Consider the following 72,042-nt stretch of genomic DNA (forward strand, 5'->3'; position numbering starts at 1 on the left):
GTAATACAATATGAGAACTGTGGTGTGCCCCTTAAAGGTGTGCCCTCCCCCAGATCCTCGACCTCTTGTATGTAAATCTACAGGAACCCCCTCAATAGGGGACCAAAATCTAATTATAATGACAGACACCACCATTTGGTAAGCATATTGAATTATCTGGGTATTTAAGGAGATGTGACACATTGTGCATGGTTCTCTGTAGTCAGACGAGCCTGCACAGTTTACTGTGTGTAATTTATATCAGGTGATTGCAATTTGAATTTCTTAGTTTTTGATAAAATGTCTAAATTTGACTTATCACTGTCTAATTGGAATTGATGAATTGATTATGCTACCTGGTCAATAAATTGTAAACATTTGATTTTATTCTGACTGACTCTGAAATAGTTTTTCCCAAACAGATTAAACGATTCGGGTATGTTAATGCAAGTCTGTGTCAGATTAGTGACGACTAATATTTGGCATCAATTCAAGTGTACTTGGTTTGCAAAGACAAAAGTGAATTTCCATTTAGAACAGCAAATGCTGCTTGACCGATCTAAATTCCTGTGTGTCTTACCTCTGTTTTAATTTGATGTTTCTCCAGATAAGTATACGCGGGAAACCACGCATGGCCAATCCAAAACTATTACAAGAGAAGTTATGTTGGTCATCTTACATCTGTAATAGTGGCCGTGACCTCTACTGAAGAAAACATTAAGTTAAATTCAAGTGTATGCAATTCTATGGAGGCTATACTGAAGTATATTTGATTGTGTGAACGTGAATGTGACCGATCTTAGGTATATAGCAATTACCTCTGTTTGATGATCCAATACTGGCCGCTTGTGATCGTTAGACCTGCAGTGTAGAGAAAAACACTCGAGTACCTCAAAGCGACATATTTTCCTAATCTGAACGGGTAAAATATAATTAAAGGAGTTAAAGGAATAATCAAACATTCGCTCACTTTTAATGATGCTCAGATATCATTAAAACCTTTTTCATTTATGGAGTCAGATGAAATAACAAGGTAATACATAAGAGAAAATGTATTTCATTTAATCTTGTTGTGTTGCATAACAAGAAAGACAGTAACACACAGAGACTTTCACACATATTGTTGGAGACCGCCTTGAAGGTGTATGTAGCTGCTATCGCAGCCCACCACGCTTGTAAAAAACTGCTAAATATAGATAGATTTGCCCCTTGAAGGTCTCTGTGTTGTTCTGTCTTTTCTGAGCACTGAAGTAAAGCAATTATTGTTAATAATTCATCCTGTTATTAATTTTATCTGACTCCAATTTTATATTAATCTGACTCCAATTTAGATTAAGGCGCTAATTACTTACTGATCATTCTTTTATTTTAATCTTTTAAGTTATTGATTACTCTGAATCCTCTTCTGTTCATTTACCTTTTGATCAATTTCTAATGCGATTCAAACTGATAGTCTTTCAGTGGCAAAATTTAAATCAGTGCTCATGGAACGTCTCTCGTCTATATATATATATATATATATATATATATATATATATATATATATATATATATATATATATATATATATACACTCACCTAAAGGATTATTCTGACTCTACCATCTGAATGTCTCAACAGAAATCGAGACTCATCAGACCAGGCAACATTTTTCCAGTCTTCAACTGTCTTCAACTGTCCAATTTTGGTGAGCTCTTGCAAATTGTAGCCTCTTTTTCCTATTTGTAGTGGAGATGAGTGGTACACGGTGGGGTCTTCTGCTGTTGTAGCCCATCCGCCTCAAGGTTGTGCGTGTTGTGGCTTCACAAATGCTTTGCTGCATATTTCAGGCAAAGTTGCTCTTCTATCAGCTTGAATCAGTCGGCCCATTCTCCTCTGACCTCTAGCATCAACAAGGCATTTTCGCCCAAAGGACTGCCGCATACTGGATGTTTTTCCCTTTTCACCATAGGCGGAGTTTGACATTCCAGCCAGGGGGGGCAACAAAAAAAAAATCATTGTAGCAGCTGGGACCTGCATGGCCTATCAATTGGGGAACTCAGCACTAGCACATATGGACAAAACAAACATGCTAAATAAACACATATTTATTTTTAACCCAAGAAAAAACAGTAGGCCTATAATACAATCATATTTGTAAACCGGTAGAACTTTGCATAAACAGCCACTTGACTTCGCATCGCATCTTCGTTCGGAACTTCGGACACAATTAGGATCAATGAAATGTGGACCACTTTTGCACTGTTAAAATATTAATGAAACATTTAAAACATTTTGAGACACGGGAAAAATGAACAGTCACACAATAGCCTACTCTCCACTTTTGAAACATATTGAACAGCATATTGAAAGCAGTGTGTTGAGTTTCTCCAGCTTAAGCAGTTATTTGGCAGAGAAATAAAACTTACAGACCTAGACATTGTCCAGACTAGTGCAACAGTAATTTTCGTTTTTTGCGTCCTGCATATGCGTCGATAATGGTCTCAGGTGAGAGCTTGGCCGTAATGTCGCTTTCGATGTGAAGGATCGCAAGAGAAGAAAACCTAGCTGCTCCCATCGTCAACCGCAGCCAGTTCCTTATCCTCCTCATCGCAGAGAAGCTTCTCTCAGAGGTAGATGATCCAATCGGCAGAGTGAGCGATAATTGTAAAATTTTATAGAGATTTGGGTAGGTTGTTTTTTTTACAGCTTTTTTAAGATGCTCAATTGAAATTGGTGCGTTAGCAGAGGCTTTGACAAGCTTCATCTCGGCTGCAACAAGAAGGGGGTTAACTTTTAGTGCCAGAGGAGTGTATTTTTGTAATAATGGATCAATTCCATTTTCGTCGCATGTCAAAACTGCGGCACACGCGCGTGCAAGCTCCATGGACTCTCCGGAGAACCTCCTTTCCAGCTCATTGATGAGAGTGTCCAGCACGGGGAAATATAGTTTCTGCTGATAGCCAGGAATCTCTGCTGTTTCTTCGTGGGTTGATTCCCTTTGCCCTAAAGTACTGGTAATCAAGAAACCATCAAAGGAGGTGGGCGGATTTGAAACACGTTTCATTTTGGGTGCGGTGCCTGTGGAGACATGAATCTGACGATCAGTGTTTTCTTCGGGCATGGCAATGTTGTTGTCCAGGCAGAACTGTTTGACTGACTTCCACACATCGCTCCAGGAGTCTGCCTGCCTTTTAGACACGAAGTGTACTTTCAGGCTGTCAGTAAGGGCTGCAGCTTCGGACAGTGTGCAGTTGGATGACTGTAGTGCCTTGTGCGTAACGTGGATCACACGCAGTAGCTCCTCAAACACAACTAGGCTTGTAATGAATGACATTTGCGACATGAAGTCATGGATACCACTGGCTTGCGCTGACCACTTCTCTCCCTCTTCACTAATTTCTCTCAAACACTCCGTAATCGCAGAGTAGTGACTTTTCACTGATTTCACACATCTCCACTTGCCTGCCCATCTCGTGTCACTGGGCTGAACTACTTCAGTTACTTTCACGTTCAAGGATTTTTGGATTTCAATAAATCTCTGGTGGTTTGACGGTTCCGAAAACAGTGAATACACATTGTCAATAATGCTCAGGAATGATTTCACACATCGGTTCACGGAACAGCACTCCACAAGCACTAAATTTAATTTGTGCGCTAAGCAGTGTATGTAGGCTGCGTATGGGTGAGTCGCTTTGATGCGCTGCTGCACACCAGACACATGACCTGACATGACAGATGCACCGTCATAACTCTGTGCCACAATTGGGATGTTTTTAACACCACACATATCAAGCTCTTTGTAGATGGCCTCCACAATCCCAGCCGCGTTGTGAGATGCAGAACAGTCCATGAAACACAAAAAACGCTCCTTGATTTCCAATTCCTCGGCATATCGTATGCACACTGACAGCTGCTCAGTTTTGGAGGACCTAGCCTCGTCCGCAATTATGGAGAAAAATCCAGTTTCCTGCACCTTTTCAGCAATGTTGTTGTAAAGCATGTGTGCACAGATGTCAATTATTTCGTTTTGAAAATCTGGGCTTGTGGCATTAAAATAAAATAACAATTGGATTGCATGTTTTCAAAATCAGCATCATATTTCGATAAAAAACGGCAAACCTCGAGGAAATTGCCACACGATTCTGACTCTTCTCCCTCCTTGTGTCCACGAAAGGGCAATCCAAGTTTAGACAGTAGCCTCACAACATCAACTACTTTGCATAGATAACCTCTGTTCTTTTCTACTGTAGTTTTATGGCTTTCAGAAAGTTTAGCTGCAATAGATCCATTTGAGGATGAGCTGGCTGCTTGGAAGTTATTCCACTTAATCATATAGTTCAGATGGGCCTGGCTTTTCCCATGTTTCTCTAGTTTACGGCTCAGTTTTTTCCAGTCACTCATGCCCTTTCTAAATGTGTCCTCAATGCAGCTTTCAGTCTGGAAATGGCGACAAGCAAAACAGTAGACTGGATCATTTCTAATACTCAATACTCAAGCCAAGGGTAATTCTTGTAGAAGTAAGTGGAAAACGATCGTTTTGTACTTCCAAAACATTTTGAGGGGAATTGGGGCAGAGCAGGTTGCTTGGGACAGCTGTGTTTTTCTCCAAGATCATCTTTGTTAGTGTTACCTACAGCTAGCGCATCTGTGGGCGTGGAGTGAACGTCAGGACTGCTAGCGGTTGCTGCTGCTGATCCAGAGCTGCTCGGTGTTCCCTCCAATTTCACAGCAGTGTCTGTTTGCATATCGTCATCGGTTACTGTTGTTTGTGTTGTATACTTAGATGACTGACTATTTGTGTCATTTGGAGCTCGACGTTTTAAAAATCTCCTTATGTCCATATTTTGTTGTAACGAGTCCGACCAGATAACTGCGCTATTACATGCTAGCTGAGAATCGCTGGATTTACGTTAGCCTATCACATCACCCTGAATTTTTTTTTTTTTTACTAAAGCAGTATATAAAATCAGATGTATTACCTACCACCATTTAGTTGTTTTGTGTTATTTAAAATATTTATAATAATTTTTTTGGTTGAAAAAATGCAATTACCGGTTTCAGCCACCGGGGGGGGGCAATGCTGCCATTCTGACATTCAGTTTGGAGTTCAGGAGATTGTCTTGACCAGGACCACACCCCTAAATGCATTGAAGCAACTGCCATGTGATTGGTTGATTAGATAATTGCATTCATGAGAAATTGAACAGGTGTTCCTAATAATCCTTTAGGGGAGTGTATATATATAATAATCACAGTGCTAATTCAAAATTATCCAATGTGAGTGATTTATAATCGATGATACATGTCATCGTATAATCGATGATACATATCATGTGTACATGATACATGTACAGATGTGTTTTCTGCTTAGCATTTCTTTAAGGATGCTATTCACATGTTTGATCATCTATGATCTCTGTGGTCTGTCAGGGTTGTGAGGGTTAGCATTTTGCACACACATTTTTCATTACTTGCCCAGTGAAATGGGTTCCTTGATCAGACTCGATCAAGGAATGGTCGATAATGGATGGGCGCACCCCAAAGTGGGATGATTTGGTTGGCCATCACCCGTGCCACAGTGTTTGCAGTGTTATTGCGGGTGAGAATTGCTTCCACCCACTTAGAGAATTTATCAATGATCACCAGGCAATAATGATATCCCCCTTTGGCACTGGGGAGTGTACCAATTAAATCCAACTGTAAGGATTCCCAGGATCCCTTGGATGGGTCTGACCTGCGTAGATTAGTGCTTCCGGGTTTGCCCTGATTAACTGTTTCACACACTATGCATGTACTACACCACCCGTCGACATCAGAAGTCATTACTGACCACCAAAATGGTGTTTGTATCAACTGCTGTGTTTTAACAGCTGATATATGGGCATATTTATGGTACAGTTTGATTATGGGTTTTTGAAGTGCTTCTGGAACCACATATTTCCCATTTCTGAGTATTATGTCTTCTGTGACAGTGACTAACTGATCCTGCTGTAAGTGCGGTGCAGTCTCCCCCCCAGCTGTCCACAAATCTTTCTGATATTGTTTCAGGTTGGTGGGGGTGATTTGGACCGCACTCACAGCAGGGGTATGTCTGGTTGCCACTCGTCTCCTTTCGTGGTTGCGATTTTGGCAAATTTATCAGCAATGTTGTTGTTTTTCTCACGTTCGTTGGGGTTTCTGTTTATGTGTGTGGCAATGATGTTGTCATCCACATAGTCAGCTACTCTGTCTGCACCCAGTAGGGGGCCGAGTGTATCTTCCACAGTTTTGTGGAAGATTGCAGGGCTGTTGTGAAGGCCTTTTGGCATCCTTTCCCAAGTATACAGAGTTTGATTTACAGTAAAGGCTAATTTCCACTGGTCGTCACGCTTAACCTTGATAGTCCAGAAGCCATTCTTGATGTCTAAGACAGTAAACCAAGAGGCTTTTGTTGAAATTTGCGATAATAGGGTAGAAGGATTTGCCACTATTGCAGTCGCTTTAGGCAGGACTGATAGTCTATACAAAGTTGCCATTTTCCATTTGGTTTTGGTACTTGCAGACACGGACAACAAGCTGTTGGACTATCTCATGAACAGCAGCCTCTGCCTCTGGCTTAATGCAAGTGTTGCTCGCTGCAGAGCAAGTTCCTCCTCGCTAGACGTCCAGCGAGGAGGAGCTACACGTAAGGTCCTCCTCTCTTTTGTTTTTTTTTTTTTTATTATTTTGCAAGTACAAAGAAAAACAGAGACAAACAACCTGGACCCTGGTTTTCCATCCAAGTCCATCCAAGTATTAACCAATACTAAACAATATCCTCTATGAAATGGGGGAGAGAAAAAAGAAAAAAAAAACACCACAATGCACATTCCCCTTCACTTTATACCTACAACACTCTTTTCTTCCTTTTCTTTTTTACAAACAAGACAAGAGAAAATGGACAAGACAAACAGAACAAACTATTTAGACACATTCTGGACAAGTTACAACACACAGGACACAAGTCTCACTAACAAAAAAACAAAAACAAAAAAAAGGTCCTCCTCTCTTGACCTAGTCTAGCTCCACCTCTGTGGATCAAGTGAAGCGCCACTCATTTCGCCACCTAATGGCAGTTAACGTTAATGCAAGACCTCTGTCAGATCAAACTTAACCTAATGAGGATTTTTTTTTTATTGTTGATGCGCAAAGATTAGGTCAAAGTAACCATAAGACTTGCATGGAACTGGAGATGCTGGCATAGCTGATATTTCCTGACCTTTCTTTAACATTTTTCATGATTTCATGATTTTTCGGTCTTGTTTCTGTGACAAACGGCATGACTAGACTTATCTGTCCACCCCTGCTTTTTTTTCTTCCCCATCGTATTAAGGCTATTTGTGTATTTATCTCAATTAAATTAATGTAATAAATGATGCTCCTAATATGCTATTTGCTTTTAAACGTGGGAACTGAGTTGCCCTTGCAGGTGTGATACAAAAATAAAATGATCACCTATTTGTTGTCTTATCTCGATTATTCCTTTTATATGTACACTTTAATGCATGTACAACAGTGTAGTTGTGAATTTAATTTACATGGAATATAATTTTGGATGGACTCAGTCCACATCTTAATCAAATAGAGCTGGCCCTAGGGTTTTGGGGGCCCTAAACAAAAATAGTGTATGGTTACCAGAACAGTTAGTAAGGGCCATTTACTAGCAGCTAATGAATCGGTGGAGGTGGTTTGTGGTCCTGTCCCGAAATACTTTAATAGTGCTCCTGAGGAGGAGGAAATTATACATACAAAAAATGGATGGAAGGAGCATTACAATTAACCCTCTGGGGTCTGAGGGTGTTTTGGGCCCTGGAGAAGTTTTGAGATGCCTTGACATTTGTGCTTTTTTCAGTTGCTTAAAAACACATTAATGGCTAAAGTCTGATAACACTGTATTCAGCACAAACTGGGCTACAATAATATCTAAGCAACATGTGTGTACATGTTTGTATTGTTTTGAGAAAATAATGTTTATGCATGGTTTTTGAAAAAACTAAAAATGTAAGTCATTGAAATAAGGTCATATAACACATACTCAAAATTTGTCCACAAGACTTTTGAGAACTGGATCTTGTAGCCTAGAGTTTTTGCTACAAAATGATGTGAAAACCATCCTGATCACTCATTCATACAAAACAATATAGTAATTTAACATTTATAAGACACATAGTGTTAGAAAGGCCATATGCGAGGAGGCCTGAATGATCATGAATATTAATATGATTTACAGCTGAGGAGACAAAGACCCTCTCCTGGGCCTATCGATGAGGAATGTGACAGAAAGAGAATGAATGTGAGGAGACTTAATGATCACAATAAAATGTAAGTTAAAACAAATAATCTGACTATACTTTTTCTTTACTTAAAGACTTTACTTAAAAACTTAAGACCTACACTACCGTTTAAAATGTTTAGATTAGTAAGATTTTTTTTATGTTTTTAAAATCCCTTCTGCTCACCAAGGCTGTTATTTGATCCAAAATACAGCAAAAACAGTGATATTGTGAAATATTTTTACAATTTAAAACAACTGTTTTCTATTTGAATATTGTAAAATGCAATTTGTGATCAAAGCTGTAGATCAACAGCTGTTTTCTGTTCAGAAATCATTATAATATGCTGATTTTCTAATATGGGCATATTTACAGCACATTTTACAAATTTACACCCGAACAAATATTTGCAAGCACAAGCTTTGTTGATGATAATGAGGCAGCATAAACACAAGTTAAAATATAATCTAAAAATTCACATTATTTTTATATCATATTACATATCATATTTATATCATACAGCATAAAATTTAAATGCCTGCTTTAGCCGAAACAACATTTTAAATGTAACTAAAACTTGCTTATTAGGACATATTTCAAATTTCAATACTCTGAATCTCTGCTGGCAATTCTGGAAACAATCCAACTAGTAAAATATGTACATGTTTATATAAAATAGCATGTCAACTAACATAGCTTTGTTTCATACAGATTACATTGCAGGATAATATTTTAAATTTAGATATTTTAAATTGTTTTAAATTTGAATTGTTTTATTTAAAAGTAGACATTTTAAGCTTTATTTAGACATATGTTTCATGTTTGTGTGATAAGTATTTGCAGAGTTTCAGTTCATTTTTGTGACGTGTTTCAGAAATATTCTTGCGGAGACAGAGACGGATGTATTTTCTTTATTTTAAAAAAAGCACAAGGTTTTGTTGTTATTGTGAGTTTACACAAATAAAAGTAGACCCTTTATAGACTCTCTAGAACTGTCTTACAGTTCTGTATGCCCAAAATGACGGAGTATTTAAGTTGTTTCCGCTGTAATGACGAAAAATCCAGCACACAAAAAGTAGCAAACAATATTAAAAGAGCTTCTGGCATGCACTATCGTCTGATTCGGGAAAACAGCATTTCTCTGATCCAGGTGGGTATGTTTGCTTTGTGATGGCTGGTTGTCTGTTACCTAGCTACTGCTCCTGGCAGTTGACAAACGGAAACAGCAGAGTGCTGCGCGCATCATCTTCTCGGCACCCACACAATTTAAAATTGGTTTAAGATATTTAGAAGAATATACGAAACGTACTACGTTTCATTGATATGTTTTGTTGATTAGAGTAATTGATTTTCCAAAAATTCAATAATTGGGGGTGGTGGGGGGCCCCGAACCAATCGCGGGCCCTAAACAAATGTTTAGTTTGTTTATTGGGTCGGGCCGGCCCTGACTGTCTTAATCAAATGGTAATAAGTAACCTGTTCAGTAGTCTCAAGCCAGCCACGTGTCACACTAAAGAAAAAGCAAGGCAATCATTCCAGGAACATTTATTAGACTGGAAGTCTTACATAATTTACAATTTATTAGTCACATATTTCACTGCTCTCAAGTGTTGCTATTTTATTTCTGTTAACCTTTATTAGCAAAATGCACAGCTAACATAAAAATCTATCTTCAGTCTAGGAACAAAATGTATAATAAGATATAAGATACAAAACTGAATTATAGTATATTAAGTTTAAAGAACACTTTTTGTTCTCCACAAAACTTTAATTGGTTGAAAATACAAGACATTTTACAAACCCTAAAACTACAAGACAATACAAAACAAAGTTTACAAAACAATATTTACCCAGATCTACCCCATCAGTTAGCTTGTTAAAAGTGAGGGTTGTGCAGGCAAGACACACAAATATTTCTTTTATCATATATTTCCTGCATGAAAAACTCCATGTCCTCAATTCTCTCAAAGGTGAAAAGGAAGGGAGCCTGGATTTTGTCCTCATCCATTTCACCTTCATAGAAAACAGTGTCAATAAACAGGTCCCGCATTGTTATGGCCAACAAGGCATTGTCCTCGTTCATCCTTATGACCTGTGTTAATTGAACTTTCCCAGCAAAGTGTCGCTGAGTCCTTTGTGCAAAAAGATAAGACATTTCAATAATATGTAATTATTCAAGTGCCGCTCAAACACTTTTATGAAACAGGAAAGGTTATTACATAAACAAACAGTAGTCAAACAATACATAAATATTCCTTGTACATACATGGATTCTCGTAGATGGGGTGACCTCCATGACATCTGGCACAGATGGAGTGACCTCCATGATGTTTAGATCCGGTTGGATCATTTGCTTGGTGACTGACTGTTGGCTTTGAAGAAAAAGTGACAAAACAGTAAAATTGAAAAACTGGAACATTTTCCAGTGTGCATTATTTTGTATTTATTGCAAATGACCTGCATATTGGGAATGCACACATAAAGTATAGTTATCATTATCATACCTTGCCAGAGGAAATGCCTGTAGTAACTGACGGCACCACCACCTCCTGATTACAGGCATGTCAGACTGATAAAAGATGGCAATTGAAAATCTTAAGCATAAAATGTTAATTGTGTTTTCAACCAAGGGCGAGTCTAGCCCCTTTTTAGGGGTGCTTCAGCACCCCTAAAACTTGGAGTAAGAAATGTTGTTATTCTAAAATTTTTGTTCGTCTTTAACAAGGTTAAATAATGTCCAAAACATACTCCATAGTTTGTGGTTTAAAATGTATGTTTTAAGGATGAAAATGAAAACACCCCCGCTTAGCAAATGGTGTCATCCTCTTCTCTTCTTCTACTTCTCTGTACCTGCACCACTCAGCACGACCGTCATCCAGCGCGAAACACACGCAGAGTGAGAACCCGTTATGTAGTGTTGTGAATCAACTAAGTTGCTCCAAAGCTGTGTCTCACACTTCTTTCCTTTTACCTAGAGTTGTTCCGATTCCACCATATCGGTGAGTACTGGAGTCAGTATCCTGAATCACCATGGTACACCTATAATAAGTGTTTATTTTCGGACTATTTTAGTCCAGCAGGTCGCCGCCGCTGTGGAGTAGCACAGGACCTGGGTGACTCGTCCATAGTCATAAACGGAGAGAAGTAGCTCCGGTTACAATGTTCTTCCGCAAGACGCATGCAGTTCTGTTAATTAACTGCTAGAGCGTGAAACAAAAACAGCAGTGCGACAAATAAACTGCGTACCTGTGTAGTGCATACGTGTGTCTCTGTTGGTAAAGTTTATCGTTAATTTGATACTCATTTTAACAATCGGGAGTCATGTAAACATGACATCACGTGCGTCTTTTCTGGTCAGTCGTCATGGAAACATGAAGCCCTGGCGTTTGGACCAGAGTGAAAACAATCATATCGCTGTATACCACCAGTATGTGTGAAAACACTCACTGTGGCTTTTTAAATGAATTGTTATTCATTCCTAGATTTATATCTGTTATTTTTCAGTCGTGGCTGACTATCAAACTAGACAATAAAAGAAAGTTTAATGTTTTTCTTTTGCTGTATTTATTCATTCCTCACACACAGAGGATTTAACCTGAACCAGGCTTAACTCCTGAACTCCTAGCATTACTCTCTCTCTCTCTCTCTCTGTGTGTGTGTGTGTGCATGTGTGTGTGTGGCCTGCCAGTGAGCAATGGACATAGGACAGTTCTTTAAAAGAAAAAAGACAGATTCAGGTGAGAGACTAGAGACAGAACATAATGACCTCTGTCTTGTTTTTTGTTTTTTTTGTTCTTCTGAAAAGTGTTAAGCTAAAGTAACGGATAATGCAAACCAGCTATCTGTTGTTGTATCAAATTACTTATCTAGGCAATGGAGATTGTCAGGGAGATGGAGAAGGAGAAAGGGAAAGGGAGAGCATGCAGGAAGAACCAGGTGAGGAAACAACAACAATAAATTGACATATAGTGAATAGTGGCAAGCAAAACAGTAACTACTCATACTCCTATACTAACTTATTGGCATTAAGTAGCCTATATTACATTTACTTTTTGTAACATTATTTTACACCACATTTTTTCATAATAAAGGAGGAGGAAAACAACAGGGAGAGTCCATAAGGGATGAGAGGGAATTGACTAGTGAAATAAATGAAGAGACAGAGGGAGTGCAACATAGAGACCACTGTAATAGCAATTTTCAGAGGTTAATAAAAAACAGCATCAAAAGTGTAAGAAAACTTTCAGGAGGCAAATTGTAATAAAGAGAAAAGGTTTATTCTACTGAGGATTCTTTTCACAAACCGCAGCTACCCAGTTTCGAAACAGAATGCCTGTTAGACTCAACAAAACATAGATATTTTATACAGTTCTCCGACATTGTAACCCCTCCCACCCAGTTTCTAGATATCCCATATCTTTAACTGGTTTGGGATGGTTTTCTACCCCCCCAGGGCAGGTCAAACTATTCTTTGTCCCTGAGAAGCCAAAAGGCCTTCATTTACGACCTAAATTACCTCCTGCTTCTCTCAGGAGGGGGGCATGGGACTTCATTTTATTACTAAACGACCCCCTGTATTCTGCTGAAAAGGTCACTTCTCGGGCTCTAGGTGTCTATCTTCCTGGCCCATCTGGTTTTATTACGTTTGTTCTTTCCTGTCCTCCTTCAGCTGCTGGAAGCCCTCACAGAAACACATGATTAAATGAAATTAACAGTTTGGGAACAAATAAATATAATAATACAGAATTTTTCCGTAACACCACCAAGCCAAAGCAGCAGAGACAGAAGAGAGCTGTTCAGACTTAGGGGATAAGGACACTGGTCCTAAACAGTTAAAGCTGTCTCAGTACCCTCATACTCAGTTTGGCACACTAAAAAGCGCCAATAACTCAGTACGATAGAGTTTTATACCTTTCAAGGGTGAGGGATTTACATAGAGGTGGAGACACTCTGAAACAAAGCATGTAAATGAGGTACAGGAGTCAACTCGTTACCGGAAATTCCCCAGCCCTGATCTCATCAGCATAACAGTGTGATTCGAATGCACAGAAATGAATCTAATCAGCCAGACTATTCAACGACTGGGTCAGGGGCTCCAAGAGTCATTTAAAGACAAAAGGTGATAGTCTCAGCAATCCGAATAATTTAACTTACAATAGAGAGATCAGGACAGGCAGGAATCTCTTGCTGGAAACCCTGACAGGCAGGTCTGTGACATCATTTATACCTCAAATACCAAATTCAATCTACTAAACTTTCTCAGTTTATATACTATTGTATTGGAACCTAAATTAAACATTTAATAAATTTGTAATACAACAGACTCTGAATGTATTATATGATGACATTCCACTGCTGATAATAATGGTTTACATGCAAAGAAGTTAAAAGCTGTACCTCACAGTCTCTCAGTAAGGACATAGTCCAATAGCCAGGTGAAATTTTATTTGCAAAATTTCTATGATAAAACAATAACACAACACATTTAATTATTATACAACAATATATCTTCTGGAGCAGTCACATGTAAGCAGAAAACAAAGTTGATCATATTGTATTATACCATGGTCAGTCTAAATACTGGATTCTGATTGGCTGGAAGGTGGTGTGCATTAAAACAGTTTACTGCAGTTAGTTCCAGTCAATTTGGATAGACACTTAGCAATTATTTTATGGAGACATGTCTGTCTTGCTTTGGCACATGGGCAGTGCCAGGAATTCTTTTTAGAAACATATGCTGCTATGCTGCTGCCCAGTCTGCTGTGGTGTGATATCTTTTAAGCAACTTTGCTTCCTTGCGTCCCCAAATATCATTGCAGTATCTATTTCTGACAGAACCTCCTCCTCCAAAATGATTGCATTGTCAATGCATTGGCATGACAGGTGCCGTTTAGCTGAAATTTCAGTTACCCTTTGCCTGTGTTTTCTGTTAATGTGAACCAGCAAGTTCCTTTTATTTATTTGAATGTCACAGTGTGTGCAAGTCACCCTGACTTGCTGCCGGACGCATAATCCTACTACTGACGATGGTGCTGTGGGGATGGAGGTGGTGCTGCAGATGGTGATGCTGCTGGATATGGTGCTGTTGTTGGAGATGGAGATGGTGCTGCTGCTGTGGGTAGAGGCTGTCTAGATGCTGTATTTTTGCAACTTGTCATATGTTTAATCAGAGCATCCCTTCTGATTAATGTTGAAAATGTGCTGCTTGTCCTGCAGTCAGACTGCACTTTATGATGACAAAATCTAAAATGTAGAAAGAATAACTTTGAGAAATTGTCTTGTTTACAATGTTTTATACAGTGCAGTGCCGCTGCAGAGGTTTTTACATCCCCTGGTCTAAAGAGAATTTCTATAGTTTTACTTGTTTATGAATTTAACAACTATGTCATTTATGAATGACATAAAAAATGAAATGACCATATATTTAATTTGCCAATTTTTAGATTGTCTTATACAATAGGACAAAAAAGAGAAGGGGAAAAAGAGCAATACACAAGAATAAAATAAATGTTCATCAGATAATTAACCTATAACTGTGGAGCTAGGGAATATGAATCATTTGTTGAGCAATCTACATTTTGGCAAATTACATATAGTGATTGAATTAAACTGAGTTTATGAACCCCTTTGGAAGTTTGTTTTTCATATTTTAGACGTACTTCATTATGTCTTCATCTAAGCTACATTTTCTGATAAAATATGGCACGATTAACAGGAAACACAAATAGTTTGGATATATTTGAATTATTTACTTAATACATGAAGTATGCTTGTGTGCAGAAGTATGTGAACCTTTGGGACTTCCCAATGGTTTCACAATGCAAGGAAATGGTAAATGGAATTATATATTCTTACTTTCAAACTCCAGGGAAAAATGAGAGAGGCCAAAACATGCAAAAAACAAAGGGTTCATAACTTTCAAACATGATTTACACACAAACAATAATTGAACTGTATAAGAAACTTACAATAATTCACACACAAACCTTCGTAATGAACTGCAACTCGAACATGACTTACTACATGAACCATTCAAATGGTTAAACACCAATTTACAGTAGGCACAGTGGTATTTTCTGCAGCACTGTGCATCTCTCAATAGAGAGAAGGGGATCATGTCCTTTCTTCTGTATTGTCTGATGCTTCTGTGCAGGTTAAACAGACACACACCATTAACATATATCAGCAAAAAGTAAATAACTAATTATACAGATATATAAATCTATATCTATACTTATCATAATACACACACTTGTTGCCAAAGGCCTGTGACAGTCCGCCGTCTTTACAAGCGGTGCCGTGCGCTCACTGCATGTGCTTACGAGCTTAAGTGTAGCTCCTCCTCGCTGGACGTCTAGCGAGGGGGAGCTAAACGTAAGCTCCACCCATTTGCTCTGCAGTGAGCAGCCTCTCGCTGAATGCGGTATTGCTTTTGTGGGGGAGGTGAAGCCATGCCCACAGCAATACGTTAATAAAAACCCGAATTATTTTTCACCACCTCTCTTTAAGTTAAGAAGTCACTCTGACCAGCTGTAGAAGGTATTAAAACGAGAAAGATCAAGTCCAGGTCTAGCAAACTATTTGTAAGGCGAGCGCTCTTTGAAAAAAAACATCGTGGACATGAGTGATCCAGAAGCATGCAGAGTGGACAATGAAGATCCGGAGGAAGAAAGAGGTCGGTTCTATATTCATGACTGTTATGGGACATTAAACTGCGTAAAACAGATTTGATGGTTTGCAGATCGTATATGTTTTTAAAAGTGTTTGTGACGTAGGAGCTGTGAAATGATTTAAAGCAAACGGAAAAAGAAAGCAAGCAGAACTTCCCAGATCTACTAGACCTGTTTAATACAAACATTTTAGTAGCGGGTAAACACGTTAGTACAAATTGAATTCGGAGCATTCGTAATAAATTGAACATAAATTGATCTTTTTCAATGTTTTCCCTGTTTATCGGAGACAAGACACAACATAAAGACAATCCAATTGCTGCTGTACACAATGTTCGAAAATAAGTGCAAGTAAAAGTCGCCTTTAAACAATACTCCGCTTCCTGTGCATGATACATGATAGGGCTCAATTTTCACGACTTGAAATCTCAAACATAACATCATTTCTAAGCCTACTTTGCACATGTAATTTATTGCCATAAAAGGGTGATATTTCTTCGTAATGATTTCACAGGATGACCGAATACGTCATTACTTTGATCAAGGACTAACTCAAGCTGAAATAGCTGTCTGTCTCCCAGTCATTAACAACTTCCAGATTAATGTCAGACACCTTAGAAGAAGACTATCACGTCTACAATTTTGTCGTAGACAATAGTGACTCTGAAAGTTTGGTCAATTTCATTGCCAGCCAACTTGAGGTACCGGGACGTCTGCATGACTGCGGTGAAGCCAGCCGCGAGTTAGAGCTGAGTGCGCGCATATTACAGGAATAACGGTACTTTGCGGGAAGCACAGGAAGACATGCTTCTTGACCACTGTTGAGTGCAGAAGAAAGCGAGTCTTACTATATTGATGAAAAAGTGTTTATTAAGTGTTTGTGACGTGCTGGTGTTTATTCATGTTTGATTTAGCCTATGTGAAAGGTGACCGGTTTAGAAGACTCTTGGGTAGGGCAGGTGAATAATTTATAACCAAAGTGTAATGAATTAACATACATGTACATATTACATAGGCTATAATACAATTTACTTTTCTGCCAAGGATCTCTCATTGTCCTTCATACAGTGCGTTTAGCTGTTGCCTCCAGATAGCCTTATTGAAAAACAACCTTTTGTTAGGTTGAGAAAACGAGACAAAAATATAACGCAAGGCCTCTTTGAGCTTCCGTACTTTTTTGTTTTGTTGTCATATTTCGCCTTTTTCTGGAAATGTGCTTTTAAAATGTTGCCAATATTTCTTCATGTTATATTCACTTATTTTAGTGCGTTTTTCTCTTGACTAAAATGGTATGCTATAATTTTATTCAATGAAATAACATACTTTAGTTGAAAATGTGAAGAAAAGGTTACAACAAAATTCAACTAAAATTGTGAAAACCTTAGCTCCTGAAATAGTTTTAGCTGCTTTTTCCAGTTACTGTCTTCTGAGTCATGTTGTGTTTCCAAACAGTTTTCAATAAAATTAACTTCTGAATTTTTGAGCCCCATATCTTTCAGCTCTCCGAAGCTCTCACAGTGGATGATAATGATACAAACTTCTACAGCTATCTTGGTTCTGAAAGTATTTTTCCCATTCATTGACCAAAACCAACCAGCTCCAGGGTGAATCACAACTTGACTTAAACTTTTATTTGAAGTAGTGTTGTCATGATACCAACATTTTAGTAGTCAGTACCAGAAACATTTCACAATTCTCTTTAACAATTTTGATATCAAAGAAAAAGGGGTACTCTGCTGTTGAAATAACTCCTTTAGCCTATTAAAATATTACATTTCAATGTAAATAATAAATCAAAACAATTTAAAAACATGCTTTTAAAGTTTTATTAGGACCCTATTAAATCACTTATTTTCAAATTCAATTAATTTATTTCCTAAAGCCCACGTTTAAAATAGAAATAAAAAATCTACATTTGAAAGTTTAATTTAATTTCATCAACATTTGTTCTAATTAAATGAATCCAAACTTCATTCAAATGAAAATAGAATATTTACCTTTCATCAAAACAATTATTGTTGATTATTACTGTACACAAATGAATTGCAGTTCCACACAGCTATTTTTATTACAAGGGTAATATTACTGAGTATTGCAGTAACTTCTATAAAGAAAAGACCATGAGCCAGTGTTTTCTTATATATTGTTTTTAATATTTTGCATCATAAATGATTCTGTACTCTACATGTTATTTTTAATGTGCACTATTGTGGTATGTGAATTTTTATCACAGTACCTACCTTGTTATATTATCCAGGGTTAGGCATTAATCCATGCATTAAAAGAGGAGACCGTATATAAAAAGAGGAGACCGTTTGGAATATACTTGTAGCAAAATACATGTGAAAAAATAAACAGGACATATATTTATGCAACAGTGCTCTTTACTTCTCTCACTCACCAAACACCAATTATATACTCCTCAAAATTAATCAACACCATGGAAAGAACATAATGAAACCATTATGCTAAATTAGGTAAATAAATGCTTTAACAGCGTTCAATATATTAATGAACAATGCTGTCTGTCAGACAACGCACAGGGGCTGAATTGAGTCGTGCTCAGTGCTGCCAGTACTGCACTAAACACTAATATCATTATATTTTTTTAGTATCGACTAGGTACTGAAATAATGATGCTTTTGACATCACTAATTTGAAGCAAAAAAAAGTATTTGAAAATCAAACAAAAGACAAAGGTACAAGACTGTACATAACATCTTCAGAAAGGGAATTAACTACAATCCATTGAATCGTTACAAAATAAATAATCGATTTAAAAATTCTTCAAATAATATAAAACTATTGATTTAAAATTGGTGATTTACAAGTTTGGAATCAATGTTTTTAAAGGATATTGCAAAATATTCAGATAAATTATGATTTTAGTATGAATTTAATGTTTATTTTAGACTTAATGAAAGTGACAGAGGAAAGTGAAGAACTCCGTGAGGAGGAGGAGGAGGACGACGAGGAGGACGAGCAGAATCAAGAACCTGATATTGTCAGATCTATAAAGAAATCTGCTCGCTGCTCACACACTCCAAAGAAGTCACAAAAAAGAACTCAAAAAGTGGACACCAAAAAATCTTTCAGTTGCGCTTCAGTGTGGAAAGTGTTTTACATGTAAAGGAAGCCTCAGGGATCACACAAGAATCCACACTGGAGAGAGACCTTTCACGTGCAATCATTGTGGAAAGGGGTTTAAACAAAAAGGAAGTCTTACAGAGCATGTACGAATTCACCTTGGAGAGAAGCCTCACAAATGCCATCATTGCAACAAGGGATTCAGACAAAAAGGAAGCCTTAAAGAACACATAAGAATTCACACTGGAGAGAAGCCTCACAAATGCCAGCAGTGTGGGAAGAGTTTCACACATAGATCATACTTAAATAGTCACTCAACAACTCATTCTTCTGAGAAGCATTTTTTCTGTGCTCAGTGCGGAAAAGGTTTTGCTCATATGGGACACCTGAAATCACATGAAATTGTGCATGCTGACGTGAAGCCATTTCATTGTGCTCCATGTGGCATGAGTTTTTCTCAACCGAGTGCTTTAAAAAGGCATTTAAATTCATTTAAACATAATAAATATAGATGCCTAGAAAAATTCATGGTCCAGAGTTTACAGTCAAGTCATACTGTGCCCTAACACTTAAGTAATTAGTGTGAAAATCAGATAAACCCAAAAGTTTAAATGTCTCTCAAAAGAGCATTTTCATGTAAGAGGGTGATATGCAGAAATCTATTTTCTGCAGGGACGATCAAATTATATTTTGGAAAACTTGTCTTTTGCTGTGAAATGCCAAAAATGTTTTAGTAGTAAATATTATATACATTGTGACAAATGATTTATGACCAAATAGGTGTACATTTGACCTTTGCTTCCTCTTCCTCCCTCCCTCAGGCTGTTGTACATGATATGGTATGATGTGTTTGATCTGGTGTTATGACCTTCCTCTGAACTAAAAATAGTCATTAAATAATACATTGTAATCATAGAGATGTTTTTCAAAACATGATAAAGTAATGTGTGTGGGGTCATATTATTATTGTAAGACATCAAAAGTAGTATTACATTTAAGTGTGTTTATGTATATTTAATGGTGGGCAATGCTTGGTAATGCTTGGTGACAAAACTGAGGTGATAAAATGATGCTTGGTATAAGATTGTTTTTTTTACTTGTAACAAAGTGGTGAAAATGTGTTTGTAAAACTTGATTTTGACTGTGAACCAAACTTTTTGAATTTATTGAAAGGATAGCCCCTTGAGATGTAACATCTCATTTTCAAGGGGGTCCTATTCGTCATTTTAAAATGACAAATAAACTGTTTAACGAAGACAAAGTGTTATTTTACTTCTAACAGAGGAGAAAATGTGTTTTTTTTTTTAAAACAAAATTTATCAAGTTGTCAAGCACAACAATGTCTCTTTAAAATTATGAATAAAGGGTTTAACAAAGATAATGTTTGGCATTAGTTTTACAAACCGGTTTATTTGACTAAAACACAATTTCATTTTAGCTGTAGCTTTAACAAAATGTCTTATTTTTAACAAGGCAGTGAAAATGTGTTTCTATAACTGTGGATATTGACTGTGAAGCAAACTCATTCAGATGTCACTTTTAAAGCTAATGAAAAAATGGTTTAAGAAAGACACTTTTTAACATAAGCTTAAAAAAACAACATTTGAAATAAAATAGCATGCATTCAATTTCAAATGTATCTTTAGCACAAAGAATCTTAAATTTTTCCATTCAAAGTCCTTTCACAAGCGCATCCAAACGATAATGTGATTTTAACAGACACTCTGAGACCTTGGGTGGGCGGAGTTTCAGTTAAACACATACCCCTGTTCACACATACAGGTTTTTTAATTCCCAACATTAAAGTGTCATATCTCTTAGGAAATGTTTTAAAACTGTTTATTGTGGTGTGAGTGCATTTACAACCCCCAACCTTAAGGGGTCGATCCGGGGTTCTCTGCATTCCCATGGGGGAATAATGATAAAAAGTTCTTATTATAAGATACTAGGTCATTATTACGAGATACTAAATCATTACGAGAGTTTCTTGTTATTATGAGATACTAAGTCATTATTACGACATACTAAGTCATTATTACGACATACTAAGTCATTATTATGAGATACTATGTTATTATTACGAGATACTGAATCATTATTTAGAGATAAGTAATTATTACGAGATACTTAGTTATTAAGACATACTAAGTAATTATTACGAGATACTAAATCATTATTACGAGATACTAAGTCATTATTTTCTGTAAAGCTGCTTTGAAGCGATGTGTGTTGTGAAAGGCACTATACAAATAAAATTGACTTGACTTGAGATAATAAGTCATTATTATGAGATACTAAGTCAATAAAATGGGATACAAAGTCATTAAAATGAGAAACTAAATCATCTGCACTTTATAGTGCCTTTTTTTTTTTTTTTACCTTGACAGTATTCAAAGTGCTTTACACTGTGACTCATCCACCCATTCATACATAACCCATGCATGACACTAGTCTGCCATTGGGAGAAACTTAAGGTTCAGTGTCTTGCCCAAGGACACTTCGGCATATGGAGTCATGTGGGTCAGGATTCAAACCACCAATCCTGCGATTAGTGGCTGACCCACTCTACCAACTGAGCCACAGCCGCCCCATCTACTAGGTCATTATTATGAGATACCAAGTTATTATTACGAGATACTAAATCATTATTATGAGATACAAAGTCATTTATTATAAGTCATTAAAGTGAGATAATAAGTATGTCGTGCTGGTAAGTGAGGACCCAAAAGCGATATAACAAAAGAGTCTTTAATGACAGTTCAAAGCAGCAAAATGAAGAATACAAAGTCTTCTCCTAGAGAGGTAAACGGCAAACACAAACTACCCGCAGAGGGGGCGGTAAATAACAGAAACTACTGCTGATAACTTTCAGTGTGAGTCCTTAGGCAGCAGACGAGGGTAGTAGTGAAGCGGCGACAGGCTGCGAGCTCTCTCCAAGGGTAGACAGGGGTCGAGGCGAGACTAGCGCCCAGGCCACTCACTGCGTAGGACGAACTGGACAGAATGCATATATCGAAAGGGTTAGCAGTGAACAATAGTGTGGGAAAGCGGACGCCAATAGGACAGCGCTGGGCAGTGATTTGCTTCTAGCCTATGAAACTCTAGTGAGACTGAGACAACAAGAGCAGGGACAGAAGTAGAGATCTAATTAGCGGGGAAACGGGAACAGGTGGGAAGGGAATAAACGAGGAATTAAGGGGAGATAAGGAACAGCTGGATACTATTGGGGGAAGGAAAAGTAACCTATAAGGGTCAGCAGAGGGCGACAGAGAAAAGGGAAAGAACAGAAACAAGACATAGGTACCATGACGAGACGAAACAAGACATGACAAAGTAATTAGGCCTATTACAAGATACTAAGTAATTATTACGAGACACTAAGTCATTATTATAAGATACTAAGTCATTATTGTGAGATACTAAGAACCTTTACGTGTATAAACATCAATCACTTTTGCACATTAATCATTGCTCTTCACAATCACATAAGTGAACGATTATGGTTTCAAAATGGAGAATTTCTCAGAAAGGTGAGGAGTTTGTATCCCTGAAATTATTATTTATATTTTTTTCATGCATTTATTTATTTTGTGGAATTTAATCATTTTCCACAGCACACCTGACAATCTTTCACGCAGCACAGTGGTTGGGAAACACTATAATAGGCAAAGGCATGCCTAAGGGCTTCGTCTCTCAACTGCTCTTTATTATCAGGGGTTTTTAAAAAGGTGGCTTTTCAGCATTTATTCAGGGTCATCAGCACAACTAAAACTCTGCTGTGTCTCTCTCAGTCTCTGGCATTGTCTCCCCTTTTATTGCTCTCCCCAGTGCTTACTGCAATCAGAAACAGATGTTTGTCATCATAGCACTCAGGTGTGTACCCTTACCGCTTTCTCTCTCTCTGGACGAATGTTCAACTGAATATACCAAATTGTATTTAAAATACATTTATTTCACTATAAGTATCCTACAAATACATTAACATATCTAGGTATTAATCAAAAGTACCATGTAATTGCACTTATTTCATGCTTTCTTCAAATGAACACAGACAAACTTTGATCACTACAAATGAAGTGGTAAAGTAGAATAGCTTTTACAAATGCAATTAGGGGAAGTATATATTAAGTTCAAATATATTGTACTTTAAGAAAGAACACTGGTTAGGTACTTGTTTCCACCAAACTTGTTTTATGATTCTACAACTTGTTTGAACAGTGTTAAAAGCAATTGTTATAATAATGCTCTTCGAGTTCAAAAAATATTAGTAATATGACTGTCACGGATAAACCAGGCTCTCTCTCTCTCTCTCTCTCTCTCTCCCCCATCTTTAGTGATCTCTTTTAGATTTATCTCTGTAGTGATACTAAACTTACATGTGCAGCAGTCACCGCACAAGAACAGATTTTGTAGTGGGGGCCCCCTAAAACAGGCTAGTTGTAACATCATAACAACAACATTAAGTAGTCAGTATGCAGAGTGGGTTGTACACCTAATTTATATCAGACCAGCTTCCAAAATTGTATTAAATTACTGTGATTATAGTTATTTATCTACATACATTTTTGTCAAAAACTGTACCCTTACATAGTTCAAATGTTGATGCAATCAAACTAAAAAAGATTTAAATCTGCTTCCACGGAGAGCGACTATGTGCTTGTCATTATTTTCAGTTCACACAAACCACTACTCAAACATTTTTTTCAACAAAATGAAATGCTGTCTGTTAAGCCACTGCTAATGATACTACTGTAACACTGAATTGGTTCAACTGCAGGATCTTGCGTATGAGTTCCTCTTTATGTATCTATCGTTCTTAATCAGACAGTCTTTTGTTGTTTGTGTCTGCATTCAACAGCATTACACATGTACAGTTTGTTCTGCGTTTTATACCATTTTTAAATCAGCATGTTGCATTCGACATTGTGTAACTTGAAGAGGTAAGGTTTGAAGAGATAAGCCAGGGGTCTTTGAAGATCATTGATAAGATGGTCCAATCAGACATCTGCATCTACTTTTTACAACCAAGGATACTTAACACATCTTTAGTTGCACCACAGCACTGCTTTTGGCAAACTACAAGTACAAAATTAGTTGTTCCAATTTAGCAGACTTCAAGTATACCTATTAATAGTGTCACGAATGGAGGCAGACGAGGAGAGCGGATCTAAATGCAAACTTACTTTTATTGACTTAGACAATCAACAAACACAAAGGAAAACCCACAATGGGGAAATAAACACAAGACTGATGAAAACGGGCAGAAAACACACACACCAGGCTAACAACATTCAACGATAGACAAGGACTGAACCAAAAAAACAGGGTATATATATATATATATATATATATATATATATATATATATATATATATATATATATATATATATACACATGAACATAGAACTAAGGGGCCAATGAACAAACAGAACACCAAACAAGATAACGAGGGAAGAAACAGAGGCAAGTGGCAAGTTAACGAGGGACAGGTGAAAGCAATGACGGAAAACACGAACGCTAACAAAGAGACTATGGAGTTACATACGGGACAAAAGTGAAAACTATGGAATGCAAAAAGTGACAAAAATGGCAAACAAGAGGGAACAGTGAAACAAGACGAGGTATGCCTAACAGAGCCAGGGCAGGCAGGGAGTCCTGGGGGGCACAAAGGGCAAGGACAGGTTCAGGTGGTCTGGGAGCTGGCCACAGGGCAAGGGTAGGTTCGGGAGGTCTGGGAGCTGGCCACAGGGCAAGGATAGGTTCAGGAGGCCTGGGAGCTGGCCACAGGGCAAGGACCGGTTTGGGGAACCTGGGAGCTGGCCACAGGGCAAGGACCGGTTTGGGGGACCTGGGAGGAGGCCACTGGACAGGGACTGGGTCAGGGGCCCTGGGAAGAGGCCGCAGGACAGGGACCGGGTCAGGAGGCCTGGGAGGAGGCCACAGGACGGGAACAGGGTCAGGGGGCCTGGGAGGAGGCCACAGGACAGGGACTGGGTCAGGAGGCCTGGGAGGAGGCCACAGGACAGGGACTGGGTCAGGAGGCCTGGGAGGAGGTCACAGGGCAAGGACCGGTTTGGGGAACCTGGGAGCTGGCCACAGGGCAAGGACCGGTTTGGGGGACCTGGGAGGAGGCCACTGGACAAGGACTGGATCAGGGGCCCTGGGAAGAGGCCACAGGACAGGGACCAGGTCAGGAGGCCTGGGAGGAGGCCACAGGACTGGAACAGGGTCAGGAGGCCTGGGAGGAGGCCACAGGACGGGAACAGGGTCAGGGGGCCTGGGAGGAGGCCACAGGACAGGGACTGGGTCAGGAGGCCTGGGAGGAGGTCACAGGACGGGAACAGGGTCAGGAGGCCTGGGAGGGGGCCACAGGGCTGGAACAGGTTTAGGAGGCCTGGGAGGAGGCCACAGGACAGGGACTGGGTCAGGAGGCCTGGGAGGAGGCCACAGGGCAAGGACCGGTTTGGGGAACCTGGGAGCTGGCCACAGGGCAAGGACCGGTTTGGGGGACCTGGGAGGAGGCCACTGGACAAGGACTGGGTCAGGGGCCCTGGGAAGAGGCCACAGGACAGGGACCGGGTCAGGAGGCCTGGGAGGAGGCCACAGGACTGGAACAGGGTCAGGAGGCCTGGGAGGAGGCCACAGGACGGGAACAGGGTCAGGGGGCCTGGGTCAGGAGGCCTGGGAGGAGGTCACAGGACGGGAACAGGGTCAGGAGGCCTGGGAGGGGGCCACAGGGCTGGAACAGGTTCAGGGGCCCTGGGAGGAGGCCACAGGACAGGGGCCAGGTCAGGAGGCCTGGGGGAGGCCACAGGACGGGAACAAGGTCAGGAGGCCTGGGAGGAGACCACAGGACAGGGACTGGGTCAGGAGGCCTGGGAGGAGGCCACAGGACAGGGGCGCAGGAGACCTGGAGGAGGCCACAGATCAGGAACAGGGTCAGGGGCCCTGGGAGAGGCCCTAGAGGCGAGACCTGGAAGGCTCTGGCGGCGGGGCCGATGGAGGTGGCGCCATAGGAGGCTCTAGAGGCGGAGGCCTGGAAGGCTCTGGAGGCGGAGCCGTAGGAGGCTTGGGAAGCGGAGCCCAGGAAGGCTCGAGAGACTTGAGGAGCGGAATCCTAGAGAGCCCGGGAGGCGGAGCCGTAGGAGGCTCTGGAGGTGGAGCTGTAGGAGGCTCTGGAGGTGGAGCCGTAGGACGCTTGAGAGGCGGAGCCCTAGAAAGCTCAGAAGGCTCTGGGAGCAGAGGCGTAGGAGGCTCGGGAGGTGGAGCCGTAGGAGGCTCGGGAGGAGGAGCCATAGGAGGCTCGGGGAGAAGGGCCGTAGAAGGCTCGAGAGGCTTGAGGGGCGGAGCCCTGGAAAGCTCAGAAGTCTCTGGGAGCAGAGACTTCTGACACAACGTCGAAGTGAGCGACAGACGGGGAACTGTAAATTCTCGATTGTAAATATATGTTTAAATATGTTTTAACTGGGTTTTCATTCACTTTACAAATCAATATATTTTGAGACATGTAAACCTATATGTTTTTAAAACAGTTAGATTGACATGGTTACTTTTCATATATTGGTTGATAAATAGTAGCATGTTAACACAAAACTTGAAAAATAAAATAATTTGATATAGGCTAGTACCGGCTGATATTTTATTTGTTAGACAAATTACTTTGAACAAAATCCAAATCAGCCATCTTCAGTATCTACAGGCTCAAAGAATATATAAAATGTAAATATCTGAACTCCAATAGTATTTAAAAGTCCCTCCGTCAAGGGTAGTGAGAGCGGACGAGCGAGGGAGTCGAACTCCATGACTTCGTCAGCTCATCATGCACCTCCGGGAATTAAGGAACCAGTGGCTGTGAGCACCACCCCAAATCCAGGAACCAATCGTCTAGCCACGAGGGCTGAGGGGAGGATGGAGGTTTCCAGCCCAGCTCGACACTCATGGTGGCCCGGGTAAGCATAGCAGACAGCTCGGCGTTGGGCTCAGACTGGGACGGCACATACCCTGGCATTAGCCCAGTCAAGTCCTCAGCATCGGAGTCCGCCAAAACGCTAACCGATGCATAGACTGGCCGTAAGGCAAGCCGGTCTCATCTTGGAACCGGATGGGGGCAAACGAGCATGCTGGGGAATGGGTGGTCCGCAGGGATTTACCCGGTGTAACCGGGCCCATTAAATTCCCAAAATTGCCTCCAGCACCAGCCGCGCAGGTCCTATACCCATGGGTAGAAGGCACAAAGAAGGAAAGCCACGTCCGCAACGTTGCCATGGTCATGTTCTCGCAGTGAGAACACAAGCCGTCCACAAATGCTGCCTCTGTTTGATCTCTGCCCAGACACGAGAGGCAGCGCCCATGGCCGTCAGAAGTGGAGAGATAATGACCGCATCCAGGAATGACACAAAGATGGAAGGGCATTTTAAAAAAGACGTTCAATGTCAATGTGTGGACTCTTTTAGAGAAATATATATACTATTTTAGAGGGTTGTGGAAGCGCACATGGGCGTAGTCTGTACTAGCGTGCAGAAGAAAAGAAAAGTAGCTGAAATGCGATGTATTTCGAACAGCGTATGCGCTTTAGAGGTGAGTAGAACAGCAGTGGGTTTTACTCAGCTCACTGAGTAACTGTCAAACATGGTTACTGTTTTTTAATGGGGGTAAAATACAAAATGAATACTGCTAAATGCATTCTAGAATCATGTCATTATAGTGTCTCTTTTTGTTTATGATTTGTTTTATGTACTGAATGCATACTCTAGTTTGAAATAAGATAATAGGGAACAAATAAAAAATACTTTAAAACAAACATTTAACAGCCTAGTTGTCAAAAGTGTGTACCATTCATTTTTTTATATTAAAAGAGTATTCTGCAACCTGTATAAACTATTATAAAATTATACAATTAAAGAGTGGTGGAAACCTGTTGATGATAATATTTAATTGTTATGCTATTACATTGGTACTCAGTCAAATTAAATGTAATATGAGGATGTGATCATGTCAAAGAAAATACCAGACTGACAGAATTACATCCTGTATCTGTTAACTGAAATAATCCTAACAACTGACCGTTTTAGAGACCACACTGGCTTTGATCAATGCTGCAGCTCTCCAAAGAATATTTTCTAGTTGTCACTAAAAAGTTTGTGTCAAAAGTTAGCCCATACATTTTTACAAATAAAGATTACGGAGGAAAATTTTGCTTTTTTGTTGGAATGTACTTCTTAGGTAGAAACTATTGTCTTAATGATTGTATTTTGGGCTGTGTCATTTGTCATACACTTTGGAGGACAATGTGACCAGTAGTATTATGCACCTTGTGTCAAAAAATGATTGATGACGTAATTGGTTCACCTTTGACCTTTGCATCCTGTCCCGCCCACTCCCCACCCTGGCAGATGTTCAGGATGTGATGTGAAATGTTTGGTCAGCGGTTGTGTACAGGAATTAGTATGAAGTGTCTGTTCTGATACCCCCATCTGTGTATTTAAAAAGAGTAGACAAAATATTAATCTTTAATGATGTACAATGTTTAATGGAAAACTGAGATAATAAAATAATGTATGGTATAAGAATTGTTTTCTCTCATTTATTTATTGATATGTTTTTCAAAAACAATGATAAAGTAATGGGTGTGGGTCAATTTATTTGTTATTATAATTGTAAGACATAAAAAGTGTTTATTAGGTTTAAAATGTGTTTAAATGATGTGTCTTTAATGGGTTGCAATGCTTGATGACAAACTTAAGGTTTTATTTTTACCAGAGGCTAAAATGTATTTCTAAACAGTGACTGAAGCAAACTCAAAGACAGTCGTTCACTTTAAAATGATGAAAAAAAAAAAATGTTTTACAAAGACAAAAGGATTATTTACTTTTTTTAAACCAGAGGCTAATACGTGTTTTAAACAATGTATTTCTAAACAGTGACTGAAGCAAACTCAAAGACAGACGTTCACTTTAAAATGATGAAAAATGGTTTATCAAAATTATTCTTTGGCAAACAGGGTTATTTTTACTAAACACAATATTTCATTTTAGTTGTACCGCTAACAAAATGTCTTACATTTTAAACGAAATAGTATGCGATATAAAACACATCTATTCTGTTCTGTTCAGTCCTTTCACGAACGCGTAAAACTCGTAAACGCGTAAACACTGTTAATTTCACGTCAGCATTTTCGCTTAGTAAGTGTGTGTGTGTGTGTGTGTGTGTGTGTGTGTGTGTGTGTGTGTGTGTGTGTGTGTGTGTGTGTGTGTGTGTGTGTGTGTGTGTATTTATCACATTGTGGGGACCAAATGTCCCCATAAGGATAGTAAAACCCGAAATTTTTGACCTTGTGGGGACATTTTGTCGGTCCCCATGAGGAAAACAGCTTATAAATCATACTAAATTATGTTTTTTGAAAATGTAAAAATGCAGAAAGTTTTCTGTGAGGGTTAGGTTTAGGGGTAGGGTTAGGTTTAGGGGATAGAATATAAAGTTTGTACAGTATAAAAACCATTATGTTTATGGAAAGTCCCCATAAAACATGGAAACACAACGCGTGTGTGTGTGTGTGTGTGTGTGTGTGTGTGTGTGTGTGTGTGTGTGTGTGTGAGCGTGTATTTATCACTTTGTGGGGACCAAATGTCCCCATAAGGATAGTAAAACCCGAAATTTTTGACCTTGTGGGGACATTTTGTCGGTCCCCATGAGGAAAACAGCTTATAAATCATACTAAATTATGTTTTTTGAAAATGTAAAAATGCAGAAAGTTTTCTGTGAGGGTTAGGTTTAGGGGTAGGGTTAGGTTTAGGGGATAGAATATAAAGTTTGTACAGTATAAAAACCATTATGTCTATGGAAAGTCCCCATAAAACATGGAAACACAACGTGTGTGTGTGTGTGTGTGTGTGTGTGTGTGTGTGTGTGTGTGTGTGTGTGTGTGTGTGTGTGTGTGTGTGTGTGTGTGTGTGTGTGTGTGTGTTTTAAATAATAATTTAAAACAGTAACATGTGTTAAATTGATAAAGCGTTTTGGGTTTGTGTCACGACGCGTAATGTGATGACCCTGTGGAATCGTGTTTTTTAAAGTAATTATTTAAACAAGACGGCGTCTGATCACTGTTAGATACGAGAGACAGGTTATTTAGCGCTCCATCTGGTGGTGATCTTTTCACGCCACAAATTAAACAGAAGCTGTCACCTGTTCATAGCTTAAAACCATTACAGGCATTTTTTATATATATATATAAATTCCTGTCTTTAAAAATGTCACCTCTTAGGAAATATTTTTAAAATGTTAAGGCATTCAAGCGTAGATCAAACATACCAAAGCTGTTTTATTCAGTTCTAAAATAGTTTTTAACTAAACACACATTCAAGAAATCGTTAACTCAATTAATGTTTTGTACTGCATATCGGGTTTAATAAATATCCGTTCGTCTACTAAAATAAATAAAAACAATCAATAATAGTCTAATTAAAAACAACTATTGAGTTAAATCACAAGACAAAATATAATTCGTTAAATATATGGAAGCAAAATTAGATCAATTGTTGTCTAATCTAAGGGAAGTGTAGGCCTATTCATTGTTTTTACCAGAGGCTAAAATGTGTTTCTAAACAGCGACTGAAGCAAACTCATTCACATGTTCACTTTAAAATAATGAAAAACGAGATCATCCGGCTTGACAGATAATGGGTCTGTTAATTTCACAATTCGACATTTTCGCTTAGGTCGTATGTGTGTGGTTTTAAATAACGATTTAAACAGTAACATGTGTTTTGAGTCTGTTAGCTAGATAAGGATGTGACGTTGTGAGTGAACGGTTTGACAGATAATGGGTCTGTTAATTTCACAATTCAGCATTTTCGCTTAGGTCGTATGTGAGTGGTTTTAAATTATTATTTAAAACAGTAACATGTGTTTTGAGGCTGTTAGTTAGATAAGGATGTGACGTTGTGAGTGAACGTGGTGTTTTAAATAAATAGGCCTACATATCCAAGAAATTGTTTACTCAATTAATGTTTTGTAGCCTACTGCATATCTTGGATAATAAATATCCGTTCGTCTACTAAAATATATAAAAACAATCAATAATAGACTAATTGAAAACAACTAGTGAGCTAAATTAGGCTACAAGACAGAAAGCCTTGCATTCGTAGCCTATATGGAAAGCAAAAGGAGATCAATTGTTGTCTAGTCTAAGGGAAGTATATTTTTCTGTTGAGAATTATATAAAAGAGCCATGAATAAAATGTGTTTTAAACTTATAAGGTATTTTGAGTTTGTCGCGGTGCATCAAGAACCCCAGATTTAAACAGAAGATGGCGTCAGATAGCTGTGGTGTGATTGAGAACTCATGACACGACATGTTGAGGGGGATCCCTTTTAAATTATTATATGTAGGCCTAACATTGTATGGATGTTGTCTGTCTCTGCCCCCAGTGCGGGAACTGTATTGGGAAAGGGATCAGGGAAGGGGGAGGCAGGGCCGGATTTACCACCGGGCCGATTGGGCCGGTGCCCGGGGGCCTCCGACCTCTAGGGGGCCTCCAAGACCCCACTAACTGTGTGGCCTCATCCTTTTTTGTAATTTTTTTCTTAGTATTAAATTAAATTAAAATTCATGAATGCGTGTGTAATTGTGCGTATGTGTGTTAACAATAATTTATTTACATGCAAAAAGTATCATGATCAGTTTTTCGGCTGTGTCGGATGATGACGAGTCAGGTTACCGCGGAAACTGTTGATAGCAGCAAAACAGGCGGTAGAAGATAGTGTGAAAAACAGAGAGTTGAGGACATCGAAAAAAACAAACAAAATGGATAAAAAACGGTGGAGCAGCGGAGCCACAAAACGTAAAGCTAAAAAGGAGAAGGATAGCAGAGAGGTTTTAATTAGGAGTAATATTCCAGCCATCTCTACTTTTTTCAAAAGTCGGCTCGACGAAAATAAAGAGACTGGCGGCGCCGGCGCCTGCGGTGATGCTGAGTTTAGCACAATATCCAGCTTTGCTATTATAGATGAACCTGAGCATCAGCACCAGCACCAGCACGACAGGACAGAGAACCCCAGGCCGCCTGGAGTGACAGACACCTATTCAAATGCCTCCCCACCACCACAGTCTCCGACTCCGCTTGAGACCGAAACCGAAGCTGGTGCTGAAGGCGGCAGAGACCCGGCGGTGACTTGCATTACCAGTTTGACCGCCTCAAAATGTAGGCATATCTATTACCTTTTCCCCTTATTAAAAACCCTGATTATTAGATGCCCGGATCTAGGGAATTGGTTGATGAAACATTGATTAAAATTAAGATTTAAATGAATACAAAACGAAATTCACTTTAAAGAAAGTCTTTGTGCTTTCTGTTTGAGGTCTCTGTGAAAACGTTTTAAAGCATTCTTTTACTTTTAGTGCCGCTTTCAGAGCGGTCACGTCCGTAACGGAGAACTGTCACGTCCGTAACATTTTTTTCCTCATAAATGCGAACACGAAAAATAAAATAAAATGAATATTTTATTCTGTGGAGACTGTCAATCCTTCTTCATCCGGTGCCGGTGGGTACTATTACTTTTGATTTGCGCAGTGTAATTCTCTGAATTGATTGCTCTGCTACCAGCCTCTGTCACGTTACAACCTAGTATATCGTTGATCATATGTTTCTCCGTAAAAAAAAAAAAACAGACTGTACAGACATGACTATAGTTATTCTTAGTTATGTTATTAGCCTGTATTTTCATAGATTTTAATCTGCTTTTATTCCAATAAATTCTGTTGATTTTGTTCTGTGATGGTTTCCATTTTGTCTTTTGTTTTATAGATATTTATAGATCTCTTTTGCTGTCACAGTTAACATCTCAAGAAATGGAGTTGGTGTTTTTGGTTTTAACTAAAGAAAAACGAGGAAAGGAAAAAGAAAAAGAGGAGAGGAGGAGGAGGAGGAGGGGCCTCCAAGATTTTGTGCCCAGGGGCCTCTGCTTCCTAAATCCGTGCCTGGGGGGAGGGTGTTGTCATATGGGGGTGCGGTGAATTGGGTAAAACTGTGAATGAATTGAGTGGATCTTAAGTTCGATGTTGTGTTTTTATAACGTGTGCTGTGCATCGCAGTATTTGTATTGCAGCCTGGACTTATTAATCTGATATTTAATAAAGTAAACTGTCTTTGTGAAATAGTCTGAGTGGTTGTGTGATTTATCTACTGGCATTGACAAGTAATGAAATAACATAACTGTTACACTTGCAAAAGATTTGACAAATGCAATGTACGTTTAACAACACGTCTTAAACATGAGAGACAAAAGCGGGGTTATAAAAGCAATGGAGACATGAGAACATTGAATTGAATCTGAAGCGTTATAGAGAGAGAATGCCAAACGATGTGCAAGTTCTCGATATGTGACTGATGAAAATGATAGAATTAAACTTAAAAAAGTACAATGATCAGAACTATGCAACCAACAAGCAACATCGTAGGCTATCAACGTAAAAGAACAGAACGACAGAAGTATGCCAATATCAAACAGCTACAAAGGATATAACTATTTCTTCTTTTCGTTGTAAAAAAGCAGGCTGAACGGTGTGTTGTTTACACTTTCAAAACCATATGTTTTTTTTTTTTTTACTTCTGTAAGGGGTTAAACCGTTTCATTAGGTAATACGATGTTTATACACGTGTATTATTCGGTAGTCAATCTAAAAATATTTTATTTTAAGCCATAGTAAAAAACTCATTACATTACATGGGGTCTTCAGATTTGAAAACACAACCCATTTAAAACAGACAGTGTATTTTGTGTGCAAGCGTCACAGTTGAGACATGCAGCGGGTGTTTAACACGTGCCATTACACTCGTTTAAATGGCATTTATTTTCAAAAACAGTATTTTAGCAAACAGTATGTTACTAAAACGCAAAGTTTTTTATTTTTTATAGAATTCTGACTACATTTTTATTTTAACTATGAGATAAAATGCAGCAAAACACACATCCATTTAAATATGAACAAATAGTTTAACAAAAATAAAAGTTTTGTGTTTTGAATTATATTACTAAACACGATAAAGCATTTCACATAGTTTAAATGTATCTTTAACATGTGTTGTCTTGCATTTTTCTTTTGACAAAGAGAAGTGTTTTTAAACATTAGATTGTCTAACATATCTCTAGCATTACCCCTTTAAAGATGCTGAACAAAAAAACATAAAATGTATTTAAAACTTGTATTTAAACAAAGAGCATTTTAAATGAAATACCATACATTCATTGTAAAATGTAACAAAGATTCTGAAATTTTTCCACTCAAAGCCTCATTTTTCCACCCAAGAATCGATACTGAGCTCTTACAGGAAGTCAGAGGTCTGGGGTGGGAGGTTTTCAGAATACCCACACACCCCCCTGATCAGACCTAATGGTGTCTGTCTTGTGTGATTCTGTTCAGCAAAACAATATGGTGCCATGAGTTTCCTGGTGTTTTATGGTTTGCTTTCATTGAAAAGCATGGTGACAACCAAAAGTGTGAAAGAACGGAGATAAAAGGGTTTATTTTGTTATAAAAGTTTTTCTTTTTACCCATCAAGTGTTCCATGTAATGTTGTGAAACATGGTAGAGATGTGGTTAAAGAAGTATTGCTCTTTGTAATACAGGCATCAATTAAATGTAATTACTTAAAAGAATAGAAAGTTTTTAGAAATCACTTGCTAAATCAATAGTTCAAATTCAGAGGTTTTTATAGTATGCTGTACACAGTTATCATAAAACCCATGTAAATTCAAGTGGGAACATTTCAAATAAATGGGGTGCTAGCATACTGGACAACAATCAAATGACTTGTGATATACACACACAAGATATTTGAACACTAATTCACACCCTGAAACTACATTCATGGTACTGTTACGTCAGTGGGGTGTCAAACACAAATGCCAAGGCTGAGTTTATTTTGACACTCATATTTTTGGTATTAATTTACTAATTCCTGGATCAAACCCCACACTCAGAAACGTGTACATGTAAACAAAAATGTGTACTGTTGTGATGCCAACTGATCATCGCTTTACTGATTTTTATTTCAAGAAAACCACAAAGTCTACCAATAACTGATGAAGTAACATGATTACAGGACTGCATTTACTCACAAAAGTTCCTCTATTGCCACAATTGGATTTTTGTTTGTTGTAGAGTTATCCTCATTTGTAAATAGTTATTTGTTTAAATGTTGCGATATATTCTAGTTTACAAAGATGTCAGTTTTAACACACACACACACACACACACACACACACACACACACACACACACACACACACACACACACACACACACACTTTAAAGTTAAGTATCATTATAATATCAAATTCACAATGATCAGTCCTTCTATACATTACACTAATGTACATAAGTACATTAACTTTGTAGTACGTTGACTGAACCACAATAAATGTTTCTTCAAACTGGAATAAAATAATTTGCCAGAGTGCCGTTTAAACATCTCATGTTTGACGTAATCAACTAAAGTTGTTTTCCCTGAAGACCCGTAAGAAGAGTCGTTTTTACAGGCTATTTGTTAAAAGCGTCCTGTTGTGTGTAATGGTTGTATCAGATTATCACACCATACAAACACTTACTAACTACACACATGCACAAACACTGTACTCTGTACACAGATTTTAAAATTTTAGCAAAGATTTTAGCAAATAGATTAAAGAAAATGTTTACCTAATATTATTGAAACAAATCAGGCATATGCGATTGAAGGAAGAGATATAACAGACACAGTTTGTAGCATAAGGGACGTGGTGAGCTACATGATGGCTGAGGGTAAAAGGGGATAAGTCTGGATCTAGAAAAAGCCTTTGACAGAGTGGAGCATGAGTTTTTATTTGAGATTTTAGGAAAATTTGTGTTTGGGAAGAATTTTATAAAGTGGATACAAATTTTATATAAAGGGGCTAAAAGTCAAGTAAAGTGCAAGGGGTTTTTAACAGGGGTTTTTAATATCTCCAGATCAATTAGACAAGGATGTCCGTTATCGGCACAGTTATACAGTTTAGTGGCAGAGTCTTTGGGGTTGGCAATAAGGGCTGAAAAGGAGATCAAAGGGGTTGTTTTAGGAGAGAATGAAGAGATACAAAAAATGTATCAATACGCAGATGACACAACTTTAATAGTGAACGATGTTAAAAGTGTTAGAAAAGCTATGGAATTATTACAAAGATACTGTAAAGGATCCGGGGTGAGAATAAATATACAGAAAACGGTGTACATGAAAATAGGGGAGGTGAGAATATTGAAAAATTGTTTCCTTTCAAAGAAGAAGAGGGCTTAAAGATTTTAGGTGTAAGAATTGGGAAAAATGAAAGAATGATGAGGGATCTAATGTGGGGAAGAAGTGGTTGGGAACATAGAAAGAGTTTTAAATTTCTGGAAACAGAGAGAGTTAACCCTAAAGGGAAAGGTCTTGGTCTTGAATGCTCTTAGCGAAGGTGTGGTATGTGCTGGGAGTCACACCGATATCAGTATGGGTGGGGAAAAGAATAAAAGCTGTAATTTTAAACTTTCTCTGGGATTCAAAACCCTCCAAAATAGCATACGAAACGATAATAGGGGGCGGTGGAAGAAGGAGGGCTAGGGTTACAGGACCCAGAATTAAAGAAAAAAAGTTTTAGGGTTAAGACAGTAAGAAAGTTTTTAGATTATGAAAATCAGGCAGAATGGAAGAAGATGATGAAGGTGTTTTTAAATAAATGTGGAAATATGGGAATGGGGTCTGATATTTTATGTATGAAACTGAAACGACACATGATTACTGAAATACCAGAATTTTATGCAGAAGTACTGGAATCATGGGGTAAATTTAAAAAACATGTATGCATAAAGCCGAAAGGGAGGGTGCAGTTTTTAAATCAACCATTGTTCTTAAATGAGAATATTTTATATAAGGAGAAAGTATTGTATTTTAAACAGTGGATTAACGCAGGTTTTAAAAGAATAAAAGATGTTTTATATGAAGTAAAAGATGGATTCTTACCTTTTTATGCAATTTTAGATGAGGTGAAGGGGGTTGAAGAGGTAGTTAACGTGAAGGTATTAGAAAAACAATACGAACAAATAAAGGAGGCAATGTTTTGAGAAAGGAAAGGAGGGGGATGAAGAAAACAGCTGTTTAACCATTACAGAAATAAAAGAACATATGGTTTGTAGCTGTTTTTTAATTATAATATTATTGAATGTATTAGTTTATTTTTAGTAGGCGATTGCATGTGAAGAAACGACGATTAAATTACAATATTAATATGTTTATTTAAAAACTATTTTAGAACTGAATAAAGCAACATTGGTATATTTGCTAGTTTAATCTATGCTTAAATCATTTAAAATTACTTTTTGTTTTTGTTGTGAAATATTCAGAGATCAAAGATTTAAATTGACACTTCGAAATCTTGTTATCAGCCCCCCAAATCATTTCCCCATGAGCGTACACTATTCCCTCCGATCAGCACCCCTGGGGTCTTCACCGTGTCATGACATGCTCTCAAGATCTCGCCGCCGGTGGTCATTAACTTAAAGCTGTGAAATGATGGATTATACTGACCCCTCAGAGCACGACGCCCTCGCAGGGTCATAAAAAACTGACTACAAGACACTGGACAATCGGTTTTAAATAGGTCTGATCAGTTTCTGGAGAATTACACATAATGCCTTAACATCATGTCCCCATTTAACATACCGCATGAGAGCAGGATGCCCCCACACACATGCTTCCTAAGAGAAATGATGTTTGTGAATTAACAGAGGGCTTACACTCCACCCACCGGAGGGTCTTGTCCAGGGGCGATTCTAGGGTCAGAACTTTAGGGGTGCTGAGCACCCAATGAGCCCCACTGCCACAACCCACCCTCTTTTCACACACACACAAAAAAAATATGTCTATTGAAAAATAACTTTATCATTTTAACATTGGTTCAACTAACTCCAAAATCCAGATTTTTTGTTCTTTTTTTGAGACCTTATCAGAGCACCAGCTTAATTGTGAGAGTTCACACAGACATCCCCCTGTAACAAACACAAAACCTTCTTCACTGAGCTGGTTTTCCTGACCGTTAACACCATGTGCCTCCTTTTGTATCAACAGTCATCAGATTGGTTAGATTAGATTCAACTTTATTGTCATTGAACAAAGTAACAGGTATGGACAACAAAATGTAATTCCCTCTCATCCCTTATGGACTCTCCCTGTTGTTTTCCTCCTCCTTTATTATGAAAAAATGTGGTGTAAAATAATGTTACAAAAAGTAAATGTAATATAGGCTACTTAATCCCAATAAGTTAGTATAGGAGTATGAGTAGTTACTGTTTTGCTTGCCACTATTCACTATATGTCAATTTATTGTTGTTGTTTCCTCACCTGGTTCTTCCTGCATGCTCTCCCTTTCCCTTTCTCCTTCTCCATCTCCCTCTCTTTCCCTTGGCACTGACAATCATACACAAATATATTGTAGGCAGGAGAGTTGAGGTCAGTTTGTCATGTCACAAAAATGTTATGGAGACCATTTACAGATTCTATATGATCAAAAGGCACACAGAGACGTGCCATTTTAAATGTCTTTATTATTATTATAATTGGGCTTAGAAACTTTTTTAAATCACAAATTCCTTTCACAAGAGAAGCTGTATTCTCCATTGTGGGTTTGAAATAAATAAAAGCAGGGGACCATTGCCTAGATAAGTAATTCGATACAACAACAGATAGCTGGTTTGCATTATCTGTTACTTTAGCTTAACACTTTTCAGAAGAACAAAAAAAACAAAAAATCAAGACAGAGGTCAATATGGACTGTCCCTAGTCTCTCACCTGAATCTGTCTTTTTTCTTTTAAAGAACTGTCGTATGTCCATTGCTCACTGGCAGGCCACACACACACACACACACACACACACAGAGAGAGAGAGAGAGAGAGAGAGAGAGAGAGTAATGCTAGGAGTTCAGGAGTTAAGCCTGGTTCAGGTTAAATCCTCTGTGAGTGAGGAATGAATAAATACAGCAAAAGAAAAACATTAAACTTGCTTTTATTGTCTAGTTTGATAGTCAGCCACAACTGAAAAATAACTTTATTGTCATTGTGCAGAGAACACTTACAGAGCCAATGAAAATGCAGTTGTTTTCGCATATCCCAACTAAGCCGTGGTCAGCCATGAAACAGCTTCCCATACCAGGGAAAATTCCAGTGTTTTTGGACAGAGAGTATGAAAGAATGCAAATTTAAAATGTATTAAAAAAATATTGGATAAAAACAAATACTTTAACATATTTATCTCTGTTACTTGTATAGCAAATACCTATTAAACTGATTTGAGTATACTGAAAAGGTGTACATGTTATGATTAAAAAGTGAAATATAAAATTCCTTATCATTATTATTATTATAAAAAATAAACATAATGGGGAGTATGCGCTTAAAAAACATATAAACATGTCAATTAAATAATCAGTGTAAGTACATTTGTTTTAGCATATATATTTATAAAGAAGACCTTTTGGATCCCTAAAAAAGTGCTTAATCATGGTTGGGAAGTGTAACGTTGTAGCCCCTCCCCACTCATTTCAGCGGCTGGTAGGGAACTCCTCCGCCCCTGGCAGTGGCCCTGACCGCTCCAGCCATTCGGTTAGGAGCCCCTTCTCCCCTCGCGGTCGGTGGCCGTCCTCCGCTTCCAGGTGGCCGGGCTCCTCGTCCCTTTGCAGATGGCCGTGGCTGCTCCGTTGGGGTGGACGGTAGTGGCGAGAACTCCACTACGGCGTATCCCTCCTCCTTCCCGGGTTTCAGCACCAGTGTAACGTTCAATGGAAAGGAGGAGGCGAGAACCGGCTTGTCAATCTAAATAATATTTTAATGATAAACTTAAACAAACACAAACACACACATGATGGACATGTCCGTAAATGATCTCTTTCTCCCGTACAACCCTCCGCAGTCGGCCCTTATCCCTCTCAGAGGCTTGATTAGCCTGATAAGGGACCGGGTGTGTAGAATCACAACCCGGCCCCGCCCTCCGCCCAGCCACAGGAAGTTAATTTTATTATAACCACTTGTTAAAAGCAAATATTCTATGGCATGGGCAAGCAAAGACGTTGACTACCACCCCAGGAGTCGCGAGTTCGAATCCAGGGCATGTCGAGTGACTTCAGCCATGCTTTCTAAGAAACCAATTGGCCCGGTTACTAGGGTTCCGTCCTAGGTCACTATAAAGTGGTTCCCACTCAGTGGGGTGAGTTGTGCGTGGATGCCACAGTGAATAGCGTGAGCCTCCATGGTAACATGCTCAGCAAGCCATGTGATAAGATGCACAGGCTGACTGTCTCAGAAGCGGAGGCAACTTAGATTTGTCCTACACCACCTGGATTTTGGCAAGTCAGTGCTCAACCACGAGGAATCAGATGGCATGCCAAATTACGGAAAAAACGGTAGAAAAAAATAAAAAAACAAATATTTTATTTAATCCTCTAACATTTTAAATGTCATGTAGATCTCACTCAAAACAGGCGAGTACTAACACTTAAACACTTGCATTTTTCTTTTTTAAATAGAATCACTAAAATAACTGTTTCCTTATTTTGACCACATACATAAAACCACCTTCTCCTCGTTTTATTTTAATGCACATAAGCAACAGATCATTGAAATATTCACTGCGAAAATCTCATTCAACACGATACATCAGATAATGTTTGTTCATCTTCTATTGCTCTCTCGAAGCTGTGTTGGAGAAGCGACACTAGGGGTCTATCTTGAGCACCGAAATATGCCTCTGACCTATGAAAAAAGGCCAATGAGAAGTTGGCAGACAGTATTTGCATACCCCGCCCCCAGACATACGGGTATTTAAGTGGTGTGAATACGGTGAGTTCATTCAGAAAATTTATTCGGAGCCGATGGTAGTGCATGCAGTCTGCTGCGAGTCACACACACCAGATCCTGCTTTTTCCTCTGACGATCTGCATGCTGTTGGATTGACGGCGCATAACAGCGGCTTTCTCCTTCTTGCACGGCTGTGCATTGTTGCCCCTGGGCACTTCGACAGCACAGACAACTCGAAAGAGTTATTCTAAAAAGAGTGATTTTATTTAAAAGTGTAATTTCCTCTAAAAGAGCACAAAACAGCGGCGTTGAACGTCCTTTTCAGGACGCGTCTTTATAAAGATGCCTTTCCGCCCCTGTGTTGTTCCTGGATGCGGTAGAGTGCTCTCCGCTTCAGACGGCCACAGGCGTTGTCTCATGTGTCTGGGCAGCGATCACACCGAGGCTGCGTTTGTGGATGGTTCATGCTCTCACTGCGAGAGCAAGACCATGGCAACGTTGCGGTCGCGGCTTGCTTTCAACAGAAAAGCTCGTTGACTACCGTCCGTGCTCGAGGTAACAGCGGCTCGCCTCACAGCCAGTCTGCCTATCCTCTCGAGCTCGAAGTGGATGAGCTCGCCGCTGCATCGGAGAGCGCGGCATCTGACGTAGAGTACTCCCCTGGGCTGCCGCTTTTGGGCCAGCATGCCCAGGCTGAGGCCGACGCGTAGATGACCGACATGCTTTCCCGGGCCGCCGTTAGCGTGGGGCTGGATTGGAACCCTCCATCCTTCCCACAGCCATCACGGCTGGATGACTGGTTCCTGGGGTCTAGGTGCCGCTCACAGCCTTGCACCCCCCTGGTCCCGTTTTTCCCTGAAGTGCACGATGAGCTGACGTCATCGTGGAGAGCACCCCTCTCCACTCATCACAGCGCCACTCGCTCATCCGCTCTCGCTACCCTCGATGGCGGAGCACTCCACAGGTACACGCCGATTCCCCAGGTGGGTAGGGTGGTTGCGCTCCACCTATGCCCCGAAAACCTGGCGGGGTCGCCCTGTACACCCCTCCAGGCCCTGTAGGACAGCATCCTCGCTTACCGGGACAGCATCCTCGCTTACCGCGAAGGCCTACAGCGCCGCTGGATGCGCCTCTTCCGCCCTGCACGCCATGGCCCTACTGCAAGTCCACCAGGCCAAGTCACTCAGAAACATGCACAAGGTCACAGCGCAGTCACTCGGGCAGGCGATGGCCACGCTCGTACTCCAGGAACGTCATCTGTGGTTAAACTTGGTCGAGATGCGTGAAACCGACAAGACTCGTTCCTGAACACCCCTGTCTCCCAGTTCGGCCTCTTCGGCGACACCGTCAAGCAGACAGAGGCCATCTCTCACATCATGCCCCGCCTACATCGGACCTCCTCCTCAGTCACGATCCCGCCTTCTGCCGTGCACGTGGAGCAAGTTAAGTGCTTTGAGTTTTTTGAGGCCTTGCCTCCCGACGCCACATTACCTGCTCCGCCCCGCTGCGAAGCCCCGCAGGGTACGTCCAAAATACTCTTCCCCTTGGTGCCCCTAGCACGGAGTTTGGAGGCGTGGCTTTCACTTCCCAACACGTCTCGCTGGCTGCGCCGGACCATTCCACTCGGTTACGCAATTCAGTTTGCCAGGCCCTCGCCCCCCTTCGCGGAAATCGCTACTCTTTTACTCAAAGACGCGATAGAGCCTGTCCCTCCAACTGAAATGAAGAAGTGTTTCTACAGCCCTTCATTGTACCCAAGAAAGGCGGCGGCTTACGACCGATCTTGGACTTGCGAGTTTTCAACCGGGCTCTGCACAAACTCCCATTCAAAATGCTCATGCAAAAACATATCCTGACTTGCGTCCGGCATCTAGATTGGTTTGCAGCGTGAAGGACGCGTACTTTCACGTCTCGATTCTGCCGCAACATCGACCCTTCCTACGGTTCGCGTTCGACGGCCAGGTGCATCAGTACAAAGTCCTCTCCTTCGGCTCTGTCGAAAGTCGCAGAGGCAGCCCTTGCCCCGCTCCGAGAAGCCGGTATCCACATACTCAACTATCTCGACAACTGGCTCATCCTAGCCTCCTCGCGAGAGTTACTATGAGCGCACAGAGACCAGGTGTTGACGTGTTGCGGCAGAGTGTTGCGGGCCAGGTGTAATAGCTCTTTTATTGAGAATGTGGGTACCGCAGCCCGAAGGGGGTGCGGCAAAGGAAATACATTCAACTGAGGATTCTCCTCCTGGCCCTCCACCGGGGACAGAGTGGTCTTCTTACCAGCTCCGGATCGAACGTCTTTGTCTCTGGGTTGGGCGTCTCAGGACCGCTTGGGAGCCTTTGGGGTCCTCGAAGGGGTCCGTAAGATGGGGGGGCGTGCACTTCCTGCGGGCGCTCGATGCAGGGGCTGAGAGCTGGGCCCGGGTTGATGCGGAGCTGCGTGTTTTTTGGAAGCCACAGGAGGACACCCTTGGCGAGCAGATGGAGTGTGACCCGTGGCGGCAGGTTTGCGGCGGGGCAAGATGTAAGGTATGGCCTCCATCTGCTTCTTCACCGCTGAGAACTGCTGGGTGAAGTCCTCGACGGTGTCGCCAAAAAGACCGAACTGGGAGACAGGTGCGTCAAGGAAGCGTGTCTTGTCCACTTCGCGCATCTCGACCAGGTTCAGCCATAGATGTCGTTCCTGAAAACGGCTGTGAGTGGTGCGCAGACCCGAGGAACCAATCATCCAGCCGAAGGCTCTGGGGAGGACAGAGGGTTCCAGTCCAGCCCCATGCTGACGGTGGCCCAGGCAAGCATGTCGGACATCTGGGCGTCAGCCTCAGACTGGGCGCGCTGGCCCGAAGGTGGCAGCCCAGTCGAGTCATCCACGTCAGACGCCGTACCGCTCTCCGATGCAGCGGCGAGCTCATCCAGCTCTGGGGGCTCTGGGATAGGTAGGCTGGCTGTGAGGCGAGCCACTGTTGCCTCGAGCCCAGACGGAAGTCAACGAGCGTGCCAGGGGCGGGTGGTTCGCGGGGGCGTACCCAGTGAAACCAAGCCGCTGCCATCCCCAAATCGCCTCCATCGCAAGCCGGGTCGTCCTCAATCCCGTGGGAAGAAGGAGTGACATGGGGGGAGGCTGGAGTGGCGTTCCTTCTGAGGAAGGAAAGCTGCGACCGCAACATTGCCATAGTCATGTTCTCGCAGTGAGAACATGAGCCATACACAAACGCTGCCTCGGTGTGATCGCTGCCCAGACACACGAGACAGCGCCTGTGGCCGTCAGGAGCGGAGAGCAATGTACCGCATCCAGGAACTACACAGGGGCAAAAGGGCATCTTTATAAAGACGCGTCCTGAAAAGGACTTTCAACGCCAGCTGTGTATATGCTCTTTTAGAGAAAATCACTCTTTTATACAACACTCTTTTTAGTATTGCGCTGTCGAAGCGCCCAGGGGCAAACTGCACTGCCGTGCAGAGAAGGAGAAAGCCGCTGATGTGCGCCATAGATCCAACAGCAGATTTGACCCGAGGTAGAGGAACAGGTGTGTGACTCGCAGCTCGCTGCATACATGACCATCGGCTCCGAAGAAAATTTCTGAATGAAACAGACGCATTTATAAAGGCGGGGGCCTTTATACCCGTATCTCCGGGGGCGGGACATGCAAATTCTGTCAGCCAACTTCTCATTGGCCTTTTTTCATAGATCAGAGGTATATTCGGCACTCAAGAGAGACCCCTAGTGTCGCTTCTTCGACACAACATCGAAGTGAGCGACAGACGGGGAACTATAGTTTGCCCATATGAAATCTATGGAGTGGTTAAATGAGTTTTAATGACTTCAACCTAAGTGTATGTAAACTTCTGACTTCAACAGTATACTGTATCACATGTGTTACCCTGATGATGTTTTGTGTTTAGGTTAGTGACACTTCAGTGTCTCTACATGTGTATAATTTATTGCTCCAATTAGGGTCACTGTGGCCTTTTGTTGTTACTATTTTAAGTAAATAAATTTTATATCATCTAACTATAAAAGGTAGTGAACCGTAAAATATAAAGACATCAAAATTACTTCCCATGAAGCCTGAAACGTGCTCACCATTTCTTTTACGGTCAATTTCTGGCAACCCCAGCTGCCGTTATTTTATTGTACATTTAACAGAATTGTTTTTACAGTGTATGAAAAAACAAATGACAAAATGTGCCCCTAGAAAATTTTAAGCTCTTTCTCTAAATACTTAACTTTCATATATTATTTATTTATTTTACTTTTCTCCTAGGTTCTGTTGTTCAGGCATGATATAATTCCTCATAGTATTGTTCGACAAATGAAAACATCACCTGGCCCATCCAACCTGCTATGACCCTTGGTTATGCTAATAATGTGATGCTTCCAGGGCTCAGAATCGGGGACAATCATCAGATGGCACTGCATGTTCAGAGCTCAGCATCAACACAAGACCCTTCCCAGATGAAAATAAAAACTATAATCATAGAATGTTTCACTTATATAAGAATGACTACATTTTATGCAAAGATTCAGGTATGTTAATTTCGAGATATTTTCAATTGTTTTAAACAATATATAGCAGTAACTCTCAAACTGTGTCTTTCCACTGCAGCTACATGGCATTGACAAGCAGATCAATTACATTTACGCATTTGGCAGACGCTTTTATCCAAAGCGACTTACAGTGCCCTTACTACAGGGACAATCCCCCCGGAGCAACCTGGAATTAAGTGCCTTGCTCAAGGACACAATGGTGGTGGCTGTGGGGATCAAACCAGCGGCCTTCTGATTAACAGTTATGCGCTTTAGCCCACTACGTCACCACCAGATCACAGCGTGCTGTGTATTGTACGATGTGCAGAAAGGGACTGATTCGAATCACTGAAGCCATTTCTGTAGGTAGCCAATGCGTACAAGTTGCGTGACGTAACTTTAATAGTCAAAGGGTTACCTATTCATACATTGTCAGCTCACAGCCGATTTGTCTAAAAATATTTTGCATATAACAAACCGCAAAGCATGTCATTAGCTTTACATCATTTGACCATAATATATTGCATGTCATATAACATTAATATTCTTGAAATAAATACCTGAAATTAAAATAATTTTGAAAAGTCATTGCTTTCTATCATCTTTCATGTCGACACGTCCCTTAAAATGTAACACTTTAAAACAAAAAGTTCAGATCCTCCCAAAGGGATTGTGCATGCTTTCATCAAAAAGACTTTGATGTGAAACCGGATGTAGGTTTATTATTTTACTGTGTGTGCTTTATTTCCTGTTAAAGTTTCTCAGTGTAAGCTGCGACCACTAGCCTGACAAAATTGTACTTTGATCGTCTGTGTTCCGTGACTGCTATTGGGTCTTAAATAACATATAACGTGCAAGGAAGGGCAGCTGGTGGAAGCTCCCCCCTAGGGAGTTGGTGCCTTACGCAGAATGTATCATATATGGTATATTACAAACGTAAGGTCTTTGCACACATTTTTTTTTATTTTTTGGTGCATGTGTCCATTTTGTTTTCTTTGCCTGCCAAAATGCCCTGACTAATTATATATAAGCTTTGAATTTCATGTCAGGAACCGCTGCAGTTGCCAAAACCACCACAACAAGTGACATTTTTGAATTACTCATGAAGGCTTGGACGCATCATTTGATTTGAACCAGCAACAGCAGATTCTGATTCGTCACGTATGAAAGTAATTGTGGCGCATGGAATAAAGTCGATTGAAGTAACTCGAGGAAGAAAGTAATCTTGCGTCAGCAGTAAGGATGTGGCCCTGCCCAAATGTCACACTTAATTTGTGCTTTCCTGTGAAATCCACGAGATGGCGTCCCATTTTACATTACTAAAAAATATACAAATATAAGATATAACATTTGATTATTCAGTCAAGCAAGCTCACAGACAAGTAAAAAATGGCTCATTTTTAAGAAATCTTCCAAATGTAAAAGCAGATATAAAGTTTGTAGTTATTTGGGGATTACAGCATAATTTATAGGAGCATAAATAAGACGATTGTATTTGATGAATTTGATTGTATCTTACCGAATCTGCTTGACATAACAGGCCATAAGCTGGGAATCGAGCAAGCTCATGGGGTTTCTTCTAGTAAGCTGTGGAGGGAGACAGGACCCGATCAATTCTGGCCAAATTTATGAGATCACCCGATAAAGATCTTGTGTTATGAGGAGTAAACGTAGGCTTTCCTGGAAAAAACCACAGCATTTTCTTGTTCCCAGACTTTGCGAATTAGACAATAGAGAAACGTGATTGATGTAAATATTTCTTGCATTTCTTGAATCGAAGGAAGATCATTTTAGCACTGATATTCCCGGCCAAATTGAGAATAGATGCTAAGGATGGATGTAAAAAAATTCACGTCCTTCATGAAGTCAATGGAGTAAGTTATCTTGTGGTACTCATGCTGCTGCCGAGTGGACCGATTCACTGAACATTCTGACTGTTTGAGGAAACTGAGCATCTTTTTTTTTCTTTTTGTGCTGGTTCCGCCTGGCGGCTGGAGTTTATTTTATGGAGTAACACACATTCGGGACAGTTATGTGGATGAATCTACACATTTTTTTTTTATCCGCCTACTGGCTAGAGTTTGTTTAATAGATTATCTTCTGTTGTGTAATTCTGTCTCACAAAATTTTATAGAAAAACTGGACTTGAGCAATTCGATGGCAAAATTGTCGTGGGGGCTCTCGTAGGCGTTCATGAACTGTTTTAGTTTAGAGGAATGACGCTGTCATGCATGAGGTTATTGCAAATGTTTTTCTTTTTCCTGTTTGTTTGGTTCAGGGAGATGTTTGGGGTTTTATTGTTGCACTATTTGTCACGAAATCCAGGCAATTGTCACTGACAGAGAACGCTTGCAGGTCCCCGACCCTCATGATGGAGGCGAGCGCGATCAGCAGGGCCGTTTTGAGAGAAAGGGCCCTGAGTCCAGCTGAATCTAGCGGCTCGAAGGGGGGTCTCTGGAGGCCCGTGAGGACCACCGAGAGATTCCAGGAGGGGAACAGGCTTGGCCGGGAGGGAGTTAGCCTCCGCGCGCCTTTTAGGAACCTGATAATTAAGTCATGCTAACCTAGAGACTTGCCGTCTATCGTGTCGTGGTGAGCCGCGATGGCGGCGACATACACCTTGAGGGTGGAGGGGGACAGCCTCCTCTCCAGCCTCTCCTGTAGGAACACGAGCACTGACCTAACCGCGCACCTCTGTGGGTCTTCAGCCGGGGAAGAACACCAATTTGCGAATAGGCGCCACTTTAGGGCGTAAAGATGCCTGGTAGTGGGGGCTCTGGCTTGGTTGATAGTATCTACGACGGTAGATGGTAGACCTGCTAGATCTTCCGCATCCCGTCCAAGGGCCAGACGTGGAGGTTCCAGAGGTCTGGGCGCGGGTGCCAGAGCGTGCCCCGTCCCTGAGAAAGAAGGTCCTTCCTCAGTGGGATTCGCCAGGGAGGGGCTGTCGTGAGAAGTGTGAGGTCCGAGAACCAAGTCCGAGTGGGCCAATAGGGGGCCACCAAGGTGACTTGCTCTTCGTCCTCCCTGACCTTGCACAGCACCTGTGCAAGAAGTTCGGTTGGAGGGAAAGGCTCTATCGCATCGAGTAAAAGAGAGGCAATTTCCTTGCGCAGGGACTTGACATGTTCGCCGTATACTGCGGAAAAATAGACGCCCGCGAAGGGGGGCGGAGGCCTGGCAAACTGAATTGCGTAACCGAGTCGAATGGTCCAGCGCAGCCAGCGTGACGATTGGGCAGTGAAATCCACGCCTCTAAACTCCGTGCTAGGGGCACCAAAGGGACGAGTATTTTGGACGTACCCAGCGGGGCTTCGCAGCGGGGATGAACAGGTAATATGGCGTCGAGAGGCAGTGATGCTTCCCGAGGCTCTTGTGCTGAGAACAGTCTCGAAGCACTTACCTTTCGTGACTGAGGAGGAGGGTTCGTGACTGAGGAGGAGGTCTGATGTTGCCGTCCTCTGGACTCGTCTGAACCGGCCGGCCGGGGAACAGTTGTGGGGCTGAGGGCGGGGGTACCGCGTTCAGGAAGCCGGGACTGTTGAGATCTGGAAGCAAAGTACTGTGAGAACGGCATTTGCGGGCCAGGTGACCCAGAGACAAAGGAAATAGCTCTTTTATTGAGAATTTGGGTACCGCAGCCCTTGTTAGGGGGTGCGGTACCCAAATTCTACAAGAAAAACACAAGATTCTCCTCCCGGCTCTCCACCGGAGGACGAAGCGGTCTTACCACCTCCGGAGCTAACATCTTGGACTCTGGGTGGACTGTCTCAGGAGTGCCTGGGAGCCTTCCGGGTCCTCGAGGGGGTCCGTGAGACAGGGGGCGTGCGCTTCCCGTGGTGCTCGACGCTGGGGCTGAGAGCTGGGCCCGGGTTGAGGCGGAGCAGTGGCTTTCCTAGCCACAGGGGGACGCCCTCGGCGAGCAGACGGGGCGAAGTCCTCGACGTGTTGTCAAAGAGGCCAAACTCGGAGACAGAGGCGTTGAGGAAGTGAGTCTTGTCGGCTTCACGCATCTCGACCAGGTTCATGCACAGCTGACGTTCCTGGACCACGAGCCTGCCCGAGCGCCTGCGCTGTGACCTTCGTTGCTCTCAGGGCGAGGTCGGTCGCTGAGCGCAATTCCTGCAGCGTGTCGGGATCAGGGCCACCCCGTGCATGTTTCTGAGTCCCATGGCATGCAGGGCGGAAGCCGCGCGTCCAGCGGTGCTGTAGGCCTTCGCGGTCAGCGAGGATGTTGCTCTACAGGGCCGGGAGGTGAGTACAGGGCGGCACCGCCAGGTGGTAGGGCTTCCGGGGCATTAGTGGAGCGCAACTGCCCTATCCACCTGGGGAATCGGCGTGTATCCGTGGCGAGAGCGGATGAGCAGGTGGCGGTGTGACGAGTGGAGAGGGGTGCTCTCCACGATGAAAAACGGGACCGGGGGGGGCGAGGCTGTGAGGGGTCGGTTGAAAGCAAGCCGCGACCGCAACATTGTCATGGTCATGTTCTCGCAGTGAGAACATGAACCACCCACAAACGCAGCCTTGGTGTGATCGCTGCCCAAACACACGAGACAATGTCTGTGGCCGTCTGAAGCGGAGAGCACTCTACCACATCCAGGAACAACAAAGGGGCAAAAGGCATCTTGAAAAAGATGCGTCCTGAAAAGGACGTTCAACGCTGCTGTGTTTTGCTCTTTTAGAGGAAATTACTCTTTTAATAAATAAAATCACTCTTTTTTGAAAAAAAAAAACTCGTCTGAGTTTTGTCTGCGCTGTCGAAGCGCCCAGCGGCAAGAATTCACATCCGTGCACGAAGGAGAATGCCGCTGTTATGCGCCGTCAGATCCAGCAGCATGCAGAGCGTCGGAGGAATAACAGGAACTTGGTGTGTAACTCGCAGCAACTGCATACACAACCATCAGCTCCGAAGAAATTTTCCTGAATGAACTCCCGTATTTGCCCCGCTTAAATACCCGTATGTCAGGGGGCGGGATATGCAAATACCGTCTGCCATCTTCTCATTGGCCTTTTTTCATTGAACAGAGGTATATATCGGCGCTCAAGAGAGACACCTAGTGTCGCTTCTCCGACACAACGTGGAGAGAGCGACAGAAGGGGAACTGAACATAACATGGTTGTTTTGACAGCACACCACAGGAGCGCTTTGAGTGGGAAGGGAAAAAGTCCCTCTGGAACGGAATGTATGCGGTCAATTTTAGAAGAGTTATAACTATGTAAAGAGAAAATAAAATAGATTTTACAGTTGTACTTTTAGTCTAATAATTTATATTAATTATGTATTAATATAATTATACATATAGGCTACTCTGCACACATCTACTGAGGTACTTCAACTTGGGAATTAACAGTACTTGTGTTTGAACATCATTTTTACGGGCACATAGTTTTTTTTTTGTTTGTTTTTTTTTTACATTTCCATTGAAGCAAAGAATTGTGGGTTGTGAGTGCGAAGGATACACCTCGTGTATCCTCCGAATTCCCGTGAAACAAGGTCACTTCCGAAGTGTCCTACTCGCTTTTCTGAAAGGAGACAGCCTCGATGAGGCGTACAGCCGACAAATGCGACCTCCGAAGGACGTAGCCTTCAAAAGGAGACACAGCCTCTGTATTTTGCATTACCCTGACCTTTGAAAACGTCTCCGGAACTGCACGCAGGTCGCGCACTTCCGGGGGTCCTTTCTTGTGCGCCTACCGAGGAGCCAGCATTGAAATGAACGGATGCTAACTGTTAGCTCTCTTTAAGAAATGTAGTCTCCCTCAAGAACTCCTTAAAAACGGTAACTATATTTTAGATTGTCCATAATTACATAGTTTGCAAATGATGTGGTAGCGCTTTAAACACGTAATGTTTGTGTTGTGAGCACCGTATGATCCTGAATTTTAACCCTCTTAAATATTATTATTATTAGTATTATGTCTAATGTACGCGCAGCTTCTCCCGTTTGAACTGAGTGAATGGATAGTATGAAACGGTAACGAATACCAACGAATAATACACTTCAAATAAATATATTCTTTTTTCAGCTAAAATACAGTGCATAAGCAAAAATGTGTTTGCAGTAAGCAACAGTTTCAGCCTGAGGCATTGGCAATACAGATACTGAGCTCTTTGATAAGACCCCGTTTTAAACCTTCTATTATATCCCTCTCAAGCGATTCAATTTACCTAATCAATGTCTTGATTAAATAAATCAAACTACAAGTAGCACTTGCTCGCCTGTCAATAAGTCAATCATTTATAATAAAAATACATTTTATTTGTAATGCGCATTTCTCATACCCAAAGAGCTATTCATCATTAATAAAAAGTAGGGGGTTAATCTGTGCCGTATACGTGCAGCTTTAATTTACCTGTCCGATCGAAGAAGTCTGGCAATCCCAAACATACTAGATCACTGAAAAATTTGAAAGAACTAGTTTAAAACAAATGTGTTGAGTTCTTACAAATGTAATCTTTGAGTCCATGTTGGTTTCACAAATTTTGGATAAACAGAATTATATATATATATATATATATATATATATATAAACATGTAATGTGGTGTAACCTTCTTCAAGGATACTTTCCTGATTTAAAAATACTTTTAAGGAAACGTGTTTGTGGTGAGTTTTACATTCATATGAGATAAAAATGACAAGATATTTGAGCTTAATTTTCTGTTGTAGCATAATTTCCTATGTTGTGAATGTGATGGGTACTATACAAATACATATGGCTTGGCTTGAGAGGGGTTTAATGAAATAAGATGAAAAGTTAACACATCTGTGACATTAATACCTGGTGTAAATGGTAATGTGTCTCAGCTGACCACTTGTGTTTGGATCACTCAAGACAGGTGTTCATACCAGGACCAAAGAACACTACAGATTTCAGTATCACATTATATAACACTAACAAGAATAAAAGAAAGCTGTGTACAGTATAAAATAAGTAATATTAAACCAGTGGTAACATAAGCTAAATAAAATAGGAATACAACGCTTCGCTGTTTGTCTGTGTGTGCGGCATTCCAGACAGATACAGTATTTTTGGAATATGACACTCACAAATACAGATATGTGTAAAACGCTTCTTGGCAATGAAGAGGCTGGAGTTTACAAATCTTGAAACATCTAAAGTAATTTTATTTAGCATCTGTATGCCATCACAATTGAAGCCTTCAATATGGCTAGATTTATTCAATAATTGCTGCCTGCTACATACCAATAATGACTTTCTGTTCTCTCTACCCCACAGTTTCCAGGTAAAGATGCAGTTTGTTGATGAGGAGAGTAATAACATTAATGATTCAGAAGCATGCAGTGTGAAACATGAAGAACAAAGAGGTTGGTGTCCATTCTTGACTCTTTATTAATGACTGTTGAGGTAACAAATTATAGACTATACAGACTATTTCAGCCAGATTTGGTAAAAATCACAGTGACTGTAAATAACAAAACTGAACAAACAATATTGGGAAACATATAAAGAAAATTACTGCAAAATGTCACAAGTTAATCACATACAAAAAGGTATTGTAGGCCTCCAGACTACCACTTAATGGCTGAATTTTGCACAATTATTTCCTACTAGTGCATGTAGATTTTGTAAGAGCAAATACAAAGAAAAGAGTACAGTGTTAAAGCTATCCGTTTAATGGTCTTTGATTGTAGAACAATTATACTGGATCTGTTTTCCTTGAGAGATTTCAAAAGATGACTGTACTAAATTAAAAGCCTGATAAAAGGCAAACTATTATTTGAGTAACAAATTAGGTGTTTTATTCACTTTTTACAAATGTTATTGTTGTTATTAAGGTTAATGATGTGACACATATTTTTCTCCTGATTTATTATCGTATAAAAAGACTTAAGTAATTTTTTATTTGTGAATCAAATTTTTGGAGTACAATTTTACTATGATGTTTTCAGTTACTGAGTTCAAAGTAATTTTGATATTTATGGGGGGTGAGGGGCTTAAAGTAAAAGAATGTCATGTGGTGTAACCATCCAGAGACAGTAAAAACTAAAATTTATGTGATTTGATTACAAAAAAAAAAAACATTTGTCAATCAAACAAACAAAAAAACATACATTTTTCACATAATTAAATATCAATATTTAAAAGGCACATTTTGATAAGACCCTGTGGTGTTATTTAATGAAAAACAATTAACGTAGTGGCTAAAGCACAGGGCTGTTAATCAGAAGGTCGCTGGTTCTAACCCCACGGCCACCACCATTGTGTTCTTGAGCAAGGCACTTAACTCCAGGTTGCTCCGGGGGGATTGTCCCTGTAATAAGTGCACTGTAAGTCGCTTTGGATAAAAGCGTCTGCCAAATGCATAAATGTAAATGTGTATATGTCAGGATATAAGCAAGGAGGCAGAGGTAAGTGAATCCAAACACAGCTTTATTTTAGGTGGCAAGAATGTTAGGCGAGTATTTAGTCAGTTCAGGTGCAGATACGGTGAAGATCACTCGGTGCAGGACGGGCAACAGGTAAGCACAACCACTTCGGGAATGTGGGCATCGAGTAGTCACAGTTCAGTCATACAAATCCTCTCTTTCAGAAGCAGTCACTAGCAAACAGGTTCGGAAGACTCACTGGCGGATCGGAGGGATACAGGAGAACTGGCGATTGGCAATACGAACAGGAGTCCTGGAGACAACAGAGCGAGGACACAGAAGTTGGAGATTTTCAGGTGAGTCTACATTACGTTTCAGCAATCGGGATGCATCAGGGGTTCAGAAGACAACGGTGAAAGATCTGTTCCTGTTGGAGGCTTGACGCTGAACTGGGGTTATGGTGAGTGATTTATAGTGCGTGTTGATGAGGTTGCTAATGGTGAACAGGTGTGTTAGATTAGTAATTAGAGAGAATTCTCGGAGCCGTTGGAGCACTAGGGAGACGTGACGTTGGTGTTCAACAGGGTCTTTCGAGTAGATTAAAATGTCGTCGATGTAGACTAACACAAAGTGATTCAGGAAGTCTCGGAGAACTTCATCCATGAAACTCTGAAAAACGGAAGGGGGTTTACCAGGCCATACGGCATCACGAGGTATTCGTAGTGCCCTGCGGGGGTAATGAATGCTGTCTTCCACTCATCCCCATCTCGTATTCTAATGGGGTTGTATGCACTTCTTAAGTCAAGTTTAGTGAATATTCTGGCTTCTCGAAGTTGTTCGAGGGCGGATGGGACAAGAGGGAGTGGGTAACTGAATTTGACTGTGATCTTATGGAGCTTTCTGTAATCTATGCATGGTCTTAACCCTCCATCTTTCTTGGAGACAAAAAAGAAACTGGCGGCAGCAGGCGAGGTGGATGGTCTGATATACCCCTGGTGTAGAGCTTCCTCGATGTACTTTTGCATAGCTGTTTGTTCAGGAATGGACAAGGAGTACACCCGACCCCTGGGAATGGGTTCCCCTGGAATCAAGTCAATGGCACAGTCCCATCGTCGGTGTGGTGGCAACCTGGAAGCTGCAACAGGATTGAACACATCCGCAAACGAAAAATACACTGGAGGAATAGTCACTGACAGGTTTTCTGTCGGGCTTTCGACGGAAGTTGAACTCACTGACACCGACTCTGGGGGCTCGATGGATGACGGGATGGGGGATGCAACGTCAGTCGAAGGGCAGTTGCAACCCCAATTCAGAATCTTGCCAGATTTCCAATTAATGGTAGGTTGATGGCGGATGAGCCATGGACGACCAAGGATTATGTCAGTTTGGCTATTCTCGAGAATTAGCGGTTCAAATGATTCTTGGTGAGTGTTCTCAACACATAATGTAATAGGGTTTATGTGAGATGTTACGAACGCCTTGTTGATGACTTCACCAGTCACTGCATGGATGGAGTATGGTTTGGATGTGTTGGACCTCTGAAGTTTGAGTTTCTTGCAGAGACTTCCTGATATGAAATCGCCTGCCGACCCGGAGTCAGGGATGGCCGCGACTGAAGTGTGGAAATTCGGAGATTTCAGGGTTACTGATATAGTTAACGGGGTTGATACTACAGGGTGGTGAAGAACTGAACTTACGAGTTGATGAGGAGGGCGTGATGGGCATGTACGGAGGAAATGGCCCTCAATCCCACAATATAGGCATAATCTAAATTCTCGGCGGCGATTGCGTTCAGCTTGAGACAGTCGATGGGTTTCTACTTGCATCTTCTCCGACCTTGGTTCTGAGTAGAATTCAGGTGGAACCTGATGAAGTACGGGGGCTGGTTGCTGAATATCTAGATAACAGCTCTGGGATCTTTGATGCACTCGGAGAGTCTGCTGCATACATTTTTCAAGTCCTAGAGAATCGTCGTAAATGGCAAGCTGGAGACGAAGCGTGGGGTTCAATCCTCTTCGAAAAACAGCAAGGAGAGCTTTTTCGTCCCACCCACTTGCTGATGCTAGAGTTCGGAATTCCAGTGAGTAATCAGAGACGGATCTTTTACCTTGACGTAATGGTAACAGCTGCTCGCTGACAGATGAATCACCTGCCGGATGCCCAAACACTTCTTTGAAATGAGTTATGAAACTCTGCAACGAGGATGTGACCGAAGTCCCTTGAAACCTCAACGTCTCAGCCCACCTTAACGCTGACCCGGATAACTGCTGGATAATGAAGGAGATTTTTGATCTTTCTGTAGGATACAATTGAGGTTGTTGTTCAAGGGCGAGCGAGCATTGCAGCAAAAAACCGTTGCAATCTTCCGCCCGGCCTGAGAAGGGTGCTGGTCGGGAGCCGGAGTTGGCGACGTACACCAGAGAGGAAGCAGGGTTTGTGGAAGCGCCGTCTTCGGGCTGTGCAGGATTCATGGCGGTGTTGGTCAAGCCTTCTGTCAGGATATAAGCAAGGAGGCTGAGGTAAATGAATACAAACACAGCTTTAATTTAGGTGGCAAGAGTGTTAGGTGAGTATTTAGTCAGTTCAGGTGCAGATACGGTGAAGATCACTCGGTGCAGGACGGGCAACAGGTAAGCACAACCACTTCGGGAATGTGGGCATCGAGTAGTCACAGTTCAGTGATACAAATCCTCTCTTTCAGAAGCAGTCACTAGCAAACAGGTTCGGAAGACTCACTGGCGGATCGGAGGGATACAGGAGAACTGGCGATTGGCAATACGAACAGGAGTCCTGGAGACAACAGAGCGAGGACACAGAGGTTAAAGATTTTCAGGTGAGTCTACGTTACGTTTCAGCAATCAGGATGCATCAGGGGTTCAGAAGACAACGGTGAAAGATCTGTTCCTGTTGGAGGCTTGACGCTGAACTGGGGTTATGGTGAGTGATTTATAGTGCGTGTTGATGAAGTTGCTAATGGTGAACAGGTGTGTTAGATTAGTAATCCGGAGAGAGTGATCGTTGAGTGGAGGGTGGAATCAAGCTTGGTTGATCTCTCACAGTATATATATATATATATATAGGTTATAATTTTTTTTTATTGTAATTATTACGTTTTAACACCTTTTACCTGATGGTAACACCAAATGACATTTTAAAAGTTAATAAAAAATTTTTATGAAATCAATTGTAGAAAATGCTGTTTTCTTTTTTTTTTGTGTGTGAAACCAACATGGACACAAAGATAAAATTTTTACAAACTTGATGCTTGCGCATTAAAACTATTTCTAATTTTTATCTCCTCAGACAACCTAATCAGATGTGGGTAGAGTAGCCAAAAACTGTACTCAAGTAAAAGTACAATTACTTCAAAAACATATCCAATTAAGAGTACTCATGTAGTGAGTAACTCGGTTTACTCCCCTATATTCCGTTACATAATACACATTGAACATGTACTACAGAATTATTATTATTAATGTAAATTCTGTCATCATCATCATGTTGTTCCAAACCTGTATGACTTTCTTTCTTCCATGCAACACAATATTATAATATGGAGATATTAGACCGAATGTTTGCCTGAGTCACTATTTACTTTCAGTGAATGTTTATATATATATATATATATATATACACACTGGTTTGGAACAACATGAGGGTAGAGAAAAGATGACAGAATATTAAGTGAAGGATGAGCTATCACTTTAAAGAGATGTGATAGCTCACCTCATGCCATCCCAGATGTGTATGACTTCCTTTCTTCTGCAGAACACAAATTCAGATTTTTAAAAGAATATTTTAGCTCTGTAGGCCAAAATATCTCCAAAAAGCACATAAAGGCAGTATAAAAGTAATCCATAAAACTCCAGTGGTTTAATCCATGTCTTCAGAAGTGATATGATCGGTGTGGGTGAGAAACAGATCAATATGTAATTTTTTTGCTAGACAGCAGGGGGCGATATGCAGAGAATATTGTGAATCACCAAAAACACAAGAAGAATGTGAAAGTGATCTGTTTCTCATCCACACCTATCACATCACTTCTGAAGACACTGATTAAAACACTTGAGTCTTATGGATTACTTTTATGCTGACTTATGTTTGTTTATTTAGCTTTAAGATGTTGCCACCCATTCACTTGCATTGTATGGACCTACAGAGCTGAGAAATTCTTCTAAAAATCTTAATTTGAGTTCAGCAAAAGAAAGAATGTCATACACATCTGGGGTTGCATGAGGGTGAGTAAATAATGAGAATTGTAATTTTTGGGTGACCCAAACCTTTAAGGGCTCTTGTCATATCCGAATTCACTCATTTGGTTCACTTAGTGCACTATATCTCAGCATTAACTGCCATTCACTATATAGGAAATAGAGAATGAGTAAACGATTGCGGGGACAGCCGCTCTCGTCACCACGATTGTCTCACACCCGCACATCTCTCACGTGCGCGCCCTTCGCAGAAATGCTGTCTGTTCGCGCTCCAGTTGTCAATCATCCTGATGGCAGTGGTTTACATTTAACTTAGATGTTTACATGGATTTATACAGTTAATCCGCCTGAAGTAGCTGCGATTTAGTTTCCAGTACCCCCGTGAGGGCGCAGAGTAAATGCATAAATACTGCTTATGACATGCGGGACGAAGCACACCGATATATTGCTGCACTTATTTAAAAATGTACACTTAAAAATCTACTCATAAGAGCCCAGTTACATTATCACCCTAAAAATAACCATCTCATTACACAGAAAAGCCCACGTTAGAATTAGAGCCAAAATTTACCTCAGCGTGCTGCCTGAAGTTGGATTTGTGACTTTAATCTTGAAATATCAGTTTGTCTTGGTGTTAAATGAAGGCATTGCATGACAAAACTATATTCTTTTTTTCACTGTGTGGAGTGAAGAAAGTGTTTCACTTTGAAGAGTTTGATGCTGCTGCAGTGATTGAGTGACAGTCTCATCACTCATGTGGGAGCATCTCATCGCGCGCAGCTGTGAACTTCCGCTCTCGTAAAAGTTCCATTCAATAAATTACACATTAATTGAAATTAAACCCAGTAATGTAATGACAGTAACACCAAAAATTGTGAAGTAAAATAAAAAAAAATCATTAGAAATTGACTTGAGTGAGAGTAAAAATTACCCACTTTTAAACCTACTTCCAAAACGTTACTCAAGTAAAGGTAACGCGTTACTACACACCTTTTGAACCTAATTAGTCAGTGACCTGTTATCAGTAATGAAAATAATGCTTTTCATAAATGTATTCTTTATGGAACAAATTGTGTCAAATTATTTTAGTAAATGCACTTATTAGTGGTTTCTGTCCACATCAGTGCTACCAAATCAGGTGCTGGTGCCTCCATCTGTAGATTTTGGGGATGCCTGTGTTAGTCTGGAGTCCTTGTTCATTTCTGCCATGAAATTGTGGGCCATTTTTATTTCTTATTTTACCGTTTGTTGTCTGAATTGATTTTAGACCTGATGGAAGTGAAAAGGGAAATTCAAGAACAAAAGGAAGTGGAGAAGGACCATGAGTACCAGAAACCTCATCATATCACAAGTGGAGAGAAATCTTTCAGTTGCTCACGGACTGCAAAGAAAAAGAAAAAAGCCAAGGGATCTTTCTCCTGTCCTCAGTGTGGAAAGATTTTCACACTAAAAGTAAACCTTAATAGCCACCTAAAAATTCACTCCGGTGAGCGTGATTTCACCTGTCTTCAGTGTGGCAAGAGTTTCTTTAAAAAAGCAGACCTGAAGAGGCATCAACAAAGTCACACGGGCGAGAAGCCTTTCACATGTCCTCACTGTGGGAACTGCTTCACACGCAAAGAGAGCCTCGAGCATCACATAAAAATTCACACCGGGGAGAAACCTTACACCTGCCTCATATGTGAAAGGAGTTTCCTTCGGAAAGGACACTTTAAGAATCACATGAAAATTCATTCTGGTGAGAGGCCTTACACATGCCCACATTGTGACAAGAGTTTCACCCAGGCATCCGTTCTCAAAAACCATCTGCACTCTCACTCTGGAGAAAGGCCATTTAACTGTGATCAGTGCAGTAAAAATTTTATTTCAGCAAAACACCTAAAACTACACCAGAAAATTCACGAGAAGCCTTACTTGTGCTCTTTTTGTGGAAAGACGTTTTCACAACTGGGTTATATGAAAGAGCACCAGAAAGTTCATACTGGCGAGAAAGCTCATATGTGCTCTGTGTGTGGCAATTCCTTTTCTAGAGCCAAATACTTGAAAGAGCACCAAAAAATCCACACTGGAGAAAAACCTTACAATTGTTCCTACTGTGACAAGAGTTTTGCTCAGTCAGGAAACCTGAAAGCACACGAGCGATTGCATACTGGAGAGAAGCCTTATCAATGCCCACTATGTCAGAGGGGTTTCACCACATCAAGTACTCTAATTTATCATAGAAAAAAATGTCGCCAAAAGTTATAGTAAACAAACATTATCTTCTTAACCTAACGTTTTAAAGCAAATTGTGCAGAATTGAGAAGGTAATTTGCTGATATGCTTGTATGTTGGGAAGTAGCAGTAGTACTACATTTTAAGGAGTAGTTCACCAGAAAATGAAAATTCTCTCATCATTTCCTCACCCTCATTTCATCCCAGATGTGTATGACTTTATTTCTTCTGTGGAACACCAATTAAGATTTTTCAGCTCTGTAGGTCCATAATTTGATGTTCAAAAAAGCACATAATGGCAGTGTAAAAGAAATCAATAAGACTCCAGTGGTTAAATCTATGTCTTCTGAACCAATATAAGTGTTGGTGAGAAACAGATCAATATGGAAGTCCTTTTTAACTATATGTAAATTATCCTCCCTGCCCAATAGGTAACGATATGCATGAAGAATTCAAATTGCCGAAAAACAAAAGTCGTCGTCTTAGGAGAGAAGAGTGCTTAGGAGGGCTGTTTGAAAGTTGATATTTATAGTAAAAAAGGACTTTAATATCGATCTGATATTCTCCCCCACACCAATCATATGTTTTCTGAAGAAATGGATTTAACCACTGAAGTGTTATGGATTACTTTTATGCTGCCTTTTTGGGGCTTAAAAGTTCTGGTCACCATTCATTTTATTTAATTAATGCATTGAGGACTGAAAATGCTTGTATAAGAGACTTAAGAGTTGTATGATGATGGAAGCTTAAGTCAAAGACAGTTTGCATGAAAATACATCAAATTAAATAATTACATTTTGGTCATTCCTGTATTCATATAGTGTACATTACTTTTTAAAAATCATTGAACCACTAAGGTCACTGTTGATACACTGTTGTGCAATATATAGTGTTCTCATTGTACATTATGAAATGAAATTTCCACAAATGGTTACAACATTTTATATTTATTGGCCTTTTTATAGCCAAATGCAAACTAGAAGACATAGTGAGGTTTGTTGATTGTAATCCTTTTTAAGGTGATGAGTTAAGTGTTCAGTTCTACAGTATGTGTAGACAAATGTATTGTCTTTGTTTGCATGACATTCTTTCAGAGGCAAATGTGCATACATTTTTTTTTCCTCATTAAAAAAAGTTGAACTCCTAAAGACATTATTTTAATGTGAGTGGTCATGAGTTCCTACATATTTTGCAAAATTACAATTAAAGACTCCAGTCAAATCAATAACCATATAAAAGCTGTTTTATTGTACATGGAGAGAGGCCACACATATTGCACATTTAATCTCAGTAACTGTCCTGATATTTGACACTTTCACTCACTGATTTAAGTAATCCTGGCTGACTGTGAATGCTAAATTTCTACAATGCATCTGAAACTGAAAATTATTGATTTTAAATTATGCTGCATCCAAACCGCTAGGTGTAAGTGTAAGTCCAAGATGACACAAAGAAAAAAGTTACTGAGTGTGCTTTTAAATGTACAAGTATGAATGAAATTGACAAATTATTATTATTTCTATTGCTTATTGATAATTTGCTGAACATGAAATCTGTAGTTGCCTCGACAACATTTTTTAGTAAATAACCAAAAGGGTCACAGTGAGTTTAATACAACTAGGGTTTATCAGTTCAATTTGACATTGAGCCTAATTCCTTATAAGTCTATTCATCCTAATATACTGTAGACAATTTATTGTTTAAGACTACTTGTTTTTAAGGCCTAGTTTTAAGGAATATGTTTGTGTTTAATTATAAATTAACCAACCTGCAGTATTTTTGTCAGCAAAATTAACAATAGCATACACTGAAAACCGCTGAAAACTCCACAACTGCCCAGCAGGTGGCAATACGCACAAATGCAATAAACCGCCACAAAACAAGAGAAGAAGGTAGGTTATCTTTATCTAGTAGCCTGTCACACAGTGTGTAAATAATGCGGTAGAGTTGTAAAATAAGGGTGTTTTCACAGCGGGAAACGAACTCTAGTTCGGTCGAACCAAGTGTGAAAGCACCATAACGTGTGTGTAGTAAGTACTATCCTGATATGAGCCTGATTATTTCTCCGCTAAAATATCTCCAAAATGCAGCTTTGCATCACATTACTGAGATGAGAACTAGGGTGCCACTGCTAATTTCAGAAATATATTAGTGTATCGGGGGGGCAGGCAAAATATATTTTTTTAATTGATGGAACAACAGCATTTGTGAGAAAAGGGGACCTTTCAATAAACACTTAATAAGAGTTAACCATGTTAATTTCAATCACATTTAGCATTATATAACATCTTGAGTATTCTATAAACAAATTTCCATTGCGATTGAACATTTTTCATAAATCTAATTGCCCCACTTAAGAAAAACAATGTTTAAATGCGGCCTGCAACAGAGGGGCTTTTTACCCAAATACTGTCCTTTCACTTACTGGACAGACAAGTGTTTTGTCTCCAATGGGATAATTTCAAGTTTTCTATTTAGCTACATTTTAAGTGTTAAAAATGTAATTAAATATTAGGTCAGATCACATCACATCTAAATCTTAGACATTGCTGGTGTCAAGGCGAGATTTAGTTGCTATTTAGTGTTTTTGGGAGAAAATCAAGTCAAAAGTGCCTTTAACCCCGGGGAGCCTTTAGCCCCTGTTGTACCATGGGCGTCCTACAAATGAGTAAAATGACTTTGTAACATCTATATCCAACAGTTTGCAGGTGTCAAAAAATGAAAAATGCAAGATAAACTATTGTAAAGATGGAGCTTATTAAAGAGGAGAGTGAGAACATGAGTGATGCAGAACCATGCAGAGTGAAAAATGAAGTTACTGAGGGACAAAAAGGTTGGTGTCCATACTTATTTATTATTCATTCTTTCATCTTTAATCGTCAGAAACATGAAATGTCAAATGGTCATATCAAGAGGAATCAGAATTTTTGTGATCTTTTTAAATAAAAAGCAAACTGAAAGTTTTAAAACTAAAAACGTACTCATTCAAAAAGACTAATTATTGAAACTGAGCTTCATATCACGTGAACAACGTCTATTGTTTGTTCAGAAACTTGACCTGCCCAGTACAAATGTGAATTCAGCATTAAAGAAATCCATACTTCAGTGGTTAAATTTAAGTCTTCAGAAGCTATATGATAGATGTGGGTGAAAAACAAATCAATATTTAAGTAATTTTTTTCTATAAGAATTATAGCGAATTCCAATTAAAATAATTTCGGAACAACCCTTCGAGTGGCTTTCCCATTCCACAGTGCCCTTCAAGGGTGTAAAAATGCAGTTTGGAAAATGCCCTAAATGCCCTCACCTTTAGTTTCACTTCCACATTCTTCTTTTGTTTTTGTCAATTAACTTTCTTTGATCATATCGCCACCTACCAGGCAGGGAGGAGAATTTATGGTCAAAAAGAACTTAAATACTTGACTGTTTCTAAACCGTGAATTATCAGAGAATTTTCATTTTTGGGTGAAATATTCCTTTAAGTTATTCCTTAAAACCAGAAGAACTAAAAGTTAGAGGAACATGCTGAAAAGTCTGTAAAACCTTGTGCTTTTCGATCTGCTTAGGAATTTATAGAAATGAGTGGCTGAAGGTTATTTTTAACAAGATCTCTGATAAGTATGTTGGTTTAACAAGGCCAATTCTGTTATTTATAAAACTTGTTTTTTTTTATTATTATTTCTGATTGTAACTTATGTACTATAGCTTTCTAACCTAAAGTGTTTTTCCACCATCAGGCCATCAGTAGCATTTCCACTTGAGCATCAATTACAAACCATTCTCTGATTTCTCTTGGATCCTAAAACCATTCTAACCATGATGGTGGAACAGATTTTAGTAGTTGGTAATGCACAATTGTCCATTTGCTTCTTCGTGATTTTAAATAATGTATTTGTAATTTATCCTTAGGCTATAGTAATAAAAAAGAACTGAGAGTCCCCTAACATTTGATCAAAAGTGTATGTTTCAGCACTATATATTAGGCTACACAGTGTATAATAACAGTTCAAATGAATGCACATATATATAAAAATGTACTCTCATAGCATATATTTGAAAATTGAGCATCATATTATCAAACATTCTGGCTACACCTGCTCCAGAATCTATGCTGCTAGCAATTTAATTTTGAATGTAAATTATATAGATGTGCCTGGAATAATACTTATGTTTTTCATTAAATGTCACATTTTTCTTAGCAAAAACTAATTTAGCTGGAAAATGATGGCATACGATGCAAAACATTGCTGATTGGTTTGTAATTTTCCACTCATTCATTCTGATTCCTTATTGTTGAGTCCTGAATATTGTTTATTATTATATTTGTATTTTCCGGATTGATTTTAGGCCTGTTGGAAGTAAAAGAGGAAATTCAAGCACTGAGTGAAGTGGAGGAGAAACATCAGTATGAGGAACCATATAATTATATAACGGGAGAAAAATCTTCCAGTTACTCACAGACTGAAAAGATTTTCTCAAGTCAAAAAATGGGAGTCAAGAGATCTTTCACCTGCCCCCAATGTGGAAAGACTTTTAAACACAAAGGAAGACTTAAAAGCCACTTGAAAATTCATTTAAGAGAGCACAGTTTCACCTGTCTTCAGTGTGGGAAGAGGTTCATTAAAAAAGCAGAACTGAAAAGGCACCAACAAATTCACAGTGGCAAGAGACCGTTTATTTGCCCCCAGTGTGGAAAGAGTTTCGTACACAAAGATATCCTCAGGAATCACATAAGAATTCACACTGGAGAGAAGCCTTTCACATGCCCTCAGTGTGGCAAGTGTTTCACACAGGCATCGAGTCTCAACAATCATCTGTACTCTCACTGTGGAGACAAGCCATTTAACTGTGATCAGTGCGGTAAAACATTTATTTCGGCAAAACACCTAAAAAGACACCAGAAAGTTCACGAGAAGCCTTACTTGTGTCCTTTTTGTGGAAAGTCGTTTTCACAGCTGGACCATTTGAAGCAGCATCAGAAAATACATACTGGTGAGAAAGCTCATAAGTGTCCATTGTGTGGGAATTCCTTTACTAGAGCCGCATACTTGAAAGAACACAAAAAAATCCATACTGGAGAAAGACCTTACAAGTGCTCACATTGTGACAAGACATTCAGTCAGGCAGGATCCCTGAAAACACACAAGAGAGTGCATACTGGAGAGAAGCCGTACCACTGCACCTCATGTGGGAAGAGCTTCAGTCAGTCAACTAATTTACTGACTCACAGACAAAAGTATTGCCCCAAATTATCCAAAGAATAAAACAAAGATCTTCTTCCAAAAGAGCAATTTCATCATTTGCAAGATGATTATTTGTTAAAGTACCTGCAGTGGTGAACTTTGTGCTCACTTTGATTACTGTTTGGGGTAAAGTATTTGCTCAGAAGTCTTGTGTACCACTTTTGTTGAGTCCTTTTCTACATAATGGGAGTACTACATTAAAGCATTAATTGTGTGTAGTACATGTCAAAAAGTGACAACAAATATTATTGTTTCTCTGTAACCGTTTAATTTTGTTACTAATACAGTAGCTGTTGTGATGCATTGACAACTTAAAAGATGTGCAGTGAGATCATTAAAGGAGTATTCTGGGTTTAACACAAGCTTATTCGACAGCATTTGTGGCATAATGTTGAGTTCCACAAACAATTATTTTGACTTGTCCCTACTTTAAAAAAAAAAAGAAGAAAAAAACATATTACAATGAATGAGGCACAATACAATAAAAGTGAATGGGGCCAATGTTTGGAGGGTTTAATGGCAAAAATGTGATGCTTAGAATAAAAATAAAAACAAAACACTTACAGTGGCAAGAACAAATATGTGAACCCATTAGAATTAGCTGGTTTTCTGCATTAATTATTCATAAAATGTGATCTCTTCATTTAAGTCATAAGTATAGACCAAAACAATTATAATCTTTCATGTCTTTATTGAACAGATCCCATTAAACATTCACAGTGCTGTGGGAAATAGTAAATGTAAGTAAGTAAAAAACGTTTTAGTGCCATGTTAAAAAAAAATATTTTGAGAATAAAGTAAAAATTACAATAAAGTTGTAGCATTATGAGTTTAAAGTCGTAATATTTTTTAGATTCAAAGATCACATAAAGGAGACGGAAGTAATCAATATGACTCCAGTGGTTAAATCCACATCTTTAGAAGCAATATGATAGATGTGGGTAAGAAACAGATAACATTTTAAATCATTTTTTACTATAAATATCTGTACTTTCAGTTTCAGATGTGAAAGTGAACCAAGGCCTGATATACTTCCAGGAAGTTCTTCATTCTTCGTTCAGGGGTTAAAAGAAGTTCTAAACTGTCGAGCAACGTTATATTGTTTACAAACATTTAGACACCTGCTACACCTGTGGAAGGTGTTTAGAAGTACATATACTACATGAAAAACCTAAACTACTGTGACATTAAAATGTGTTATCAATTACTTATTAGGCCTCATTCTATGAGTAGAATTCACATGAGGTCAGTAAAAGAAGCTGTTTTAACCAGTCGATGATGATTTAAAGTAATATGCTGTATATGTAGTAGAAAATGTTTAATTTGTCTTGTTTACATTCTGAATTCATGGAGCTATTGAGCTCTATACACCATAATATGCACGATTACACTATGTTATTGTAATTTATGATGACACTGATACTATTGCAAAAATAGTGTATAAAAGTGTTAATGTGCAGTAGAAAGACAATAGAATGAAGATTTTACTTTGGGCAGATGTGTGAATAGATTTAGCTGTAGATGGCACATGAGTAAATGGGCACTTGGGAGTATTTTATTAGATTCGGTCTCTTTTGAAGACTAATTAAACAAAAAAAAAATCACCTGACATGTTCTTTGAAAATGTCTCCATATGAACGATCGTACAGATCTAGGTAAATGTGCACCAGCTTGCTAATAGCGCTACATGTTATTAGATGTTCTTGTTGACTGGTTTTGACTGACTGAATAAGATAAACTGAATTATTTGTCGGCTTCAGGTTAGGTGGATTTTTAGGTCACACCTAACAATGATGTGGACCAATGACAGCTAGAAGGTGTTCAAAAATTTTAGAATAACAACATTTCTTACTCCATGTTTTAGGGGTGCTAGCCTCGCCCTTGGTAACATGGATATTATGGGTACTACAGTCCAAATTAAAAATATTGGAGAGAGTTGTCGCCCCCACCCCCTCCTCCCCAGACTCAAAGCTCTCGTGGGTTGCCAGGTTGAGGACACGCAAACTGACAGTGGCAAGCGACGAGCCTTACACTGTAAGTTGATCAGCTAATGTACACGTTTGCAATGTTTTTATTGTTTGCAAATTATAAACCAACTCATATGGATTTTTTTTTATAACTCTGTCAATGTTAGCTAGATGTATTGTTGGCTTCCATGGCTGCAGCATGCTGTGTTTGCACACTAACTTGTTTCAAATATGGTAGCCCAGGGTGTCAAAATACTATTGGGAAATGGGCAGTGGGCGGGATCACACAGGCCAAAACACAAACTAAAATTCCGGCCCGGAGCGAACATTTCAAAGTAGAATATACTGGCTTACTGTTTTCGGAGAAGCCAGTATTTCATCTTAGCATGTTTCCTAAATCTTTTATAAAATATTATGGTAATTTTATGCTTTAGTACATTAAATATGTTACATATTGCACCTTTAATGATTTAATAGGGTACATAATTATCCAGCTCATAACCATGCCCACTAATCATACATGACATTTAATGAAAATGACTCAAATCTTGTAATTAATGAGCACAGAGACCAAAGATACTTAAAATCAAATGGTTTCCACATTGTATGAACAATGTCAATTCTGAGGTGAATAAACCATTCTTTTCAAAAACAGTGCACCAGATCTTTAATTTCACTTACAAATAAACACTCATTCGAGACAACATAAAGTGATTTGTCCCCTTTGGAAATTGACAGATGTGCTTGCTATGAACTATCAATGTGTCAGGGACCTTGATTGAATGGAGATGAGTGGCGTGAGGACTAAAAATAACAGCATACAGGTTTTGGAACAACATGATGGTGAGTAAATGATGTCAGAACTTTTCATTCTTGATGAACCACTACTTATTACACAGCTCTCTGGAATGCTTGATTTTGTTTGATCATACAGCTGTCATTAAGGGTTTATTTTGCATTAACGACTAGCTGCTGTGCATTAAGGTGCGTACACACTGCCAGCGACTTTATCGCTGCAGGTCGCCAGTGGCTGGCGGTGAAGTCTCTAGTGGGTGTTCCCACTACTGGTTGCCTAGTAACGTTTATAAATGACATTCACGGATGCCACTCCATTGCTGTTGACAGCGAATCTCTTTTCTTGCCACTAAAAACAAACATTTTGGAGGGAAAAGACTAAATATAAATGGAATCAGTACATAAAATGCTTTATATCAAAGATGAATGAGAAACAAGGCGTGCTGTTTGCCATAGCGGCTGTTTATGTCTGTCTGGGTCCATAAAATCCCCGCGATCTCAGATACACCTTTCCACGCAGTATTTTTCTTAAAAATGTCCTTGTACGTGGGAAGAGACATATAAAGCACTGGAAAATTTCTAACAGCAAGAATTATCCTTTCATCCACCTTTCCGTTACTGCAGGAGCTGAAAGAGAGAGAAAGGATCACGTGAGCTCTCCCGTCTTCTCTGCTATTGGCTGTCGCTTCCGTTAGTCGCTCCAAAGTTGAACTTTTCTCAACTTTGTTGCGTCGCTGGACACGCCCACATCTAGCGCCAACGGTCGCGACAGCTTGTGTCGCCGGAAGTCGCTGTGCTCGCATAGAAAATAGGCTTGTTTGAGATGCGCCTTGCCTCGCCTGAAGGTACGTACACACTGCCAGCGACTTTATCGCTGCAGGTCGCTGGTGGCTGGCGGTGAAGTAGCTAGTGGGTGTTCCCACTACTGGTTGCCTAGTAACGTTTATAAATCACATTCATGGATGTCATTCCATTGCTGTTGACAGCGAATCTCTTTTCTTGCCACTAACAACAAACATTTTGGAGGGAAAAGACTAAATCTAAATGGAATCAGTACATAACATGCTTTATATCAAACATGAATGAGAAACAAGGCGTGCTGTTTGCCATAGCGGCTGTTTATCTCCGGCGAAAATGCAAATGGCGGTCTGCCTGGGTCCATAAAATCCCCGCGATCTCAGATACACCTTTCCACGCAGTATTTTTCTTAAAAATGTCCTTGTACGTGGGAAGAGACATATCATAGAGCACTGGGAAATTTCTAACAGCAAGAATTAGCCTTTCATCCATCTTTCCGTTACTGCAGGAGCTGAGAGAGAGAGAGAAGGATCACGTGAGCTCTCCCGTCGTCTCTCTTATTGGCTGTCGCTTCTGTTAGTCGCTCCAAAGTTGAACTTTTCTCAACTTTGTCGCGTCGCTGGACCCGCCCACATCTAGCGCCAACGGTCGCGACAGCTCGTGTCGCCGGAAGTCGCTGTGCTCGCATTAAAAATGAATGGTATGGAGTCGCTGTCGCGCGCGATGTCGCTGGCAGTGTGTACCTACCTTGAAATGTAGGTGAGAGTAGGCGGCTGCAGTGAGGGGAGGAGTGAAAAAAGTGCAGGCAAGCCGGACACTTCCTGAATCTCGCTGTGTTGTGGACTGCAAACGTCAGCAATGGAAGTGATCGCGTTCGCGTTTTTTATCGCAGACGAAGTGGATGCAATTGAAATACCACTGTTTTTACACAAAGATGGTTATGATGAGGAGAATCACCGAAGGTGAACAGTGCTCATTACTAAAAATGGCTTATTCAGTAAATGGTAGGGATATAAATATATCTGGTCTAGAGTGGTATGTTGTAACTTGCATCTAATGAACCTTATGTCGTGTAAAAAATAATAAAAAATCCCCATGATCATTTTAAATGTTATTATGGTTAAAAAAAAATGCCTTACCTTGTTTCTGTTCTGCAATGCTGAACTCATTAAATATCGAGAATAAAGTCGTGTTTCGAGAAAAAACTCGTTAAGTTTAATCTCGCATTATAATGACTTTATTCTCGATATTTAATGAGTTTATTCTCAAGATTGTATTTCGACTTTTTTCTCGAAATTTAACGAGTTTAATCTCGCATTATAATGACTTTATTCTCGAGATGGCTTTATTTTATTTTTTTTATTGCTTGGCCCTAATCCTCTTCCGTACATTTCTCACTTGTTGCATTATATATGCTTCATATTTTTTATCTGTAAAAAGGAATTTCAATCAATAAAATAAAATTAATTCCATCATCAAGCAACCAATTTTTTTTAATTTTTTTTTACTCCCCATTCTTTATTGTCTCAGCAATTTCTTTGCTTACTGTTAATGTTATTGCTCCCTGGGAGTCTGATAGTGTTAATAACACATTCTCCATCTTGCTACAATTGTTAACTTTGTGGGTGCCTTTTATAATCAAAGCCATAATGAGAAATGATGAGCATACAGATGCTGCACTAAATTTACATTGTTATCCCTAATTATGGGCTAAACATTTCAGAGTGGGATATGGCACAGCTGATTAACCTAATGATGTGTATCCTACTTAAGGGATAGTTTACCCAAAGAAAAAAACATATTTGGGTGAACTATCCCTTTTTTACATGAAAAATATTCTATATAAATATATTACACAATTGTTTGTCACCTTAATGTAAGTTTGAATTTCATGTTTAATGATTAGGAAAATTGTGTACAGCAAATTATTATTCAAAAATAATATGAAACAAAAACACATTCTAAATTAAGAAATTAGCATGCATGTGTGGGTTTTGTTTACTGCACTCCAGGAATAAGACATACCCAGATAAAGATATCAGATAAAAACACACAAACATGAGGCCTAATTGTAAAACCGTCACATTAGATGTATGTATGCATGTATTGATGGATTGACTAATTTATTTAATGGAATAATGTGGTACAAAAATGTCAATGTACAAAATGAACACAAGCATACAATACAATAAAGAGAAAATTACAACAAACAGGACTTCAAACCAAGAAAATAAAAATAAAAGGGTAAATAAAGCACATGTACTAATTACTAATAAAGTACTATAGAAAAAGTAAATAGTATTAGGCTATAGGTAATGGACTTCTTAGAATTAAGGGAAAAAAATATCAGCTGACAATCGCAGCCAATGAGCATTAAGCTGTGTCGTCAGCAAGTCGTTTCCCATCATGCTTTTGATCAGCGCAGTCGGTGGAGAGCAACTGCGCGCGACTGCAGAATCCGACACGTGCACCTTGCGCTCGCGAGAGTTTTTTGACATACGTCAGCATGACATCAGAGCAAGGCGGACCGCTCTCGGACACATTTCTAACCGGCATGCATTACGTGCTGATCACCGGTGATCGGTTCTGCGCAGATTTTGCTCATCTCAAACAAGCCTATTGAATGGTACTGAGTCACTGTCGCGCGCGATGTCGCTGGCAGTGTGTACGCACCTTTACATCTCACAGGCCACCCACACCCAAACAATTATTGTAGTACAAATAGTTCTAAGGAGAAAAGCAAAACACTCGCCTTTGTACTCTTCAGATAAATGTGTACATTACTCAACAATGGTACTTTACTGCTAACTGGGAGTCATAGAGGTGAAGCTCACCTACATAGAAACTGTACATACGGTGGTGGCTGCTTGACATCCGGTTCTAAAAAGGGTCATTTGGCAACTGTATTTCATTTTAAAGCAACAACACTGTTAAAGCTATTATTAGGTTTGCATGTGTTGTCAGTAAATTAAGAAAAATTTATTCATATTAAGTTCATAAACAAGGCTCCTATAGGTGTCACAGTAAATCTAGATAATGTAGGTCTATAAGACTAGGGTAGTAAACGATGATCTGAATATGTCTGTGGACTAGGCAGAAATCAATTTCTGAAGAG

At 40.0% G+C, this 72,042-nt stretch overlaps 3 protein-coding genes across 10 annotated transcripts; all 3 read left to right on the forward strand.

The window, feature by feature from the left end:
* Positions 1 to 14,292: 14,292 nt before the first annotated feature.
* On the forward strand, positions 14,293 to 20,369 carry znfl2a (zinc finger-like gene 2a). Its single transcript, XM_052133834.1, has 2 exons — positions 14,293 to 14,366; positions 18,942 to 20,369. The coding sequence occupies exons 1-2, from the start codon at positions 14,293 to 14,295 to the stop codon at positions 19,573 to 19,575; spliced, it is 708 nt and encodes a 235-aa protein (XP_051989794.1). The 3' UTR covers positions 19,576 to 20,369.
* Positions 20,370 to 51,039: 30,670 nt separating this feature from the next.
* On the forward strand, positions 51,040 to 61,334 carry LOC127649422 (gastrula zinc finger protein XlCGF7.1-like). Of its 4 annotated transcripts, XM_052134497.1 has the most exons (5): positions 51,130 to 51,148; positions 52,609 to 52,697; positions 53,924 to 54,055; positions 56,404 to 56,532; positions 59,178 to 61,334. In XM_052134497.1, exon 5 carries the CDS (start codon positions 59,183 to 59,185, stop codon positions 60,155 to 60,157), a length of 975 nt encoding a protein of 324 aa, XP_051990457.1. In that variant the 5' UTR covers positions 51,130 to 51,148; positions 52,609 to 52,697; positions 53,924 to 54,055; positions 56,404 to 56,532; positions 59,178 to 59,182; the 3' UTR covers positions 60,158 to 61,334. The 4 variants fall into 4 exon arrangements, with proteins under 4 accessions (XP_051990456.1, XP_051990457.1, XP_051990458.1 ...); XM_052134498.1 differs by lacking the exon at positions 53,924 to 54,055 and having other exon boundaries at positions 56,401 to 56,532; XM_052134496.1 differs by lacking the exons at positions 53,924 to 54,055; positions 56,404 to 56,532 and having other exon boundaries at positions 51,040 to 51,148.
* A 667-nt stretch (positions 61,335 to 62,001) lies between these two features.
* Positions 62,002 to 65,711, forward strand: LOC127649527 (gastrula zinc finger protein XlCGF7.1-like). 5 transcript variants are annotated; one of them, XM_052134676.1, is made up of 3 exons: positions 62,002 to 62,016; positions 62,826 to 62,957; positions 64,472 to 65,711. In XM_052134676.1, the coding sequence occupies exons 2-3, from the start codon at positions 62,873 to 62,875 to the stop codon at positions 65,386 to 65,388; spliced, it is 1,002 nt and encodes a 333-aa protein (XP_051990636.1). In that variant the 5' UTR covers positions 62,002 to 62,016; positions 62,826 to 62,872; the 3' UTR covers positions 65,389 to 65,711. The 5 variants fall into 5 exon arrangements, with proteins under 5 accessions (XP_051990636.1, XP_051990637.1, XP_051990635.1 ...); XM_052134677.1 differs by lacking the exon at positions 62,002 to 62,016 and adding an exon at positions 62,061 to 62,147; XM_052134675.1 differs by lacking the exon at positions 62,002 to 62,016 and adding an exon at positions 62,067 to 62,154.
* Positions 65,712 to 72,042: the final 6,331 nt, after the last annotated feature.

This window comes from Xyrauchen texanus, chromosome 9 (assembly GCF_025860055.1).
Source record: "Xyrauchen texanus isolate HMW12.3.18 chromosome 9, RBS_HiC_50CHRs, whole genome shotgun sequence".
Taxonomy (NCBI): domain Eukaryota; kingdom Metazoa; phylum Chordata; class Actinopteri; order Cypriniformes; family Catostomidae; genus Xyrauchen; species Xyrauchen texanus.

What these genes read in the sequence shown, in the direction of transcription:
- znfl2a (XM_052133834.1), top strand. Translation starts at nt 14,293, where the DNA reads ATGGAGGTGGTGCTGCAGATGGTGATGCTGCTGGATATGGTGCTGTTG. An exon ending in ATGGAGATGGTGCTGCTGCT is followed by an intron (nt 14,367 to 18,941) that starts GTGGGTAGAGGC and finishes AGATCTATAAAG; the next exon opens with AAATCTGCTCGCTGCTCACA.
- LOC127649422 (XM_052134496.1), top strand. Translation starts at nt 52,622, where the DNA reads ATGCAGTTTGTTGATGAGGAGAGTAATAACATTAATGATTCAGAAGCA. An exon ending in GAAACATGAAGAACAAAGAG is followed by an intron (nt 52,698 to 59,177) that starts GTTGGTGTCCAT and finishes AATTGATTTTAG; the next exon opens with ACCTGATGGAAGTGAAAAGG.
- LOC127649527 (XM_052134676.1), top strand. Translation starts at nt 62,873, where the DNA reads ATGGAGCTTATTAAAGAGGAGAGTGAGAACATGAGTGATGCAGAACCA. An exon ending in AGTTACTGAGGGACAAAAAG is followed by an intron (nt 62,958 to 64,471) that starts GTTGGTGTCCAT and finishes GATTGATTTTAG; the next exon opens with GCCTGTTGGAAGTAAAAGAG.